We start from the raw sequence: 67,518 nt of genomic DNA on the forward strand, positions 1-67,518 counted from the left end.
CAATATGATTTTACCCCATAAATAGGGGCTATGATTGGTGTTAAGAAAACTTTCGTTGTTTCAATATCGTATTGATATCTAATGATGTTAACACTATTCTCCCCATAATCAAGGCAGATGTGATGCATGGACTAGTTTCCACGGCATGAAATCACAGAGCTTTAAAATCTTCACGTAGTCACTCACGTGACTCCGAAGTAAAATAGTAAGATTAAACGAGAACTTACCAGTTTGAAGTTTGATCTTTATTTTGTGAGGAGTAACGTTGAGGGAATACGTGCCCTCCGCTCCCACCCTTGATCATATACTCAACTGGTATCTCTTCTCTAATCTTACTATGTTTAGTCATTACAGTTATCTGTGATTTCACACCGCTGCTTTGAAAAATGGCACGCATGCGTCCTAGCGGGGTTCTTCACGTATTCCCTCAACATTACTCCTCATAAAATAAAGATCAAACTTCAAACTGGTAAGTTCTCGTTTAATCTTACTATTAACTTCCACAAGGTGACCACACTGTCAGTAAATTGTGGACCCTACGCAATCTGTGCTGATTCAGACAGCTCTCCTATACTAGTTCCCCCTGCCAATGTTTGGCCCATTATCCTTCAAATCTTCCCTATCCATGAATCTGTACAAATATCTTTTAGATGTTGTTATTGTACCTGCCTTTACCACCTCCTCTGGCAGCTCGTTCCATACCCACCACTCTCTGTGCAGTAAAGGTACTCCTCAGGTTACTATATATTTTTCCTCTCTCACTTTAACCATGTCCTCTGGTTTTTGATTCCAATATTCTGGTAAAAGACTCTATCTATTTCCCACATGTTTCATTGCACATATGTCAAATCATCCTTCAGCCTCCGGCACTCCATCCTTCCCAACTTTACCTATTTCTCTAGTCTTCAGGTCCTGGCAACATCCTTGTAAATTGTAAACCTATTTCTCATTGATGGATACAGAGCAAATATTTGGAAATTATCTTACCTACAGCTGGGAACAAATTGTAGAAGAGAAGAGTGATTGTATCAGATAGTAGTAGATGTCTGTCTGGGAAGAGCATACAACGAATCACCACACTCTGGCACCACCTTGTAGTGGTCATTTCCCTACTCCTCAACATCATCCCACTAACTGGATATTCCCTTGCCTTCTTACAGCTCCTCATATACGTCACTTTGCATATGTCTGGACAAATTACATTTGTAGTTTTCCTCGTCATCGATTCCTTCATGTGGCCTAAACCTTTTCTCCTCGATATCAGCCACATGAGCATTATTAAAACATTTGCACCTGAATCGCCAAAGACAGCGATGGAGTCCTGCACCCGAAGGAGCCTCACTGGTAACAGACAATCTACTTACCATCGTATTTCAAGTCAATCCTACCTATATCCATGTTACTTGTCATTTTATCTGAGGTGCAGTATCAAGCAGCGGAAGATCTTGTGCCACTATTCTAAAGACATGTGCAGGAACATTGCCAATGTCATGTCTAAACCATGTGAAGGGATGTTGGTTGGAGAAGGTTATTTGCTAGCAAAGGGACACCCAGCAAGTAGGAGACATTGAAAAGCAATATACAAAGAGTTCATGGCTTGCAAGTTCTTGTTAGAGTGAAAACCAAGGCTGGTGGGAGTACGGAAGACTGGATGAAAAGAAATATTGTGGCTCTAGTCATGAAAAAAAGGAGGCATGGGTTACATAGGTCAGCTGGGATCAAGGGAATCCCTGGACCACAGGGGATGCAGGAGTCTGCTAAATGACATCATGAGGACAGTAAAGTGTCATGGGATCGCTTTGGCAGAGAAGATTAAGGAGAATCCAAAGAAATATTGTAAGGACATTAAAAGTAAGTGGGCAACCAGGGAGAAAATAATGTGATTCAAAACCAAAATGGACACAAATGCATGGAGCCATAGGAAATGTGAAAGGTCCTCAATTAATGTATATTCTCTGTTTTTATTGTAGACAGACATGAAGTTATGAGAATTTAGGAACAACGCTGAAGATGCATTGTAGACAGTCTGCATTACAGTAGAGATGGTGCTGGATATCTTAAATTGTACCAAGATAGATAATTCTCCAAGGCCTGATCTCATATATCCAAGAACACTAAGCAAAGCTAGAAAAGTAAATGCAGGAGCCCTGGCTGATAGAAATGCATCATCATTTGCACCGTGAATTGTTCAAATGACTAGAGATTGACCAACATTGTGCCTTTATTTAAGAGGGTTGTAAATAAAAGCTTGCAAACTATTGAACAATAAGCCTAACATCCGAGTTCTCTACCTCAGAGGGTGGTGGAGGCAGGTTCTCTGGATGCTTTCAAGAGAGAGCTAGATAGGGCTCTTAAAAATAGCAGTCAGGGGATATGGGGAGAAGGCAGGAAGGGGTACTGATTGGGGATGACCAGCCATGATCACATTGAATGGTTATGCTGGCTCGAAGGGCCAAATGGCCTACTCCTGCACCTATTGTCTATTATCTATTGAGATTAATGGTGGGGATTCTGAGAGTTGAGATATACATGAATTTGGAAAAACTGGGGAGGCTTAGACAGTATGGCTTTGTGTGTGGGAGATCTTGACCCACGAATGTTTGAATTTTTGAAAAAGTAACTAAGAAGATCAATGTGGCTGGGGTGGTAGATGTAACCTCTCTGGATCTCAACTAGGCATTAGATAGGTTTCCATAAGGTAGGCAGCTCTGGAAGGATAGATGGCATGGTGTCCATGGTGAGCTGATTAATTGGATATATAATTGGTTTGATGGCAGGAAGCAGAGGGTAATCATAGAAGGATATTGGACTGGAGGCCCAATGATGGTGTTGTAGACAGTAATTATGGTGTTGTAGAAAGTTATCAAGAATTACAGCAGGATCTTGATTTAGTTGATCAAGGAATGGAAAGTGAATTTTATTTCAAGTAATTTTGCAAGGTGTTGCATTTTGCGAAGTAAAACAAGGGTAGGATATTTATATAGAAAGCTAGGGGAATTGCAGAAGAGAGGGATCTTGAAGTGCAAGTACATAGATCCCTGAAAATATGCACCAGTTGACAGGTTAATGAAGAAGACATTTGGCACGCTGTCCTTCATCAGTCGACATATTGGCTGATTGGGATACCATATTGCAAATATACAAGTTGATGATGTGACCACACTTGGAGTATTATGCATTGATCACCCTGCTGTAGGAAAGACATCATAAGCTAGGAAACCAAGAACTAGAGGCTATAAGTTTAAGGAGAGAGGGACAAGACTTAATGGGAACCTGAGCAATTTTTTCACACAGAGTGTGATGGGTATATCGAACGAGCTGCCAGAGGAAGTTGTTGAGACTGGTATAATAACATTAGTACACATTTTGACAGGTACATTGATCAGAATGATTTTTGAGGGATCTGGTCAAACTAAGGTGAATGGATTTGTATAGATGGGCAACTTGGTCAGCATGGATGTGATGGTAGGAAATCCCTGTTTCCATGTTGAATGAGTCCATGAATTCCCTAGGACTCCCGGGTACTGAACAGTTACACGTTACATCTTCCAGGGATTGCACCGCACAGTTAAACCAGTACAGGAAGATAGAGAGTGAGGACAGGAATGAGATAGCAAATGTACTGATATAGTGTCATGCAGGGGCAGAAAACCCGGGGGGGCGGCCAGAGGGGACACGTCCCCCCTATGTTTTGAGAGGTGGGGGACATTCCCGCCAGGTTAACCTGCCTGGGCTTGCGGGAAATCTGGCCAGTGCGGAGAAGAAGCGCTGGTGTCCCGTCAGTCCAGACAGGGCTGTAGTTAACCTGGTGAGACAGGCACAGTTGAGCTGCCTTTAGCGCTGGATTGAGCCTCCGAAGCCGTGCGTGTGTGTGTGTGTGTGTGCGCACGCGCGGCCGCCAAAAAAATGTGTCCCCCGTCCCCTCCATGTTTTGATAGTGAGTTCCGCTCTTGGTGTCAGGACAATAACCTCCCTCTCAATGTCAGCAAGATGAAAGAACTAGTTATTTACTTCAAGAAGCATGGTGGAGTACATTCTCCAATTAACATCAGAGCTTAGTTTTGAAAGAGCTTTGCTCAAGACCGCAAGAAATTACTTACAACTGCAGATGTATCTTGGTCTAATCCACAGACCAGACTTCCCACCATTGACTCCATCTATACCTCACGCTTCCTTGGAAGGGCAGTCAACGTAATCAAAGCATTGTTCCACCCCAGTCATTCCTTATTCTTCTCCCTGATGCGGACCGGCAGAAGATATGGAAGTTTGAAAGAGCACAGCACCAGACTCAGGAACAGCTGCTTTCCCTCTGTTATCAGGCTTCTGAACAGTCCATCCATAAGTAATGATACTGTCCAATTCACCTCTACCCCAGTGTGGACATTGAAATTTGTCTATGGGACAGATGTGCTACTGTGCGATATAATGTTGAGGACTATATGTTGCACTCTGTTCCCTTTCCGTTGATCTATCTATTGTGTTTCAGTTTGAAATGATTTTATTGATGTCTGGTTTATCCTATTTGTTTGAATAATATGAAAAACAAAGTGTTTCATTGTATCGCGGTATATGTGACGATAATAAACCCACAGAATTAAGCCTCACAACTTCCTGGGAACCCACCACACAGTTACACCTCACACAAATCTGGGACCACACCACATTGCTGAACAGAACTCCCTGGAACTACACCACAGGTAAACCTTACACTTCATTGGGATTTTACCGCACAGTTACACCTTACACCTCCCTGGGACCGCACCATACAGTTAAACTTTACAAAGGGCAGAGCAAGTGACTGAGGTGTCAGTGGGGGAGCATTGACCATAGTTGGGGGAACACATGTGACCATAGTCCTATTAGTTTTAAAATGGTTATGGAAAAGACAGAACTGATCTTGAAGTTCCAAATCAGACAAATTTTGACACAAGTAGACACGAGTTTGCAATAGTTGATTGAAGAAAGTTGTTTACAAAGGAAAGGAATTCCCAGCAAGTGGGAGGTTTTAGAAATTAAATTACAACTGTACGGTAGTCGAGATTCTTATCCAAGATGTATCTCAGTGCTTATGTGATACGTACTGAACTGTACAAAAAAACGAATTTCACTGTACCTTTTTGCATGTAACAAATAAAGTGCCATTGAATCATTGATCTTGAGGCTCTAGTTAGAATAAAGGAAACCTGGATCAGGTAAAGCAGCTCAGAGGCCAGAAATACAGCATGTGTAGGTTTAGATTTAGGTTTAGATTTTAGATTTATTGTTGTCACATGTACTAATGCAAAGTGAGAATCTTTTGTTTGCCTGCTTTCCAATCTTATCAGGTGATGCCATTTATGAATACTGTACAATAAAGCCAAATAAAGTACCACAGGTGGAGTCAAGAGATAACAAATGGAGACTCCTGGCAGCTAGTCCTTCTGTTCTATCCTCCCTCATACATTTATAGAATGTTCTTTAAATGTTTAAGCCATGGTAACTGTTTCTGGGGGATATCTCCAGCAAAAGGCACGATAGGAGAAACAAGGAACTGCAGATGCTGGTTTAAAAAAAATAGACACAAGGTGCTAGAGTAACTCAGCGGGTCAGGCAGCAAGTCTGGAGAACATGGATGGGTAACTCTTCAGGTCCAGACCCTTCTTCAGAGAGCTACATTGAGATAAATTTAGAGGGGCCAGGAGAGGGACGAAGGTGTGAGAGCCACTGATACAAGCGCACAGCAGGTGGAATATTGTGAACAGTTTCCTTTGTGTTTCCGGTTCATTGACCTTGTGTTTCCATCCCAGTGCTTGTACACCAAGTGTATTGCGCCAGAGCCTGTTGTTCATTTGCTAATTGATGTTTCAGAGGGTGCGAAAGCTGTAATGTGTGTATTCTGAGCCTTGTAACTAAGATCATAAGATCATAAGTGATAGGAGTAGAATTAGGCCATTCGACCCATCAAATCTTCTCTGCTGTTCAATCATGGCTGATCTATCTCTCCCTCTTAACCCCATTCCCCTGCCTTCTTCCCATAAACTGACACCCATACTAATCAATAATCTATCTCTGCCTTATATATATCCACTGAGTTTACCTCCACAGCCTTCTTTGTCACAGCTGCTGGTGGCCTTCTACTGGATGGCCATTGAGAGTCTACTGACATATTACATGTCAGTGTGTTATGCAGGCTGCTCTGCTGCTCTGCTGCATATAAGAATGCGCTCCAAGGAGTGGTAAAAACAGTAGAGAGAATCACTGGCTGCCCACTGCCCTCTCTGGAGGATATTGCCACCTCACGCTACCTCAGCAGCCACTAAAATCATCAAAGACTCCACACACCCCGGTCACAACCTTTTTCAACTGTTGCCCTCTGGCAGGCGTTACAGGTCATCAAAACACGCACCTCCAGATTCAGAGACAGTTTCTTCCCCAAAGCAATCTTCACTGAGTATTATTCATGCTGGACTTTTCCGTGCTGCTACCCACCTTGAACTTTCCTATCACCATGTACAGCACTGATTACTTACTTATCTTGATACCTAGCTTTTAACATTGTTTTTAAATTGTGTCCTGTGTTTTTATGTTTGTATATTATGCACCAATGGAATGACGACAACAATTTCATTGTGTGCAGTGGTTACAACGACAGATCAAGGCATTTCATTTCATTTCATTCATTCCTTTGGAAAGAATTCCACAGATTCATCACCCTCTGACTTTATAAAGTCTTCTCCATCTCCTTCCGAAAAGAACGACCTTGAGTTTGAACTGATTCAATTGATGTCTGGTTTACCTGATTTGTTCGGACAACATGTAAAACAAAGAGTTTCACTATACCTCAATATATGTGACAATAATAAACCTAAACTCAAGCCAGGGACCGACCTACAGAGTTGAACCTCACAACTTCCTGGGACCCACCACACAGTTACACCTTATACCAATCTGGGACCACACTACACAGTAACACTTTACACCACTGTGCCCACCTCACACAAGTCTATCATACATTTTATTGGCCCCCATTGTCTCATCGTTACCATATATGTCCAGTCCCTTTACACTTCTATCCCTGACATGAAAGGTTTCAAGTTTCTCCAGTTCTTCCTTGAACAGAGTCCTAAATTATTTTCCCTCTACTAACACTCTCCTCCGCCTGGCAGAACCTGACCTCATCCTCAACAACATCACTTTTGTCTCCACTCACTTCCTGCAAGTTACAGATGCCACCATGGGAATTCGCATGGGCCTCAGCTATGCCTGCCTTTTTGTTGGTTAAATCGAAAAGTCCTTGTTCCAAACACACACTGGCATCATCCTCAACTCTTTCTCTGTCACGTTGACTGCTGCATATTGGATGCCTCCTGCACCCTTGCAGAACTGTTGATTTAATTATCTTTACCATAAACCTCCGCCTTGTCCTCAAATTCACAAATTATCTCAGGCACCTCTCTCCCCTTTCTTGATCTCTGCCTTCATCACAGAGGAGTATCCCCACTGTCCCTTAAGGGCCTGTCCCACTGTACGAGGTAATTCAAGAGATCTCCTGAGTTTCCCCTGATTCAAACTCGGAGAAGTACGGTAATAGCCGCTTGTAGGTACTCGGGGCTCTCGTGGACATTTTTCAACATGTTGAACAAACTTCACGAGTTTACCGCATTTCCCGAGTACCTGCCGTTAGCGTTACGAGCCGCTAAGAGACGTCCCGAGCTCTGACATACCCGCAACGTACATTCTACATACTTACCACGAGTTTGATTTTTTGTTTAAACTCTGGAGAGCTCTTGGGTAAACTCGTATAGTGGGACAGGCCCTTAAGTTCTGCTCATACCCCCTCTTCCACAGACGGCACAAGGGTAAAGTCCACTAGGAGCTTAGCTTTCATCCCACCATCTTCTGCAGACAATACATCATTCTCTGTCATTACTGCCACCTTTAACGTGATCCCATCACAAATCATATCTTCCCACCTCCACCCCATTCAGCCTTCAGAGATCACTCCATGCACAACTCATTAGTTCACTCATCCCTTCCCATCCTAACTTCCCCTTCACTAGGTGCCTTCCCCTGCAACTGCAGGAATTGTAACACCTGTTCCTATACTTCCTCCCTTACATCCGTCCAGGGAACCCAGCAATCCTTCCAGGTGAGACAAATATGTACCTCATCTAATCTCATCTCAGGTCCTGATGTGATCACCTTTACATCAATAGGACCAAGCTTAGACCTGGAGCCCTTTACGCCAAACAGGCAATGTCCACCAATGCCAACTGGATCTCCCAGTTGCGAATCATTTTAACTCTCTTCCCATTCCGGTACTGAGCTTTCCATCCTGGAGCTTACCAGCATGAGGAACGGGAGTAACAGTATGTTATATTCCACCTAGGTAGCTCACAATGAACATTAAATTTTACAATTTTATGTTATTATCCTACACACAACCTCCTATTAATTTGTTTCCCCTCACTTCCCTGTGTCCCACCTGGACTTGCATTCATTTCTCCCCTTCCCCCTCCCCTTCCACAGATTATTTCCTCTGCTTTCACAATTTTCAATCATTTGTATCCTTACCTCACTCTATTGGTATGTTCACATCTGGCCTTTGTCCATCCATCTGCCCATCAAAATCCCCCTCACCTGTACCTATCACTCACCAGGCTATGTTCTGCCCTACATCTCTTTCAGCTTTCTTCCACCCACCACAATCAGTCTGAAGAATGGTCCACATCGGAAACATCACCTATCCGTGTTCTCAGAGATGACAGCTGACCCACTGAGTTACTCCAGCACTTTTTGACTTTTTTATGTAAATCAGCATTCATATCTCAGGGGTAAAAATAAGCTAGTACCCTGGAAAAACACAGTGTGACCTTGACTGACGGCAAAGGTTGCACAGGAAAGCAGAGAAAATGCAGAAAGGAAACAAATTAATACCGCCTCTAAGTTAGCTACCGTTCAACAGCAAAATAAATAAAAGAGGAAGGAGAGGTAGGTGTTCTCAGTAACAGTGTGCATTATGTTATCAGTTGACTTGGACCCTGATCATTGGGAGGGAGATATCTGGGGCATGAGCGACTCAGATAGAGAACGGAGAGATGGAAAGGACAATGGATCAATAGTGGAGGATATTGACTAGACAAAGAAGAGGAGAAAACATAACAGTTTTTGCAACCTGCTTATGGTTTCATATTGAGGTGTTTTAAGGTTCAAAACCTAAAAAGACAAAAATTATCTGAGTTAAAGATATAGTGCTGGATTCATACTTCAGTCTCACATTCAAATGAAAACTCGCAATAGGTTTATGGTAATTTTGACCCAACTGATGAGACCCACAATGAGGCGTTGATGTTGTGTAGAATGGTCTGATTCTGGGAGAAGGAAAAGCAGGAGTCAAGTTTTAAATTAGGGAGGGCTCCTGGAGCAGCTGAAAACTTTCCTCTGCAGGAAAATAGACAGGAGGAGAACTGAAGGTCAGGGTATAGAACAACAGGGAGAGCTTGGAACGGAAACATCACAGCCCAAGTGTTCACCTTAACTCTATCATGAAGACAGATGTAGTACAGTGCCCAGATCCACTCTATTAATGTGGGCCTGATGCCCAAAGCTACACAACAAACAGATTTTATTATCTGAGTCTTTTAACAAATCAGAGTTTGGAATGCAAATAATTTTCATTTATTAGCATTGGTACTGAAGGATGAGAAATGCTAAGACAACACAAAGCTTTCTTCCCAGAAATATCCAATGTGAGCATGAATCCTTATACAATAAATAACCCCAGTTCCCATCATGAAGAAAGATACCTAGTTTCAATAACACAGTTGATGCTGTTTGTAGATTCTTGAAAAAGCGTGGGCTTATTAAGTCTATAGGTTCATGCTGTGAGTGAGTTCACTGGAGTTCACCTTGGACCGGGATCGGAACGTTGCTGGGACCCAAGAGTTCTCCAAACCGGCCAACACAAGCCTGTGTCCCCGATGGGAAGAGAGCCGTGAGCCTTGTTGCTACCAGCCACCGCTCGTGACTTTAATAATCTTTTACTAATCTTTTCACTGTATTTCACAATACTTCACTAAACTCCTCCAGTCCATTAAACACATACACTTCGTATACAAACGACACACTTTCCCTCCATTGATGAACAGTACACTGCAAGGGCCTGGAAGCGAGCGGGCAAGATCATCTCTGACCTCTCTCACCCTGGCCACAAACTCTTTGAATCCCTTCCCTCTGGAAGGCGACTCCGGACTGTCAAAGCTGCCACAGCCAGACATAAAAACAGTTTTTATCCATGAGTAGTTGCTCTACTCAACAGCAAAAAATCTGTACCCTCCCTTTGATCTGGTATTTTGTTGGTTCACATGCTTGATCAATGGTGTCCCCCATAGTCACTTGGCGTAAAACTGGGAGTTCCCACACCAACACTCCCAATCACTCCACTGTGCTTTCAAACTGCACTTACTCACCAATACCATCCTCACCAATGCCCATTTGTCTTTGCCAGAACAACTCGGCTCCAGAGTTCATTGAATCCTTGGTCTCAACATGGACCAAAGAGACAAATTTCAGTGGTGGAATGAGGGTGCCTGTCATTGGTGTCAGGCCGTATTTGACCGATTGTGCCATCATGGTGTCCTGGTAAAACCAAAGTCAATGAGCACCAAAAGGAAAACACTCCGGTGGTTGGAGTCATCATTTGCACAATGAAGAATCATTGGAGGATGAACATCCCAGATCCAGGACATCACTGCAGGAGTTCCTCAGGGTTGTGTCCTGGACCCAACCATCTCCAACAACTTAATCGATGACTTACTTCCATCATAAGGACCGGTGGGATTTCCACTGATGATTGCACAATGAACTGTTCCATTCACAAATCCTCAACAGATAAAGTAGTTCCTGTCTGCATTAAGCAAGAGCTGGTGGAATTTAATGTGTAGGAAAGAACTGCAGATGCTGGTTTAAATCAAAGGTAGACACAAAATGCCGGAGTAACTCAGCGGGACAAGCAGCATTTCTGGAGAGAAGGAATGGGTGATGTTTCGGCCCTTCTTCAGACTGATCTGACCCAAATCGTCCCCCATCCATTCTCTCCAGAGTGGCTGCTTGTCCTGGTGGAATTTGATGCTGAGAAATGTGAGTGTTGCATTTTGGGTAGTCTAACATGGTCAGGACTTACACAGTGAATGGTAGGGCTCTGGGGATTGTTGGAGAGCAGAAGGATCTAGGAGTGTAGGTGCATGGCTCCTTGAAGGTGGAGACGCAGGTAGATCGGGTGGTCAAAAAGCCTTTTGGCACATTGGCTTTCATCAGTCAGAGTATTGAGAATAGTTGGGAGGCCATGTTGCAGTTGTATAAGATGTTGGTGAGGCCACATTTAGAATATTATGTTCAGTTCTGGGCACCATGTTAAGGGAATGATGTTGCCTGGCTGGAAAGGAAATAGAGAAGATTTATGAGGATGTGCCAGGACTAGAGGGTCTGAGCAAATAGAAGAGGTTGAGTAAGCTGTGACTCTATTCCTTGGAGCGCAGGAGGATGAGGGATGATCTTATGGAGGTGTATAAAATCATGAGAGGAATAGATCGGGTAGATGTGAGGAGGAACTTGCCCAAAGTAAGTGAATCGAGGACCAGAGGACATAGATGGTGGAAATAGGTGGTGGAAATGATTTAACAGGAATCTGAGGGATAACTTTTTCACACAACTGGTGGTGGATGTATGGAACAAGTTGCCAGAAGAGATAGTTGAGGTAGGGAGTATCCCAATATTTAAGACACAGTTAGACAGGTACATGGATAGGACAGATTTGGAGGGATATGGACCAAACGTGGGCATGTGGGACTAGTGTAGCTGAGACATGTTTGCCGGTGTGGGCAACTTGGGCTGAAAAACCTGTTTTTCATGATGTATCACTCTATAACTTTATGATTCTATGACATACGTGGATGAATATTGTTATATTCCAGACGGCAGAATGAATAACAACTTACACGCAGATTGCCTGGATCACAATAGAGATATATATTGCCCAACATTCCCAGCTTATATAAAACACCAACTCATTAACATATACATGAATATGTATGAAAACATTACAATTATCTTTAATGTTATTATTTCAACCTTTATTATCTAGAACTTTATCCACATTCTTCTGAGATACGTTCAGAACCTTGTCATTATAGTCACTTAATGGCGAAGAAGCTCAATCTCAACACCCTTCCCAGAACCTGATGTTCCTCCAGTTCAGGCATCCACTCTTCTGAAGGCTGGAATTCACGGAAAGCCACGGAAAGTCAAGTCCCGTGATTCCCTCGCTATGATCATCATTCTCCCATTGTCTTAGTTGCTCCTTTGGACAACTGCTCCATCTCTTTACATAGATCAGTGTCAGGTTTTGACAGATGGAACTTCTGAAAAGCCGTGTGGGACACCTTCATGTGTGGATGATGCAAGGTTGTTGTTCAAGATTCCTTTCAATGAATATATGGAGAATCCTGCAAATCAATTAAATATTTTATTCATTTGCAAGGAAGAGGACAGACAGGAAAATAATTACATTTCTGATATGGGGATTATGTTTTACTTTCAAAGGCACCTGTTCCCAATGACCTAGCACCCCTGCTTCTCTAAACCCGTGGCAGCTCCAAGGAGATAATTTGTATTGAAAAGTAAATGTTAGCGGTGGTGATAACTGGGCAGCCTTGAGGAAATGAGAGATTGCAGATGACTAGGTGAAGCCTTTTCAAAGCCAAAACAGGGAGGGTCTACAGAGTGTGGATAGTCAAGTCGAACTTGGGTTTCTAGCATACAGATCATGAGTGCGTTAAAATAGGTGGATAGGTGACTTCACCCCCAGGAAAATTCCTCTTTATCCCAGGAAGATTTGCAGCAATCTTCTGCTGAGTGGATATGCAGAATGATCACAGAGAAGATAAATGTAATTCTTCACGAAAAGCTGGAATGCAGAGGGTGGGAGATTACCACAGGACACTTTACCTCAGGAAAATTTGCCCAACCTGCTCTTTACCACAGGAACATTTTGCAGAGATCTCATGGAAGTGCTGAGCTGATGGTGAGAGTGATGACAGAGTAGATATATGTAATTCATCATCAAAAGCTGGAATGCAGATGCTGGGAGATTGCTCCATGTGAGAGTGTATGAGGTTAGGGAGGAGTATCCACTGAAAACTTGTCAAACGGAAAAGATAGGGAAGGACAGGAGAGGGAAAAAGGTGTGAGTAGTCATTGTTACAAGTCCACAGCTGGTAGAATATAGTGAACAATTTGTTTTGTGATTCCAGTTGTTTGACCTTCTGTTTCCATCCCAGTGCTTGTATGCCAAGTGTATCGAGCGGAGTCTGTTGTTCATTTGCTAATTGATGTTTCAGAGGGTGCTAATGTGGTAATGTGTTTATTCTGAGCCTGGTAACTAACAATGATCATGTCCCCTACGGCCCCTGTGGATGCCGCCTGCCTGTATAAATAAAGGTCTTCACTGAGTGAGTGAACGCAGAATGTCCGCTACAACTCTTCCCTGCTGAAGGACATCGCAATTTACTGCAAAATATGAGATTAACGGATCTATTCTATCTGCTCATAGATATTAAACCTTATTACTACCGCTTCCTTGCGGCCGTTGGAGTTCTCTGTAAGTCATTACAACCACCTTGCATTTGTTCAGCTATGATTATTTCTGATTGTTATTCAGCTCTGACTGACCACTGATATTCCTCTCTCCTTCTGTGATTTACTTGCTGCCTCTCCGCCATATCTGCCAGGCTTCAGTCTGATTGGGTCAGCCTCCTTCATCACTCACTGTTGGGTTTGCACTGACCGGGCGTTGGAGCCAAACTAATGACGTATTTATTGATATCCAGGTGCTGCTGGTTATTTACAATGCACCCAATTAATATAATGTTTTATATGTAAATAGATATATAATGTATATAAGGTTATGATGTATTATATGAAAATATTTCTCATCTGTTGTTATCTTGGAGAAAGACACATACCCAGAGGATATTATTTGTAAATACGTAACATACTGAATGTATTACATGTATTATATGTAAATGCACAGATTAGTCGATAAAATGCATACAGAAACAGTGAAGGTGGAATTATTGAGCACCGATATTTAGATAATGATTCCCCAAATGTTTTAATCTAGTGAAGTATTGTATCTTTGAAATGTGAGCATAGTTGGAACTAACACATTGATTCAATTTGTCCCTCAGATGCCCAGTGCCCAAGTCCGCATTTCTCAGATTTCTCCTGCTTCCCTCCCTTCAGCTGGCAAGCCATCTCAGAGCCCATCTTGTCCACAAAACCATCCTCCCATTCACTGGAACCTTGTCCCGCCAAGCACCAACCTCCAATGACCTCAATCTTTTCATCCTCAAATTCCCCCACCATAACCCTATTCCTCTTACACATTACCCTCCTATATCCAACCTCCCTCTCCTCAATGACTCTTTCCAATGTGACCACTGTCTCTGCTCACCTGACTTGCTCACATTACTCGACATCTAGTTAAACTTGATATCTAGTTAGTCTTTTGCTCATTAAACTTGGATTCTGTCTGTTCGGTCATTTTTTCGCCAGTCATAGGCTGAGAATTAGCTACAGTGTCTTCCCTTTCCCCTCCATAACCGATTCTCCACTCTTCCAATCCCCACCCCTACATTCCTAATCTACCTGCTGTCCGCCCGGTGCCATCTCCCCCACCGCAACCTCAGGTTCCACACGTGAGATGATGACTCCCACGCCTGGAGCTCCACAACGCCTCTCACACCCTCCATAGTCTCTGGGCCAGGGTAATCTGGGATGGGCAACTCATGCTGGCCTGGCCAGGGATGCCCAGACATTGAGGAGGAAAACACAGAAGATGTCTGTAATGAATCCCTGTCACTGTCTTGTCCCTGAAACAGACATAGAAAAGTCAAGAAGTAACGAGACGGCGACTGATCATGTTGGTGAGGGACGTGAAATTGCAGCAAAGTTGTTGAATGTTTAAAATTCACGGCGTGAGCAGTAAATGGCTGCAATCAGTCACAGGTGCGAGACGCAGAGAGAGTAACAAGACCCAATGTTCCAGAAATTCTGCCTGGGGTGGACACAGCTGGGAGCTGTATGAGTTCACCTGACAACCTCCTTATGCAGACCAGGTGAGTGAGCAAGATATTACCTGCGAGGACGTTCAACCAGCTAGATATCGGTCCTCAACTCATCCAAGTGGTTAGCCATGCTGGCGGCTCTAGTAGGTACCTGACTCAAGCCTCAATGCATATTTAGTCTCCTCTCCAGCCCCTCTCAGTGGGAATATATGGAAATATTGCCCCACTGCTGAGGCACACTGTGGAATTTCATTGCACAGGTTAATCCAATTCCAAACTCATTATATCTTGTCTCTCATTTACTATTTCATGTCAGCTGTTAAACCTGCAACAATGGCTCTGCCTGCTCACTGTCAAATTTGTTTCCTTTTCTCAACTTCACAGCTAACGTGGTCGCAATTGTAACACTATCACGAGGACGGTGTGGACTCTCCAAAGGTGTCACCTGGTATCTTGTGGCAATGGCAGTAGCAGATCTACTTGTTGTCATATTTCAAGTCATTCTCATCAACATATTTCACATACCTCGGCATCCTGAGTGCAACATCGTATATACCGTGGGTTACATGTCAGTGGCTTGCTCCGTCTGGCTCACTGTTGCCTTCACCTTTGACCGTACGGTGGCCATTTGCTTCCAGAAGCTGAAGACAAGATACTGCACTGAGAAAGGTGCAGCCATTGTTATTGCAGTGGTGAGTGTGCTGAGTGTGTTAACCAACATCCCCTGGTATTTCACGTACCACTCACTTTTCTGCAGGACATCATTTGATTTTGCAACATCGCCGGTGTGGGCAGCATTTGACTGGGGGCACCGCATTTTAACCCCACTCATTCCCTTCGTGCTGATCCTGGTGCTCAATGGTTTCACTGTCAGGCACATCCTGATGGCCAGTGTAGTCCGCAGAAAACTGAGGGGGCAACGGAGCGGGAAGGGGAAGGATGACCCAGAGATGAAGAATCGAAGAAAATCCATCATTTTACTCTTCACCATATCGGCCAGTTTTATCCTGTTATGGGTGACACGGGTGGTCATTCTATCAAGTATGCGAATTACTGGTCGGTATGTGGGAAGGCTTACGTCTGATTTTGTAGCTGACTACTTGGGAACAATGCTTCAGTTATTCAGCTCCTGCACCAACACGTTTATTTATGCGGTCACTCAGAGGATGTTCCGGGAGGAGGTGACAAATGCCGTGAAATATCCCTTTAAGGCCATCCTGAAGTTCATTAAAGGTTACGGAGAGAGCTGAAAATTTCAAGCCAGGACTGATGGTAATTTTATCTTTTCCGATCAGCAAACCCCTGATTGAATAATGTGATGAAAGTCCTTTATAAATGAGAATCACCACATCAACATTGTAGGCAGGTGGAGAATTCACTAGGAAATATATTTTAGGAATATTTTTTTTTTAATCTGCACTTAAGATTGGAGAATTGTTTATAATTCTTGATAAATCTGCGGCCTGGGTCTGTGCCCCGTATATATAAATGGATAAAAAAATGAATAAGATTTGAAACACACACACTCTTCATCAGTTCAGAAGTTCATGCTGTAAGTGATAGGAGCAGAATTTGGTCATTCAGTTGAGCGGTTGGGTGCTGGGTTTGAATGCTGTGAGGAAACAAAAACAACGTGGTAGCGGTGCGGGCTGCCGGTGGATACTTTTCTCTTTACAATGTGTGGAGCAGCATGGCGGAGGAGAGAGCTCAGCTGACTGCAAAGCGTCTCTGTTTTAGGCCTATCCCAGTCTCCCAATCGTCCCAGAAACCCACTAAAATGGTGGTGGAGGAGTAGACCTAACGAAACAACAATTTGTGTCTGCTAATGTTCGATTTGAAATGGTTTATTAATGGAAAGGGTGTGGCTCCCAAAACAATCTTAGCCAAAATAGCATAGTTTTACCTCTCTCTCATCACAACTTTCTTGTAGCCTATGACTGTTAATACCAATCATAAAAGTAATGCTTGCTAGGCAATCTTCTTCATAAGAAACAATTCGTAAAGTGGAACACTTTGTAGTTATAGTAGAGAATGAGACACATGAGAGCAGGCTGAAAAAAACGAATGGAACGAAAGCAATGGGAGCATGAGCGCGTGCGTTCACGCGTGCACAACTGATCCAGCCCACATAAAGTCACATTTTGCACAAAAAGTCGCATTTTTCCCAATCTTGCCCATGACCTACAATTAGTTTTACACCCCGTAACTATACCAAATGTGGACCTGTTTGGTCCCCCTCTGCTCAGAGGAATCTCAGCGCTTGAGGCTTGGAGCTTCGGGAGAAAGCATTCGAGATAAAGCGTCTTTCTACACCAGACCTTCTCTTATCTTATTGCCCCTGCAATCTTCAGGATTTACAGACAGCAATAGGTGTTCGCAGTGCCGCAGCAGATGTAGCTGCTCCCACTTCGCTCTTGTGACCCGGCTCGACTCTAATCTCGGGTGCAGTCTATCTGGAGATTGCACATCCTTTATTTGACCCCATGGACTATCTATGGCTACTCCCATTCCCTCCTATGTCCAAAAGGTGTGCAGGTTGGTGGCTTAATTTGTCGCCACATATGAATTGAATTGAATTTCCTTTATTGTCATTCAGACCTTACGGTCTGAACGAAATTTCGTGCCTGCAGTCATACATACAATGATACAATAATAAACAACAATAAACACAAATTAACATCCACCACAGTGAGTCCTCCAAACACCTCCTCACTGTGGTGGAGGCAAAAATCTTAGGGCTGCAGTCTCTTCCCTCTTCTCCCTCTGCGCTGGGGCGATACCCCACCGGGCGATGGTACAAACAGTCCCGCAGCTCACCGAACCCCGCGAACGGGCCGGTTCAAACACTGCGGCCCGGGGTGGTCGAAGCCGCCCCACCTCCAGTCCAACACACGCAGCCGCCGGCCCGCGGCTGAACCCAGGACTCTGGACACCGCCGCCAGAACGTCGTCCCAGCCACCGGAGCACCGTCCTCCAGCCCCCGGACCAGATCGCCCTCACGTGAGTGCCGTTCCTCCCTCGGGCTGGGCCACTCCAGCGGGAGTGCCGTTCCTCCCTCGGGCTGGGCCACTCCAGCGGGAGTGCCGTTCCTCCCGGGCTGGGCCACTCCAGCGGGAGTGCCGTTGGGCTGGGCCACTCCAGCCCCTCACCAGGCCGCTCTCACGGGAGCACCGTTCCATCCCGGGCTGGGCCGGGAGCGAGCCCAGGACGAGTCCTGTCAGCTGCCTCCAGAGTCCCGAGGTCGCCGGATCCGCTAGACCTCAGCGTAGACGGAGGCAAAGAAGGGGGATACGACAAAAAGGTCATATGCCCTTAGTGTGGAGTTGAGTGGTAGAATCAGGCAGGGCAGTATATGGGAATTTGCCATTCCATCTCCCTTGGACTGTTTGACACACTCTCAACATTGCACCCCCCCCCCCCCCCCCCCTCCCCCACCACACACACACATACTCCCTTTTTGCTCTATTTCAACCAGCATTTGTATCAACATGAGCTTCATCAGCTGTCACCCTGGGTGATGCTTCCAGAGTATTGTACTCTGTCCTCCCACCATCTCTACCAAAGCAGGCTTCATTTGCACTACCATTCTCAAAGGCTGCGCGATCTCCCAGTCACACTCCCTTCAAAGATAACCCTATTAATGGAGAAGACGCAAAGTCAAAGTCAAGTCCCTCAACATCCACGATAGCCGCACACTCTGAGCACTTTCAGGACCATGGCCAGCACAGGCCATGGTAGGAATCAATGAACAGTGAACCCTTCAAATATACAGATATCATTATTAAATAATGTTGGGGATGGGGTCTGTCCTGTTGCTGAATATTGTGAGAAAGCATTAATTGGGCCATTAAAGCTGTATTTAGCGGACCTCTCGTTTGAACGAGATCCAAGGATTCATAACTCAGAGAGAAGCAATTCCACCTCATCTCCAAGGATTCATAACTCAGAGAGAAGCAATTCAGTCTAAAATGGGAGCCACTAATTCTGACACGATCATCTTTGCTTTTAACTTCCCCATCTGAGAAAACATCCCCGCAACATTTATACTATGTGGCTCCTTAAGAAAGTTATCCAGTTGTCAGTGGAAGTCAGTGGAAGGGAATTTGGTTTGTCTGATGGTCTGGGCTGCGTCCACAATTCTCTGCAATCAAGTCCATACCAGCAGATCTATCCGCGCTACTGATTTTCAATGTAACCTGCTCTCCACACATTTTCCTACAATATTTTATTTCTCCGTGAGAGCCGGTTTCCCGGGTTAATGGTTAAACTCAGGGAAACCGCGAGTAATTGACCCCCCCCCCCCCCCCCCCCCCCCCCCCCCCTAGGAAGGGCGTGAACTAGCCGCCCACGCTGGCAAACCATGCTTAAAGAGGGTCTGAAGAAGCGTCTCGACCCGAAATCTTGAACAAAAAACAAATTGTTTCATCCATGTTCTCCGGAGATATTTGCCAGACCTGCTGATGTTACTCCAGCACTATGAGTCCGTTTTGTGTATGAACCAGCATCTGCAGTTCTTTGCCTCTGGAACGCAGAACCAGGCTGGATTTTGTTTTTTCTGCAGCGGGAGTTTCGGATGGTAAAAAGCATAACGTGCTGGAGGAACTCGGCGGGTCAGGCAGCATTTGCGGAGGGAAATGGACGGACGACGTTTCGGGTGGGGACCCGAAAGGGCGCCGCAGCGGTAAACGTTTTTCATGTTGTGAAGTGTTGGCATATTTTCGGGACAAAAATAGATGAATTGCTCGTGGAAGGAAAAAAAGAGGCACAAAGTGCTGGAGCAATTCAGCGGGTCATGCAGCATTATTGACCTCGTGCTTACCATAATCAGAAAAAATCCTGAAAAATGCTCTTGCATCTCCCTTGGACTGTTTGACACACTCTCAACATTACAACCTACATTTGCATCAACAGATGGCCTTCATCAGCTGTCACCCTGGAATATGCTTGCACTGTCCAAAGCAGGCTTCTTCTTTTTCACTACCTTACACACAATGGCTCCTCGATCTCCCAGCCATGCTCCCTTCAAAGATACCCCTACTAATGCTACATGACAGGGGAGCAATTGATGAAGACTCCAGCATCTGCAGTCTCTTGCGTCACTAACATAGCTCAGTACCTCGGGACACCAATTTCCAGTGTCTTAATGCCCAAATGTCCTTGGTTCCTCAGAGCTAGAGGACTCCTGGTCTCCTACTTGGTTCAGCAGTGACAAGTTGAGAATTAATCAATTATGACTCGTGTTAATACACTTGATAAAGTCGATGTAAGGATGTTTAAAAAAAAACTGTATCCAAGTGATAATAGACAATAGGTGCAGGAGTAGGCCATTCGGCCCTTCGAGCCAGCACCGCCATTCAATGTGATCATGGCTGATCATCCCCAATCAGTACCCCGTTCCTGCCTTACTCCTTATTCTTAAACTGTGGCTCCTGGTTCTAGAGTTCGGCTCTAGCGTTGACCAATTAGTCAACGTGGAAATCGGAGTGGATCAAAAGTAAGGGGCCAATATTGGAGCAATGTGCGCGATTAAAATAATGATATCTGGATTATGCACCAAATTTCTTTGTGGACAGAGGAATGTAAACAAGTAGGAAAGAACTCAGCAATTGGGCAGAGGTAAAGAGCTACACAAAAGCAATGAATTGTAATAATGCTTGGTGAAAGCAATCAGCTCACAAAGTAACGGAAAAAAATTATCCACAGCATTTCCTTCTGAAGTGTTGAACTCTGATTTTTAACAGTTCGGAATCTACAAAGTAATGGCAAGTGCAAAAGCCCGTGATCATTTTCTACAGATTGGTGGAGTGAAACAAAGTGTGTGAAAAAGTGTTATTTAATCTGTGGCTCACACCATTATGTTCAACTCAATCCTAATTATTACTGAAATTCAAAAAATAAGTCAACAACCTTAAAAGATTAATCACAATATGCCAAAGGTTTGCCAAGATCAACAATGAGGAAGTTATGATCCACTATTTCCACAGAACCTGATTATATACATATTCATTATCACAATGAAGAATGCACAGCAAGTTCCCAATGACAAAAATTGGAAGAAATGTCCGAAAAAGAAACTGGACCCAAAAGGTCACTAGTCCATGGTCTCCAGAGGTGCTGCCTGGCCTGCTGGGGTACTCCAGCACGTTGTGTCATTTCCTAGAAACGAGTACAGATATGTTCAATGCCTTGCTTTGGGGATAGATATTGGCTGGAAGGAGATTCGCTGACCTCTACCAGAGTTTGAAGCCACCCCAGAGAGTAACCAATAGCTCGGTTTAAGCCTGCAAATACAGTAAATCTGAAATTAAAAGAGAGAATGCCAGAAACACTCAGAGAGTCAGACAACATCTGTAGAGAAAGTGAAACATGGTAAATGCTTCGTGTTGTTTCCCTTCTGTCAGACCTGACATTGCTAGTGATGGCACCAATGGACCTGGTCTAGAGTAGGTTCTGTTACAGAGTTATTGCCCTGACATATTAACTCTGATTCTCTCTCCATAGATGTGTAGGAAGAAACTGCAGACGCTGCATATACCGAATATGGACACACAGCGCTGGAGTAACTCACAGGGTCAGGCAGCATCTCTGGAGAAAAGGAACAGGGGACATTCCGGGTTGGGACCTTTCTTCACTCCCGACCCGGAATGTCGTCCATCCTTTTTATCCAGAGAAGCTGCAACAATTTAGTTTTAAATCAGTGTGATGTCTCAACTTTGAGACTGCATCTTTGTAGGTGCAGCATTCCCTCGGATCTCCACTGGAATGCCACCTTCACCTTCTCACTCAAATTTTAATCACCAACTTCCAGCAAGATGGCGATGAAAGTAAATCGGGAGCCGTTTTTCCCCAGTTAGACTGGTGGAGCTGGAATCTCAGAGGTCTGCGGATCAACTCAGCTGGAATTTTTGCAGATTTCTGCAAGACAAGGTCACCAATGGACACGAGCAATGGTCATCTTTCCTGTTAAGCAGTCGCTCTGGATCGAGGATGAATAGATCCACGTAAGATATGTGTACTCTGAGATAATGGACCAGGCCATTGCGGCAACTACAGGCTCTGACAAAGATGGAGCAGGGGGGGTGATGCAGAATGGATCAGGCCCTTCAGTCCACCAATTCAATGCTGACCATCAAGCACCCATTTGTACTACTCCGATACAAATCCCAATTTTATTCTCCCTCGCATTTCCATAAATATTCTGGATCTCACCTACGCATTTGGAAACAAATTATAGCGGTCAATTAGCCGACTCTGGATAGACACAAAAGTGCTGCAGTCACGAGGGATGAGCTGCCTACACTGGGCTTCCTTGTGCTCCAGGGGTATCACTGATGGCCACGGACGCAGTGGGCTGAAGGGACTGTACCGATGCTTTGTGATCCGATGGCCATTGGACTCAATGTGAGACAAGTCTGGTGAGGTGGCTGATGAGCATCATCTTGATGTCACCCAAATCCCAACAGTGTCTCCCGAGAGAGACACTGATGTGTATAGCCCTCAGACTGATTCTTCCCGCTCGACCAGACGAGGGGTTGCAATGGTCATTTATCTTTTCGGTTTGATTGTGTCCATTTTCATTTTGTATTGTGGCATGGTGTAGTTCTATGTTCTGTTCGGCCCATTCAGTTTGAAGTTTAGTTTAGTGTGTGTATCATGGTACCGTGAAAAGCTTTTGTTGCCTACTAACCAGTCAGCGGAATGGCAATACATGATTTCAATTGAGCCATTCACAAATACATGATAAAGGGAATATTATGAATAACGTTTAGTATAAGATAAGATCTAGTAAAGTCCGATTAAAGATAGTCCGAGGGTCTACAATGATGTCAGATTCAGATTCAGATTCAAACTTTATTGTCATTGCGCAGTGTACAGTACAGAGACAACAAAATGCAGTTAGCATCTCCCAAGAAGAGCGAACATAGAATATGAGCAATAAATATATATACGAAAATACAGCCGTCGTAGTGCAATTTTTGGGGGATTGGCGGGGGACTGGCAATCACCGACGTACAGAGTTAAGAACAGCCGCAGGGAAGAAGCTGTTCCTGGACCTGCAACGGAGAGACATGTAACGCCTCCCGGATGGTAGGAGGGTAAACAGACTGTGGTTGGGGTGAGAGCAGTCCTTAACGATGCTGCGCGCCCTTCGCAGGCATCGCTTGCTTTGGATAGACTCAATGGAGGGGTGTAGATTGTATCTCAGGAGGGACAGTTCCCCAGTTGTTGACAGAGTTGTTCCGTTGTCTCTTAACGGCTGGGCCGAAACTGTCACTGAATCTGGAAGTATGTGTTTCCACACATCTACACCTCTTGCCCGATGGGTGAGGGGAGAAGAGGGTGTGAGACTGGTCCTTGCATATGATTGTGGCCTTGCCTATGAAGCGTGAAGTTGAAATGAAGTCAATGGAAGGGAGTTTGGTTTATATGATGGTCTGGGCTATGTCTATGCAGTATTTCTATGCCAGCAGTTCCATTCGCGCTACTGATTGTTCAATACAGCCAATCTCCACACATTTTCCGTCAATATTTAATTTCTCCATTACAGTCGGTTTAATGGGCACTCTCTTGGAAACTGCGAGTGATTGAACCCCCCTTCCCCCACCCCTCCCCCCCCCCCCCTTCCCCACCCCCCACCACCCCCCCCTCCCCCCCCCCCCCCCCACACACACACACACACATATATACACACAGACACAGACATACCACTGAACAGGGAAAGGTGGTCGGCGGGAGGGAATGAAGTAGCCGTCCACGCACGCAAACCACAGGGGCTGAAAAAGGGTATCGACCCGAAACGTCACCTACACATATTCTCCGGAGATGTTGCCCGACCTGCTAAGTTACTCCAGCACTTTGAGTCGTTTTGCGTATAATCAAGCATCTGCAGTTCTTTGCTTCTGCAACGCAGAACCAGTTCGGATTTTTGGACGAACCCGTTTTTTTCTGCAGCGGCTGCTTCAGCAGGTAAAAGGAATAAAGTGCTGGAGGATCTCGGCGGGTCAAGCAGCATCTGTGGAGGGAAATGGGCAGACGATGTTTCGGGTCGGTACCCGTCTTCAGCTGGCAAAGGGCGCTGCAGCAGTAAACGTCTTTCATGTTCAGCCACGATGCCGGAGCGGTCTACAGGGACCAAATGGCCCATGCCCACCGCTAAGTCATACATCAGTATCTTCCGATTCTTCCACGTGTCCTGCATCCAAGAGGCGTCGCTTGCCCGCACTGTGTCTCTTCTAGCATCGATCCCTGATTTGTCTGGTCGGACCCTCTGGTATTTTGAGCGACAGGCTATTAGTGGTTGGATCGTAAGTGGCTGGACAGGCTAGATGCAGGAAAATTGTTCCCGATGTTGGAGAAGTCCAGAACAAGGGATCACAGTTTAAGGATAAGGGGGAAGTCTTTGAGATTTTTTTTCACACAGAGAGTGGTGAATCTGTGGAATTCTCTGCCACAGAAAGTAGTTGAGGCCAGTTCATTGGCTATATTTAAGAGGGAGTTAGATGTGGCCCTAAAGGGATCAGGGGGTATGGAGAGAAGGCAGGTACAGGATACTGAGTTGGATGATCAGCCATGATCATATTGAATGGCGGTGCAGGCTCGAAGGGCTGAATAGTCTACCTGCACCTATTTTAAGATTAAGATGTTATTAAGTGTTGGCATATTTGCTCGAAAAAATAGCTGAATTGTTGGCGGAAGAAAAAAAAAGACAAAAAGTGCTGGAGTAACTCGGCAGGTCAGACTATGGAGAACATGGATGGGTGACGTTTTGGGACGGGACCCTTCTTCAAAGGAGGAGAACGTCTTCAAAGTAAGCATAACTTGAGGAGATTTCACATGGAAATCAGTCGTCGTAGAAACAAGGAACGGCGGTGCAGCGGTATAGCTACTGCCTTCCAGCGCCGGAGACCCGGGTGTGATCCTGACTTCTGGCTCTACGGAGTTTGTACGTTTTCCCCGTGACTTGCGTGGGTTTACTCCGAGATCTTCGGTTTCCTCCCACATTCCAAAGAAAAGGTTTGTAGGTTAATTGGCTTGCTGTATGTGTTAAAAAAAAATGTCCCTAGTGTGTGTCGGGCAGTGTTAATGTGCAGGGATTCCTGGTCGGTGCAGACTCGGTGGTCCGAAGGGCACGTTTCCGCGCTGTTTCTCCAAACTAAACTGCGGATACTGGTTTACAAAAGTAGAGACGTCTCGGCTGAGGAATCCGGAGGAAAATCAGTAGACAACGCGAGCACCCTGGTCAGAAAGACCCCCTCGCTCCACGTCCCTGGGAGAGGGGCTGTTCAACAGGCATGTGTTGTGTGCGGGTGGGTATAAAAAGCTGGGGTAATTTAGCGGGTCAGACAGCATCTCTGGAGAAAAGGAACAGGAAGTGTTTCGGGTCCAGACCCTGCTTCAGACTGGGAGTCAGGGGAAAGGGAAACGAGAGATTATAGACGGTGATGTGGAGAGATATAGAACAAATGAATGAAATATATGGGGGAAAAAAGTAACGATAATGAAGGAAACAGGCCATTGTTAGCTGTTTGTTGAGTGAGAGCGAGAATCAGGTGCGATTTATGTGGGGGATGGATGGAGAGAGAGGGAATGCAGGGGTTAGAGAAATCAATATTCATATATGTGTAACCACACACCTGCAGGTACACACGTCCAGGCCCGATTGTTCATGTACAATTGTACAGACAGTCGTCTATCAATTCTCATCGCTGGACTGGGCAGAGAGGCGGGGGTGCCTACGCAGGTTTGGCCGTGATGTGGCGGCGGGGCCCTTCTTGCGGGTGTTGGGGCAGATAAACCGTGCCGGGCTCTCGGGTGGTTCAGACTGCAGCTTGTCCCGCGGCTGCTCGGTGTTAGAAGACCTGACCTCCCGCCCCGCGGACTGCGGGATCGCTCGGCAGCGGCTGCGAACGGGTCAGGCAGGGGTATCGAGCATGGACAATGAGGCGGGCAGACAGGAGTGAGAGGAATGTAACGGCCCGTGTCTACACAGAGCCCGAATACAGACAGGTACACTCAACACACTAACTCATGGCCGCACACCACACATGCACATTCCACGGGCGGAAATCGCATTTAAAACATGGGGGGACATAATGAGGCCTAACATCTAGATGTTGCACATTACACAGCATACGGGTGTGTGTGTGTATATATGTATGTATTTGTGTCTGTGTTTATGTGTAGATGACTGTGCGTGCGACTGTGTGTGTGGCTGCGTGTGTGTATACGTGCTCATGCATGTCTTTATATTGGTCAGTCATTTAGCACAGAAACGGGCCTTTCTGCTCACCACGTCCATGCCGACTTTCTGTCTCTCTACACTTTACTTCGCTCATAACCATATAACCATATATAACAATTACAGCACGGAAACAGGCCATCTCGACCCTTCTAGTCCGTGCCGAACACATAATCTCCCCTAGTCCCATATACCTGCGCTCAGACCATAACCCTCCATTCCCTTCCCATCCATATAACTATCCAATTTATTTTTAAATGATAAAAACGAACCTGCCTCCACCACCTTCACTGGAAGCTCATTCCACACAGCTACCACTCTCTGAGTAAAGAAGTTCCCCCTCATGTTACCCCCTAAACTTCAGTCCCTTAATTCTCATGTCATGTCCCCTTGTTTGAATCTTCCCTACTCTCAGTGGGAAAAGCTTTTCCACGTCAACTCTGTCTATCCCTCTCATCATTTAAAAAAAACCTCTATCAAGTCCCCCCTTAACCTTCTGCGCTCCAAAGAATAAAGCCCTAACTTGTTCAACCTTTCTCTGTAACTTAGTTGCTGAAACCCAGGCAACACATTCTAGTAAATCTCCTCTGTACTCTCTCTATTTTGTTGACATCCTTCCTATAATTAGGCGACCAAAATTGTACACCATACTCCAGAATTGGCCTCACCAATGCCTTGTACAATTTTAACATTACATCCCAACTTCTATACTCAGTAAATGCTCATCTAAATACCTCTTATACTGATTGTAATTCATTCCACCACGTGTAAATTGTCCCTATGGTGTGTAGGATAGTGTTAATGTGCGGGGATCGCTGGTCGGTGCGGCCAATGCATTTGTATATTGGTATGAGAGTGTGTGTGTTTCTACTGCGCGCATATGCGCGTGTGCACATGTGTGTGCATGAGGAAGAAAACTGCACTTGTGCCTGGAATACCGGTGTGTGTGTGTTTGTGAAAGCAAGGAACTGCATATGCTGGTTTACCAAGGAAAAATACAAGGTGCTGGTGTAACCCTGGAGAATGTGAATAGGTGAAGTTTCGGTTCCGAACTCTTCTTCGGCCTCGATGTTTGTCCCCGTCTATATACCTCTGCAGCCGTCTGTTCAGAATTCATAAAATATTATAAAATCATAATAGATCCATAAAAGATCAAAGTTCCTTTACCGGGCGTTCTTCAGTAAGCCAAATTGTTAAGGAGAGGGAAGATGTAGATTGCAAGTAGATTATCGCCACAGTTCTTGTTAACTTGAGTAACTGCAGGTAAAGAGTTGACTCATGTCCGCATGTGTATGTGGTACCTGGGGTTGTCTTCATGTTCTTTCTTCAGATATTTACAAAAAACTGGTCATCTATAAACTCCCATTTTATAACCCTGCCATACATTGATCTTGGCATCTGCCAAATTTTGAGATAGTTCTATTTTTTTAATCCAATCATAAAGCTTTTTATGAATTATAGAGAGAGCAGGTAACAAACTGCAAATAAACTACACTGGGAATTTGACCTGTTTAATACCTGAATGTTCTGCTCTGGTGAGACATTATACCCATTAATGCCAGTGAAATTATTCATTGCATCACCTCCGATGTCAGACTGCAGAAGTGATGGTGAAGGTAGCAGGAGTCCATTTTTACCGTAGCAACCCCCAGAGAGAGGGGTCTCCCGGTACAGAATAATCTAGACACACGATGGGACATGGTGAGGGCCGAGCATCGCCTGGAATCAACGTGCCTTGTCGAACATCTATCGTGGATCCTGTTGCATGAGATCTGCTGCACTGTAGTGAAAGAGGAAATCAAAGTTAAAGGTCTGGGCCCATTCAAAGACAGTAGGACATAGGTTTAAGGTGAACAGGAAGGGCAACATTTAAAGGAGATGTGCAGGCGCCTTTACTCAGAGAGTGATGGGTGCCTGGAAAACGCTGCCAAAATTAAAGGAAAGGACGGACTTCATAGTGGACTCAATGGCTTCACATTCTGGGGAAAGGGAGAATGATAGATGGACAAGGGGTTGAGTGAAAGGGGAACCAGTAGACATGGCCCTCTCCAAATGCCCCACTTCACCTTTTCAATCTTCCTTCCCCATTCCCATTTCTCTCCCCTTCAACTCTTTTGCTCTCTTTTTCCCATTTCTCACCTTTCCCCTTTCTCTCTCCATATCACCTCTCCATTCCTCTTTCTCTCTTGACCACTTTTTTCTCCACCCTTTTGCTCTCTCCATTCCCATTTTCTCTCTCCTTTTCCATCTTTATCTCTCCTAGTCCTTTCTCTCTACATCACTTTCTCTCTCTCTCCATCGCTTTGGCCTCTCCACCTTTTCTCTCTCTCCACCCTTTCCCTCTTTCTTCAACCCTTTATTTCCACCACATTTTATCTCTCTCCACCATTTTTATCTGTCTCCATCCCCCTTTTCTCTCTCCATCCTCCTTTCTCACTCTCCATTCCATATCTCTCTTCTTCCCCTTTCTCCCCCCACCCCTTTATCTTCCTCTATCCCGTTCTCTCTTTCAATCCCCTTTCCTCACTCCACTTGCCCCGCCCTTCCCCTGGCACCTCCCCCACACTCAGCTCCTAAACCAAAGTGCAGCTCTGACTGTTCCTCATTGGCCATGTTGAGGATACAGCCAATCCTCCTAATGCAACATTGCATCTTACAATAAATCCACGCCTTAATTTTGCTGCCATTTAGCTGAATGGAGATTATTCAGTGATGAAATTATTCCAGAATCACAAAATGGTAGCAGCGCAGTGGAAGACAGTTCAGTCCATCGATCTAGTGTCTCCCTTTTGTAGAACAAATGAGTGCTGTTGTAATTCAGTCAGCATGGGGTGCAAATCACTGGTCAGCTGTGACTTCAAGTAACCCACATAAAACAGACCTACCAACTGGTCTTGACTCCTGCATGGGTATTAATAACCTCTACCGATCAATTATAATGGTGATGTATGTTGCCTATCACATTAGACTGGGTTAGTGCTCAAGTTGAACTCAGAAAAACAACATGGGATCCACTTCCCATGCAGAGAATCCTTGGTCTCCACCCATCGATGTTTGCAATGCTGAGAGATTAACCTATCCCACATGTGACATCATATCATGATGGGAAGGGAAGCAAACTCTGGCTAGGAAGAGAGGAGGAGACCAACTACACGGGCATCTTTCTCTGGAAAAAAATATTTCTAGAATGGTCTTGTCATATGCAGCATCTCGTATTGTCACAAGCTGTTACAGCAAATGCCCACCACCCTCGCTCCCCTACCCAACTGGACCTAGTGCCATTAACTCTAAGATTATAATCATCACCTAAGCAACAATGTACATGCAACTGGTGAAGCGGATTAGCTTAATGTAACCTGTTTGTTATAAAATAAATAAGGATTACTGAAGTGTTTAACAATGGAAAAAGACTATAGTTTAATCTGGTCACATCATTAATTTTTTTTAATCACTTCTATGTCTCTGAAATTAACCATTAAACCTTCTGAATCTTCTGAATTTTGTGGTCGGCAGGACAGTACTCTGCATATCGCCAACTTGGACAATTTTACTTTTTTTTAATCAAGCCAATTAATCAACCAATTAACCTACAAACCTGTACGTCTTTGGAGTGTGGGAGGAAACCGAAGTTCTCGGTGAAAACCCACGCAGATCACGGGGAGAACGTACATTAAATTACATTATTTACATGTTGTGTTAATAAAATGGAGATGTCAATTCTGTTTCTCAATGCATTCCGATGATAAATGAAATTTCGGAGTGGATGTCCCACCTTCTATGCTTTAGTGAAATTTAAATATAAATTACTGAAAGCAAACCCATACAATATGGCAAGAACAGAATGCAGGTTGGAAGATTGCCCTCACCACCCCTGGCAAAGACAGGAGACAGGATAGAAGATTATTCTTATTTACTTTCTCCACAAAGAATGATTAAAAAAGATTAATTAGGGAAATGTGAATAAAGGAAAAGTTAGAGTATAAGAGAAAGATAGTCAGGAATGTTAAATGTTGGTTTTTCCAGAAAGGTAAAAAAGAAAAATGATATAGAAAGTAACTCTGGGATACTATTCATGGAATGCAAGGTGATGGCAGATGAAGTCAACAGGTATTTTTTGTTGGTCTTGCTTACAGAGAAACATGGAACTTAGAACATACACCACAGAATAGGTCTATTGGCCCCACAGTATCTGTACCAATCATGATGCCAATTAATCTCTTCTGCTTACATCTGATCCATGTCTCTCCATTCCCTGTTTATCTAAAAACATTTTAAAATCTGTCTCCACCTCCAGCCATGGCAATGCGTTCCAGGCATCCATTATTCTCTGAGTAAAAGACTCCTCTTTACTTTAAATGTTGCCATTCTCACCTTAAAGCAAAGTTATCTAGTATTTAACATCTTTAACTAGAGGGCATAGTCCCGAATTATGTCCTCTAATCCAGAACAAAAATGTTTCTGATGTTCTACACTATATATGTGTCTCATCATTTTATATACTTCTACCAGGTCTTCGTTGATTGGAGTACCAGAAAATACAAACCAGGTTTGTCCATCCTTTCCTTGTAGTTAATAGCCCCATGTCCAGGCAAACCACTGGTAAACCACTTTTGCATCCTCTCTCCAAAGCCTCCTCATCCTTCCTGTAATAGGCTCATCATAACTGCATGCAATTCTCCAAATGCGTTTTGATCAAAATTCCATAACGCTGCATTACGACTTCCTGACTCTTCTACTCAGTGCTCCAACTAATGAAGGCAAGCATACAATTTGTCTTCACCACTCTGTCTGCATGTTGACACTTTCAGGGTGTTATGGACTTGGACCTCAAGATCCTTCTGTATATCAATGTTATTAAGGGTCTTCCTATTACCTATACTTTCTCCTTACAATCAACCTCCTAAAGTGCAATACCTCTCAATTACTTCAACTCAAGTTAATCTGCCATTTCTCCGCTCATTTTTGCAGCTGATCTATAACTCGCTGTATATTTTGACAGCCTTCCTCACTGTCCGTGACCCTAGTAACCATCAGTGTCGTATGCAAACTTATTAACCAACCTGACTAAAGGTTTGTTCACATATCTGACAAACAATTGTCTCAGCACAGATCATTGTGGAACTCCACTGGTCACAGATCTCCAGCCAGAGTAACACCTTTCCACCACAAAGCTCCATGAGCTTTCCATGAGTAATCTAGTTCTGAATCTAAATTACCAAATCATCGTGACCCCGTACATCTTTGTCTTCTGGATCATGAGGAACTTGAAAATCCATGTCGACAACATGCCCTACACTCATTGATCACCTTTATCGCATTCTCAAAGTTCAATGAAGTTTGTAAGACATGACCTGCCGCAGACAAAGCCATGCTGATTGTCCCTAATTAGCGCATACACTTAGTCATAGAATCATAGAGCACGGAAACAAGTCCTTTGGCCCAACTCGATCAGGATCCCCATCTAAGCTCAGTCTCAGTCTGAAGAAGGGTTTCGGCCTGAAACGTCGCCTATTTCCTTCTCTCCATAGATGCTGCTGCACCCGCTGAGTTCCTCCAGCATTTTTGTGTACCTCCCCATCTAAGTTAATCCCATTTGCCTGCATTTGGCACATATGTTTCGAAACACTTCCTATCTAAGTATTTGTTGAAATGTCTTTTAAATGTTGTTATAGTACCTGCCACAAATACATCCTCTGGCAGGTCGTTCTATATTGATGTTTAAATGGTTTATAAATGCATGAAAATCCTATCCTGAAAAATCCTCTCGAATACAGTCCCTTCCACCAGTGGGAGGCCCAAGAATCTATAATTAACTGGAAAAAAAACACTGAGACTGGATGTTTAGCTGTGAGGGGAAATATCAGTGAAGGATCCCATGTGGTTATGTGCCAGGAGAATGATCCCGTGGTTACCTGAGTGTGAGGGGAGTGATCTCATGGGCTCGAAAGTTCCAGGAACAGAATAAGGCCACTCGGCCCATCAAGTCTATTCCGCCATTCAATCATGGCTAACCTTTCTTTCCCTCTCAACCCCATTTTCCTACCTTCGCACCATAACCTCTGACACCACTATTGATCAAGAATCTATCAAGCTGCATTAAGCATATCCATTGACTTAGCCTCCACAGCTGTCTGTAGCAACGAATTCCATGGATTTGCCACCCTCTGACTAAAGAAATTCCTCATCTGCTTTCTACAGGTAAGTCCTTTAATCCTGAGGCGATGTTTACCTGACAGGTGAGTGATCCCCATATGGTTACCTATGAGGAGAGAGAGATCCTGCGTGGTTATGGGTGAGGGGATAATCCCATGTGTTTACCTGTGATGTGTTGCCTCTCTGCTGAAGCACGCCAACCCTTTGACATAGAGCAGAACGACAAGGAGAATAGCCAGGAGGAAGAAGAGCGTTCCCAGGAAAGAGACCAGGAGAATTGGGACCAGATGTGAATTCCAGGCACCTGTAACACAAGTAGATAGAGACAACTCAGCAATGGGCACTAGGAGAAAACACATCCCCACTCTAGGACTGTCAACCCATCTGGAGTTTGTAGAGACTGTGGAAATCCAGAGCAAGAAATTAATGTCAAAGTTAAGGATGATCGTCCTGAATGTTGGAGCAAGTATGCGGGCTGAATTGCCAACTCCTGCTTCTATTCATGTTCTGGTGTTACAGAATCATAGAGAGATACAGGACTGAAATGGGCCCCTCGGCCCATTGAGTCTGTGCTGACCATCGATCCCCCACAAACTGATCCTACATTAACCCCATTTTATTCTCCCCACATTCTCATCAACTCCCTCTAGATTTCACCACTAACCCACCAATGGGGGATAATTTACAGTAACTAATTAACCCATCAACCCTGTGTCTCCTGGTTGTGAGAGGAAACTGGATTGCCCGAGGGAAACCCAATGTAGTCACAGGGTGAGCGTGCAAACGCCGCACAACACCATCCGAAGTCGAATGTAGGGATTAATAGAGGATTGATCCTGGGCCTCTCTACCAGATGCATTACTGTGTGGTCCAACACACCCTTATACACAAGATAAGTAGAGTGATTGTGTGCAGTTACTGTGGCAGATAGACTTTGGCCTTTAAACTTTAGAGATACAGCATGTAAACAGGCCCTTCGGCTCACAGACTCCACGCCAACCGGCGATCACCCCACACACCAGAACTATCCTTCACACCAGGGACAATTTACAGAAGCCAATTAACCTACAAACCTGAAAGTCTTTGGAGTGTGGGAGGAAAACAAAGCACCCAGAGGAAACCTACGCGGTCACAGGAGAACGTACAAACTTTGTACAGACCCATAGTCAGTGTCAAAACCATTTGGCACTGTGAGGTATCAGTGCTACCGCTATGCCACTGTGTTGCCCAGGTTCAAGATAACTTGCCCACTAAATACTATCCCATGATATGTGTTTGGCCTTGCATGCAGGGGATAAACATAGGCCATCATGGGGGAGAACTCCTTCTCTATCCTCATCGTGCCAAAGGACAGTTTGTAACTGTCTGACACAACTGCTGGGCATCATTGCAACACCAGCTCAGGTTTAGTTCTAGGTCTCTGTCGTGTAACACTGTGTAAACCCCTCGGCTACCGAGCGGTCACCAAGACATTATTACCACTCCTGGTTGCTTGGGAGAAGTGAGTGGTGCTGGATCGATTAACATTTAGTGCTCATTCTTAATTGCCCTTAAATTGGTAGGCCTTTCCGGTTAGGGGCCATCCAGAGTCTGATTGCAGTGGAAAGTACAAAGCGGATTCACCAGAATGATCCCTATGATGGAACGATTCAGTTAGAGGGAGACTGGATAGATTAGGTTTGTTTGTGCTAGAGTGGTGGAGAATGAGCGGGGTAGCTGAACAAGGTAGAGAACATTTTGTGGCAAAGATAGGGTAGATAATAGGAAACTTTTCCCCATGGCGGAAGTGTTTAAGTCTCAGGGACATAGGTTTAGGTTGAGCAGGTAAGAGATTTTAAGGTATTGTCATTGAATTCTCCCATTTTAGATGACTACTTCATCTGCACCTCACTATTCTCCATCCTCTCTTCCCTGTGCTCCCCACTTTGGTCTCACGATTTCACCTCCTTTTCCCCTCCCCCTTCCACCTCTATCCTTTCCTCTTGCTTCACAATTCACTCGTCTTCACTCCTCATCTTACAACCTTTTGGCTTCCTTTCATCTCTGGACTTTGTCCACTTCTTTCCATCTCTGACTTTTGTCCACCCATCTATCAATCAACCCCCTCACCTGTATCCACCCATCATTCGCCTGTCTTTGTCCTGCCCTCACCTCTTTTCCAGCTTTCTCTCACCTAGCAGAATCAGGGTCCCGACCCGAAACGTCACCTATCCATGTCTTCCAGAGATGCTGCCTGACCAGCTGAGTTACACCAGCAATTTGTGTCTTTTTAAAGAGGATTAGAGTTGGTCTGAGGAAGAATTTTGTTCCCTCAAGAAGGTGGTTAGAATCTGAAATGCACTGTCTGATGGTTTGTTGAAGGGCAAGACACAGAGTATTTACAAAGTATTCGAATGAGCATTTGAATCACCAAGGCAGTGAAGGCTATGGACCAGGTGCTGGTAAATGCCAGTAGTACAGATAGGTACTTCATCAGAAGGGTCTAGGGTCTACTCTTTGCTGTATGACTCTATAAATCTGTGACTAATTGATATTTCTGGAGTCACATACCAGTTGGACCAGGTAAGGACAGTGGCTATCACCCTGAAGGACATGAGGGAACCAGTTGCCTTCTTGGAACAATTGTGGTTTTGTGGTTACAGTTACTGAGACCATCCTTTTTTTTTTAATTACATGTTTATTTATAAATCAACTCATATTCCAGGTTTATTTATCAATTGAATTCCGTTTTATGCACCGGTCTTCACCATAAAGGGCACTGCAATATCCATATGGTAACAGAGGGGCTAATTTCAAATAACAGGGAAGAACTTGAACAAATCTCAATCACAAGGGATAAAATATTAAAGGCTAAAAGTGTACAAATCGCCAGGGCCCAATGGCATGAACCCAAGAGGTTTAAAGCAAATGGTTGGAGACATGGTGGACTCATTTGCAGAGATTTTACAAAAATAATTAAATTCTGGAAATTTGGAAATTTGGAAATTTGGAAAACAATGTGACTCCCTTATTTGAAAAGGGACAAAGGCAGAAGGCAGGGAACTATCATTTCTTGTTGGCAAGCTGCCAGAGTCAATAATCAAAGGAAACAACAAATTGTTTGGGAAAGCTGAATATTATAAGAACCTAGTCAACATGGTTTGATGAGCAGTGAATGAAATTGAGGAGAGGGAGATTTGCTGCACGGAACCGGTTGAAGTCATAGTCATAGAGTCATACAGCATGGAAACAAGCTTTTCGACCCACCACGTCCATGCCAACCAGTGGGCACCCATCCGTTTATTCCCCTCTTCCAGCGTTTGATCTGTTGCCTTGTATGCCTGGATGATTCAAGCACGCATCCAGTCAGTTCTTGAATGCTGTAGTGTATTCAACTTTCCAAAGGGCATTTGACCAGCTACCATGTAAGAGGCAGGTGCATGAATTAAGAACCAAGGGTCCTGGAGGAAGTATGTTTGCATGTATGAAAACTTGTAGACATGGAGGGATCAGAGACTAGAAATAAATGGGTCTTCTACAGGCTGAATGGATGTTGCTGGCGGAGTACCCCAGGGATCGGTTCTTGAATCTCAATTGCTTACTATTTCCATAAAAAAATCTGGAGGAGGGACAGAATGTTTCCATATCGACTGATGAATCAAAAATAGATGTGTAGGGAGGAACTACAGATGCTGGTTTAAATCGAAGACAGACACAAAAGGCTGGAGTACCTCAGCAGGTCGAGACCCTTCTTCAGACTGAGAGTCAGGGAAAAGGAGAACAAGAGATATAGACGGTCCTGAGGTGAAATGAATGGAAGATAAAAATAGATGGTATGTGGTGATGAGGCCATTGTGATTTTGCAACGGGATCTAGACAGAATGAGTAACGATGAAAATGGCAAGTGGAGTTGAATGGAGCATCAGAGGCTGAGGGGAGATCTGATCGAAGCAGTGAATATGTATGAAATATACATAACATTATTTATGATTTAGAATTATGAGACATCGTTAGGGTAGACAGTCAGAACCTATTCCCAGGGTGGAAATGTCAAAGACTAAAGGCCATAACGTTAAGATGAGAGTGGCGAAAATTTAAAGATGAGCGGGGAAGGAAGGGGTGGTTGTGGGGGTAGATACTATAATGACATTTAGGAGGCTTTTAGATAGGGACATGGATATGCAGGGAATGGAGCCATATGCAGGCAGAGATTAGCTCAATTTAGCATTCGGCACAGTCATTGTGACTGAAGGGCCTGTTCCTGTGCTGCACTGTTGCATGTTTTATGTTCAAATGTGGGGAAGTGTAAGGTCAAGCTCATCAGGTAGAGGAATCAAAAGGTGAATATTGTCAAAATGAAGAGAGACTGCAAATGGGTGAAGTTCAGACGGATCATGGTGTTCTAGTGCATGAATTACAGCAAATTAATACTGTAGCCAAGTCCAACTGGTAGCTACAAGGGAAAATGGCACATTTGCCTTTATTGCAAAGGGGTCGGAGTTTAAGAATAGGGAGGTTGTGTTCCAGAGGTCCCAGGTGTTGGTGATACCTCACCAGTGCACAGTTTTGCTCCCCTTACATAATAATGAATAAAGTAGCATTGAATTCTGCATACAGGAGATTCACACGCCAATTCAAAGGATGAGAAGGTTGGCTTATTAAGGAAGGCTGATCAGTTTACATCTGTATACTCTGGAGTTTAGAAGAACAAGGGTAACCATATTCAAACATATAAGGTCTTGAAAGGTTATGATTGGGTGCTGGGTTGTTTCCATTTGTTGGACCGTCTTGAACAAAGGGACATAACTGCAAGATATCGGGTTAAATCGAGAAAGCTGGAAGATCTCAGCAGGTCAGGTGACAAGAGGTGTAGATTGATGCTTTGAATCGAGACCTTACAACAGGACTGTGGGAACAGGATAAACCGTCAGTGCATAACAGTCCATGAAGGCTGTGGAAAGTGGGGAGGGGTGAGTCAGAGGCTGGTAGATGATGTGGAACAAAATGATGGGCAGAGGGAACCAAATGGGGGAGTGGTAGAAATGGGAAAGGGAAAGAAAGAGAGAAAACTGGGTGGATTGAGTGTGTGTGGAAGGAAAACACCAGGGAACGGGTCATCTGAATCAATTCTGGTTTTTGCTCCATATTCCAGCATCTGTAATCTCTTTTCTCTTCTCTGCAGAATAAGGTGCTGATCATCTAAAACTGAGATGTGCAGACATTTCCTCTGAGAAATCAGTTAACTTCTGGAATTCACTGCCCCCAAAGGTGGTGGATACCAGATTAGTAGATTTAAGGTGGAGATAGATAAATATTTGAATGATCAAGGAGTTGAGGGTTATGGGGGATGGGTAGAGTTGAGAATTGAGGCTAGCATTGATCAGCCATGATCACAATGAATGCAAAGAAACTGTAGAGAGTTGTGGACGTAGCCCAGTCCATCATGCAAACCAACCACCTCCATCCCTGCCGTTGACTCCATATATACTTAATGCTTCACATTATCAAGGACCACTTACACTGGTCATTCTCTCTTCTCCCCTCTCTATCCGGAAAAAAAAAATCTATAAAAACTTGAAAGCTTGAAGAAACCACATTCAAAAGCAACTTCTCGGCTGTTAGCAGACTCTTGAACCGATGTCTTGTTTGAAAAGGATATAACACTGATCTTCCAATCTACCTCATTGTGGCACTGGCATTTTGTTTTTATTATCTGCACTTCCTATGTGGCTCTACAGCTGTAGGCTGCACTCATTATTTACTCTTTTGCAACACCTGATGTACTCATGTAGAGTGCAATTGGACTGAAGTGCACACAAAACCAGGTTTTTTTACTCTATCTCTCTGTATGTGACAATAATAAAGCAATTCTCCAGCATATTTTCTTGTGTTCATGTGATGCATTAAATTCCTCCAATTTGATTTCTCCATCTGCCTTGGTAAGAGTTGAACGCACACCTCTGAGCAATATTCTAGACTCTTAGATAAGAGTTAAGATGGAAATTCTACTGGGGAAAGTATCTCAAGTGTCCATATCTGGGACCAGAGGAGAAGCCAGATCATTTAAGTTGAAGGCCAGCTTATTTTGGCCAGTATCAAAGATCAGTAGTTGGTTCATTCAGCAACAGTGACATCAATGTCCATTAATGTGCTGACTGAGGCACTTGGGGATGGTTCAGAGTCGAGGCGTTGGAGCGGTTTAGGTGCCAGGTATTGGCCAGACTGATTTCATGCCCTGGAGACACAAGGAACCGCAGGTGCTGGAATCTTGAACAAAAAAAAACTGCTGGAGGAACTCGGTACATCAGGCAGTATCTGCGGAGGGAAATGAACAGTCGATGTTTTGAGTCAATACCCTTCTTCAGATGAACGCACTAGAGGGGAGAAAGCTGGATGAGAGACATAGGGGTGGGGCAAAGGCTGAAAGTGAGCGATGGATATAGTGAAGAAGGGTGGATTGGCAGTTGGGTGGAAGAATACACAGGAAGGATAAAAGAGAAATAAGGGACTTGGAGATGGGAGATGAACACAAGGAGGAGTTGAAAGAAACATGGTAACGGGGTGGTGGGGAAAATGTGTATGCAATGGGGGGAGAAAGAGATGTGGGGATAGAGATGCATTACTTGAATTTGGATAATTCAATGTTTATAATGTTGGGTTGTAAGCGGAGCTGTTCACCCAGTTTGCATGCGACCTCACTCTGGCAGTGGAGGAGGCTGAAGACAGAAAGGTTAATATATGGGGAATGGAAGGGGAGTTGAAATAGTTAGCAACCAAGAGCTCCAGCACGCCTTGGCACACAGCAAGTAAGTGTTCGACAAAACCTGCTACTAGTCTACGCTTGGTCTCGGCAATTCAGAAGAAACTGATTTTCCAGGTAAAATATGAATAATGCCAGATTCCGCCTGTCCAAGCATGGAGCAAAGAGCTGAATTCCAGAGGTGAGGTGAGAGGGACACCTTCCAGCATCAAGGCAGCATTTCGCCAAGTGCGGCATCGAGGAGCCCTGGTAAAACCGGTCAATGGGATTCAAAGGGATAATGCTCCAGTGGTTGGAGTCATTCCTCACACAATGGCAGGATGTTGTGGGAGGTACAGGTCAATCATCACTGCAGGAGTTCATTGGGGCAGTGTCCTGGGTCCCCAACCATCTTCAGTTGCTCCATCAATGACCCAAACAGCATTTAGGCATGCACTGATAGGTAGTAAGTAGGACTTTGGCAGCAAAGTTCTAGGTCATGACCATCTCCAAAAAGAGGGAGTGTTTAACCATCTCACCTTGACTTCAGTGCATTACCATTGCTGAGCCTCCCACCATCAACATCCTGGGGTTACCGACCACATAAACACTGTGACTCCAGGAGCAGGTCAGAAGTTGGGCATATGATTCTCTCCTGACCTGACAAATGTTTTCCAGCATGTACAAGGGGCAAGTTAGGAAAGTGATGGAACACCCTCCACCTGCTTGCACAAGTACAGCTCCCACAACACTCAATACCGTTGAACATTAGGACACCCTCCATTTTTATCTCACCACGACTATGGTGTGTGCCAACCACAAAATGCACTGCAGTTACAAAGCAAGCGGTTCTGCAGATGTTTGCGAAAGGAATGATTTAACACGTTGACATTTGGTCCTGTGGAAAATCGGATCGGGGAATTGAGAATGGACAATAAATAAATAACAAGGAATTAAACAGGTAATTTGCATCAGGCCTCTCAACATTGATCCCAGAAATAGTTCTATGTCAGGAATTGGAAGGGAGGGAAGAACTCAGGAGAATCGTATTAACCAGGGAAGTGATGCTTAGCAAATAGTTGGTGCTGCAGGATAACTGTCCCCAGATTAAAACAGATTGACAAGAGGCTGCTGAGATATTTCAAAATCTGCCCAGATTCAGGAGAGTTTCCATTAGTTTGGACAGAAAGCAGGAAACCTACAGGCCGGTTAAAGAACATCTGCCAAAGGGAAAATGTTAGATGTTAGTTTACTTTTGTTTAGTTTAGAGATACAGTGCAAAAACAGGCCCTTCCACCCCGCAGATCAGCACCGACCAGTGATCCCCCATGCACTATCACTATCCTACACGCTAGGGACAATTTACAATTTTACCGAAGCCAATTAACCTACAAAATTCCACATCTTTGCAGTGTGGGAGGAAACTAGAGCTCCCGGAAAAATCCCATGCAGGTCACAGAGAGAACATACAAACTCGGTACAGACATCACCCATAGTCAGGATCAAATCTGGGTCTCTGGCGCTATAAGGCAGCAAATATATTTCTGCGCCACTGTGCCACTGTGTTATTAACAATACTATTTCAGGGCACTTAAGAAAACTCAAGATTATCAGCCAGGCAACATGGTTCTGTGTGTAAAAAAAAATGTTTGATTAATTTCTTGGAGTTTTGTGAAGAAATAACATATGGATCAATGGGATCTGGTTAATGTATTAATCTTATAGAAACTTACAAAATTCTTAAGAGGTTGGACAGGCTAGATGCAGGAAGATTGTTCCCGATGTTGGGGAAGTCCAGAACAAGGGGTCACAGTTTAAGGATAAGGGGGAAATCTTTTAGGGCCGAGATGAGAAAAACATTTTTCACACAGAGAGTGGTGAATCTCTGGAATTCTCTGTCACAGAAGGTAGTTGAGGCCAGTTCATTGGCTATATTTAAGAGGGAGTTAGATGTGGCTCTTGTGGCTAACAGGATCAGGGAGTATGGAGAGAAGGCAGGTACAGGATACTGAGTTGGATGATCAGCCATGATCATATTGAATGGCGGTGCAGGCTCGAAGGGCAGAATGGCCTACTCCTGCACCTATTTTCTATGTTTCTATGTTTCTATGAAACTAGATTTCCAGAAAGCATTTGATAAGGTTCTACTTCAAAGGTTACTGTGGAAATTAAAACTCGTGGTAATGGATTTAATATATTGGCATGGCCAGAAGGTTGGCTGGCTCACAGGAAACAGAGTGACGTAAATGATGTCATTCTTGGGTTGGCATGATGTAATGCGTGGTGTGTCACAGGGTTCGCTGCTGAATCGTCAATTTTTTAAAACTGGTTGAAGGTGCCCAAGGTGTTGCTGCCAAATTTGCTGGTGACTCAAAGATAGACAGGAAAGTAAGTTTGTGAGAGGATATAGACATGCAGTGAAGAGATATCGATGAGTTAAGTGAGCGGGCACATATCTGGCAAATGGAGGATAATATGGGAAATTGTGAAGCTCTTCATTATTGCTGAAGAAATAATAACAATGTTCATAACTGCGACAGATTGCAGAGCTCTGAGATGCAGTGGGATTGTGGTATACCGATAGTTGGTTCACACTAGGCTAATAGGAAAGTGCAACAAGTAATTAGGAAAGCTAACAGAATATCTCAGTTTATTGTGAGGTAAATTTAACACAACAGATGGGAGGTTATGCCTTATTTATATATGGCACTGGTGAGATCATGCCTGGAGTGTTGCATACAGTACTGGTTATGATATGAGAGGGGTGGTGGCAGGATGGACATGGAGATGATATTTCCTCATGAGGAAGAATCTAAAACTAGGGGGTCACTGTTGAAACATATAGCATTGCGCATTTCAGGAGGAGATAGGACATAATTATTTCTCCAAGAGGGTTTAGGGTCTTTGGATCAAAGTTATTCACTGCATCTTGTTACACATGTTAATAACAAATCAATATCAATACAACTCTCTTCCTTACAGGGCTGAGGAAGTAATGCTTCAATATTTTTGAGGCAATGGTAGGATAGATTCTTGATAAGCATGGGCATGTCAGGACAGTGGTGTTAAGGTTACAGTCAGATCAGAGGCATGTTTTTGTTGATAGGTGAGTAGACTCGGGTCAAGTACTTCACTGAGATATATTTGCCCAGGCTAGTCTGATAGCACCTCCTACATCCACACAACCTCAGGACAGCAAGTGCATGCAAACGCCACCACCTGCAGCTTCTCCTCCAAATCACACACCATGTTGGAAACATATTATTTGTCCATCATGGTTGGTGTGTCTAAATCGTTAATCATTATTGTACTGAAGAGCCTTGTGGATGTTTTAGAGCAATTTGGTCAGAGGCTGCATAATGGATATTTGCCAACTGTGATATCAAAGTGGAAGGAAATGAAATGAGCAGATGTTCCTGAGGCCACTCGGCAGCTTCACTAGCTCTTACTTGGAGCACTTGCTCTGTGTGATCGGGGATATGGACTGCGCTGGGAATACTGGGACTTATTGTCCATCCCCCATCAGAGGAGACTACTGAGAGCCACACTTGGAGTGCCGGCTACAGGTTACCTTCCCTGAAGGGGGAGAATGCAGCAATCGGCTTTTTTCAACAATCCAGGAGGTTTGCGATTGTCCCCACTGAGACTTTTTAATTTCTTGGCATTTTTATTTTTCTGAATTTATGTTAAGCAACTCCCAAGGTGGGGGTTGAACTCATGTCCCTGGCTGCTAGTCCAGTAACCTGACCACTACACTACCGTCCCTGTATTTTAGGAAGGAAAGATGAATTGCACATACTTGCGGTAGTGGGCTCAGTTCCGTTTCGGCTGATCTCTTCAGTGGTCACGGTCCATTCAGTCTCATTCCTGGATTCCTCGCCATTAATTCCAGTCTCATTCTCCCCGCTCCTAGATGACTCTTCAGGCTGAACTTTCTCACTCCGACTCCAGGAGATCCCTCCCTGTGTTCCGCTCAGCTTGGGGCCGAAGCGAGATGGCCCTTCATTGTCCCCCAGTAAATCATTCCCAATCCAGGATTTGGTTCCATCCGTCCCTTTCAGTTCCTTTTCATTCTTAGAAGCCTCTCCATAGTTCATGTATTGCACACTCTTCTTTGTGGACACATTTTCAGTGCTTGCATTTAAGTCATTCCCAATCCCGGAGATGTTTCCCCTGGTGATGTTCCGTTTGAATGCATTCCTGGCCGTCTCTTGGCCAGTTTCATTCACCTTAATCCCAGTTTTTGATACACTTCCAGCCACTTCATTCATATTCTTGGACAATAAGCCATTGGTTTCATACGACATAAATATCTTGTCATTGGTTTTACTTTCTTTCCCAGTCCTGGAGACTTCTCCAATTGCTGCCTTTTGTTTAGACGTATTTCGAGTAATTTTGTAACTGGTTATTTTCGATCGTTTCTCAGTCCTGGGCATTATATAAGCAGCTCCATTCATCTGCCTCTCTATCAAGGAGACGTCATCGCTGGTTCCAGACAGTTTACTCTCATTCCAGGATCTGATTGAAATGTCCTCATTTTTCATGAACCTGATACTGGATGCCTCGCCTTTTCTATCCCGTTCATGCTCATTCCGTGAAGTTTCTTCCTCAGTTCCACTCGGCTCAGTCCCATTCCAGGTTATTTGTCTAATGCTCACATGATTATTCCTGAAGCTCGATGCCTCTCTGATCACTGCCTTAACATTAGAAACGTTTCTGGAAATGTCACTGTTGGCTACAGTGGATGATTTATCTCCGCTTGTTGGAGTCAGCTCATTCCCATTCTTGGCTACCTCCCCACTGGCTCCATTCACTTTGCTCCCACCTGTGGCTGTACCTTCAGTGGTTCCATTCAACTGATTTCCATTCCAGAAAGCATCCCCATGAGTTATATTCGGTTTAGATGTGTTGATGTATATCTTGTCACCAACTCCTTTCAGCTCTCCACCCATTCTGTTCAGTTCATTCACACTCAAGGAATCATTTTGATTATTTCCATTCTTGGAAGTATTTTTATCGGTTATGTTCACCTCATTCTCAATTGAAGACGCCGTATCATTGGTAATATTTTGCTTATTCCCAATTTCTTCCATCTCTTCCTGGGTCCCATTCAATTCCATCTTGTTCCACGGTATTTCTCCTTGAGTTTCACTCTGCATTTTCCCACTATTTGGCTTCTCATCACCTTTCCCATTCATTTTCTGCTGACTCACTGACTGTGCATGTTTGGCTCCAATCGTTTTACTCCCGGCTTTTGACACCCCTCCATTGGCTTTGCTCGGACTATTCTTGATTGCCGATGATTTTCCACTGTTTACTTTTTGTTTGGATGCTTTTCTAGATAGTGCGTAATTAGTTGCTTTCTTCCCCATTCTTGTGTCATTGTTACCAGTACCTGATATCTCTGCGCATGTTTGATTTCGCTCAGTTCTGTTTCCCTCTTCACTGGGCACATTGAGTTCATTATCATCCCTGGATAGTTCTCCACTGACTCCAACCGACTGATTCTCAATCAATGATGAATTTCCATTCATCTCACCCAGTTCATTCTCAGTGGTGTATATCACCCAATCTGAAGCATATTGGTCTGATAAGTTCCTGGATATTTTACCATTATGTTTCTTTTCATTCCAGTTTATATCTTCATTGATTTCATTCAATGGACTCCTGACAAAAGGTCCATTAGACTCACTCCCATTCCTGGGCATCTCTTCAGAAGTCCCATTCATCTGATCCTTGTTGCAAAACATATCACCACAGGATCTATTTTGTTTCATTACATTACTGGCTGTTTCTTCACTGGTTCCATCCAACTCATTCCAAATCCAGGATGTCTCCCCAGTGGTCAGGTTTTGCACTGAGACATTGCCAGATATTTCACCACTATTGATAACTTTCCCAGTCTGGGCTATTTTATCATTGGTTCCCTCTAGTTCATTCTTGTACTGGGATAAGCTTTCATTTGATCTATTTGGATATACTTCATTCATTACTTGATTCTGTCCAGTTCCACTGGGCTTGTTCGCAACTACGGATCGATCTATAGTCGTTACATTCCCATCACTTCCAACCAAGGTCGATTGGCTTCTGGTTCCAATCAATGCTACTGCCTCACCGGTGCCATTGAGCTCACTTCCATTCCTGGCAATCTCTTCACCATTAACAAGGCTCTCCATGTTCCCATCAGTAGCATTCAACTGATTTGTATTCCAGGAATCATCACCATCGGTTGTACTTTGTTTGGATGCATTCCCTGGTATTTCGTTGTTGGATCCTTGCGATTCATTCCCAAACCAAAGTAAAGGTTCATCAGTTCCGTTTAGCTCATTCCCATACACAGATCCATCTCGAGTAATTCCACCAGGATCAGTGTTGTTGGATACATTCAAATGGCCAGTACTTAAAATGCCTGAAACATCTCCATTCACATCATTCGCAATCGATAACGTCTCAACTCTGGTTCCATTCACCATATTCCCAATCTGTGAACTATCATTGGATTCATGCACTACATTCCTAATATTTGATCTGTCATTTGATCCATGCACCACACTCCCAATCTGTGAACTATCATTGCACTCATTCATTACATTCCCAATCCATGGAGTCTCTTCATGGGGTCCATTCGCCACTTTCTCAATCTGTGCACTCTCATTATTAGATCCATTCACCACATTCCCAATCGACGGTGTCTCCTCATGGGATCCATGCACCGCATTCCCAATCCATGCACTCTCATTATTAGATCCATTCACCACGTTCCCAAGCTGTGCACTATCATTGGATCCATTAACCATATTCCCAATCCATGTACTCTCACTATTGGATCCATTCACCACATTCCCAATCTGTGAACTATCATTGGATCCATTTATCACATTCCCAATCCATTGTGTCTCTTCATGGGATCCATTCATCACATTCCCAATCTGTGAACTATCATTTGGTTCATGCACCACATTCCCAATCCATGGACTCTCATCATTGGATCCATTCATCACATTCCCAATCTGTGAACTATCATTTGGTTCATGCACCACATTCCCAATCTGTGCACTCTCATCATTGGATCCATGCACCACACTCCCAATCTGTGAACTGTCATTGCACTCATTCATCACATTCCCAATCGATGGTGTCTCCTCATGGGATCCATGCACCACATTCCCAATCCGTGCACTCTCATTATTAGATCCATTCACCACATTCCCAAGGTGTGCACTATCATTGGATCCATGCACCACAGCCCCAATCCATGCGCACTCGCATTATTGGATCCTTTCACCACATTCCCAATCGACGGTGTCTCCTCATGGGATCCATTCACCACATTCCCAATCTGTGAACTATAATTGGATCCATGCACCGCATTCCCAATCTGTGAACTATCATTGCACACATTCAATACATTCCCAATCCATGGAGTCTCTGCATGGGATCCATTCATCACATTCCCAATCCATGGACTCTCTTCGTGAGATTCATTCACCACGTCCCCAATCAATGGAGTTTCATCAATGGATCCATTAATCGCATTCCCAATCCATGGAGTCTCATCACGGGTTCCATCCACCACATTTCCAATATGTGTGGTATTCTCACTGGACCCATTCACCGCATTCCCAATCCATGGAGTCTTATCACTGGATCCATTCACCGCATTCCCAATCCATGGAGTCTTATCACTGGATCCATTCACCGCATTCCCAATCCATGGAGTATTATCACTGGATCCATTCACCGCATTCCCAATCCATGGAGTCTTATCACTGGATCCATTCACTGCATTCCCAATCCATGGAGTCTTATCACTGGATCCATTCACTGCATTCCCAATCCATGAAGTCTGGTCACTAGATGCACCTGAGTTCACCCCAGTATCTGATATCTCACCCCTTTTTTCACTCATATGGGCCGCAACCTGTGAAACCTTTCCAGCAGTTCCACTTTCATGAGTGTCAATCCTTGATGTTTCCTTTGATGTTGGTTTCACCTTGTTCCCAATCCTCGATTTTTCCCTTGTGTTTTCATTCAGATTATTCCCACGCTTTGCCTTTTCTTTTGAAGCATTGTTGGATATTGTGTAACTGATTATTTTCACTTTCTTCCCAACCCTGGAAATCCCATAGCTGGTTGTGTTCCATGCATTCCCATTTTTTGGTATCTCTCCATTCTTTCTATTCAGCTCATTGGTGTTCATTATCATCTCTCGCTTGGTTTGATTATATCTTCCCCCACTTTCATTCAAATTATTCAAACCCCAAGATCTCTCGTCAGCGACTTCACTTAGTCTATTCCCGAATATCAAACCACTTGCTTGATAATTTTTTTTGCTAATCTCAGCTGATTCTTTTTTTTTATTCCAGTGCTTTGAAGTCCATGATATTTTTCCAGTAGATGGATTCAACTCATGACCATCTCCAGACATCTCTTCATCTGTTCCATTTATCTCATTCCCATCCATGGATATCTCTCCAGCAGTTTCATTGACCTGATTTCCATCCCCGGATATCTCTCCGCCAGTTCCCTCATTCCCATCCACAGTTCTATTGAACTCGTTCCCGTTCTTGGATATCTCTCCATCTGCTCCAATAGGCTTATTCCCATTCACGGATATCTCACTTCTAGTCCCATTAAGCCCATTCCCATCCATGGACATCTCTCTATCCATTCCATTAAGCTTGTCCCCATCCCGGGATGTCCTGTCACCAGATCCATTAAGCCCATTCCCTTCCACGGCTGTCTCGTCAACAGTTCTATTTAGCACATTCCCATCTCCGGATATCTCTTCACTGGTCCCATCTGTCCCATTCCCCATCTGCCCAGTATCGCCAGGGCTCTCATTTTGATTATTCTGAGAAATGGGCGACTTACCATTGCTCACATTTTGTTTGTAGAGATCCCCTGATTTGTTCCCAATGGTTAACTGAGGGTATAACGTGCCACCATTTTGATATTGCTCACTCCCGGATGAATCTTGATCAGTATTAATCATCATATTCTCACTCCTGGAAATGCCTCCATTGGTTGTATTTTTTTCTGATTCATCGCTGGATAACTTCAGCTCAGTCCCACTTCGGGGTCTCTCTCCACCTTCTCCATTCATATCATTTCCAATCGTGGATATCTTTCCATTAGTTCCATCCAGCTCTTTGACAATCCAAAATATTGGCCTGCTGAACTCGTCCTCGCTCGCTAAATTCTTTCCACTTGTTAGGTTTTGCTCATTCCCTGTCCAAGCTACTTCTTCGGTGCCTGGAGTTTGTTTGGAAGCATTTCTGTTCAGTTCATCGTCAGTCACATTTGGATAATTCCAAGATGTCACCTCATTGATTTCATTCAGGTCATACTCAACCTTGGATTTCTCTCCACTGGTTGACTTCACTTGAGTCACATTCCTGTCGATGTCCCTGCTGATCACAATGACCTGGGTCCCGTTCTCGCTGATATCTCCCCACACTGTGCAGTAATAGACAGCAGAGTCATTGAGCATCACGTTTGTGACCGTCAGGATGAAGCTGCTGTTTGAGACGTCTTTGAACGGCTGGAACCGCTCAGTGAAGCCTGGTCTCCTTCGTATGCTGCCTCCTGCCTCGTGTGTTAAAACCCACTCCATGTCCTGCCCGGGTAGTTCTCGGTACCAGTGGACGTCAGTGTTTCCCACTTCAGCGTTCTCCATGGAGCACCGTAGCCGTGCTGTGTGACCCTCAGTGACACGCTCCAGCCTCGGGGATTGGATGAGGATCGGAGAATTTGTATCTTAGAGGAAAAAATAGCAATGACCTTAATGATCATTCTGAAGCTTACAAAATGCATCCAACTGTTTGTCTCCCTCCCCATCAACACCTGCAGGTCAGACTGAAACCGCACGCAAATTGGAGGAACACCACCTAATATTTTGCTTGAGCAGGGAGTTCTCTAATTTCAAGTAACCCTTGCCTTCCCTCTCTCTCTCTGTCCCTCTCCCACCCTAGAGATCCTGCTAGTTTCACTGTTTGTATCATTTCATTGTCATCTCTTTCAAGCCAACAATGGACCATTGTGGACACCATCTTTCTTGAGTCATCATTACCGGCTCTGAGTTGTTCTGTACCTCTTCATCTCTCGAGTTCCCACCTCTCCGGCTCTCTGTCTGAACAAGTGTCTCGACCAAAAGTGTCACTGATTCCTTTTCTCCAGATATGCTGCCAAATCTGCTGAGTTACTCCAGCATTTTGTGCCTATCTGCAGGTGACAGTTTGATGCGCCCAAGATATTATAGTTGCACAGAACAGTATCAAACAAACTGCTGCTAGTTTCAGCTGAGGGACATAGAACATGGAACACAGAACAATACAGCACAAAACCCTTAAGCTCTCAGTCTGTGGTGAAAATGATACCAAGATAAACTAATCTCCTCAGCCTGCAAGGGATCCATATCCCTCCATTACATACATAACCATGTGCCTGTCTAAAATAATCTTAAACAACATTATTGAATCTACCTCCACCACCACCTCTGGCAGCCATGCCTCCACCACTCTCTATGTAAAGAAACGGAACCCGCACATCTCCTAGAAAGCACATCAATGCCTCTACTTCCTCAGAAGGCTTACAAAGTTCAGCATGTCCCCAACATCTGCAAGTTTCAGCCGAAGGGCATCAAAATCAGCTTCAGCCCTATTTAAGACTTTAATTTGAGGACCACTCCTATCTTTCTCCGTAACTACTGTGAAAGGGAATTATGGCAACTGCTCTCACAGTTCTCCCCCACGGGCACTCCCGCCACTTGCCCTACCACAGTTCCTAAGAGGAGGTCCAGTGTTGCAACCTTCAGTAGGGTCCTCTATATATTAATGAAGAAAGTTTTGATGTGCTTCTATCAGATCTCCCCTCAACTTCCGAATCTCCAGGGAAAGAAATCCACGTTAGTCCAACCTCTCCTTATAGCTAATACCTGCTAATCTAGGTGGTAGCTGGAAAACTTTTTCTGCACCCTTCCCAAAACATACCTATCCTTCCTGTTATGGGATGACCAGACTGCAAACATTCAATTCTTAAGGTTTAGTAGTCTCTCTAGGAAGAGCACGCAAACACTCAATCCCGTGCCACCTTAAGAACATTTTAATGTTGAGCAATTGCAAATAAATGAAGTTTAAAGGGATGGCGGTGTTATAATGCACGAATCAATACAAGTTAACTGGCAGATCACACAAGTAGTAATGAAGACAAATTGCGTGAATGCCTTCATTGCATAGAAAATTGGAGTTTAAAAGTACGGAAGTTTGTTGCAATTATACAGGGTGTTGGCGAGGCCACACCTAGAATACTGAACACAATTTTGGTCCCAGTGCATTGGGCACAGCAGTCTTACAGCGGTTGCAGTGCCAGGGACCCATATTTGATCCTGACTACGGGTGCTATCTGTGCGGAGTTTGTATGTTCTCCCCGTGTTGGTTTCCTCCCAAGACGTACAGGTTTGCAGGTTAATTGGTTTGGTGTAAATTGTCCATGGGTGTGTGTAGGGTAGTGTTAATGTGTGGGGATCGTTGGTCGGTGCGGACTCGATGAGCCGAACGGCCTGTTTCCGCGCTGTATCTCTAAACTAAACAACCTTAAAACCTTCACTTTGGCAGATCCTAGTCATTCTAACCCCACAGATATTCTGATGGGCAGACATCTGGCAAAGGTAAATGCAGCAAGTAGAACTTCCATTATAATGATGTTGTTTGGAGAAGTAGAATATCCTGTCCATAATGCTCATCTCTCAATGATCCTGAGAGATGGCAGCAAAGCATCCCTGCTCCATTAGTCCAATCATCTCATTCTGAAGCCATCAGACCATTTGCCTCCCTGCCACTCGCTGCACCTGCAACAAGCTTGCACCATCAGCAACAATGCACATGGGTGCGTTGCACCAGGTCTTGTTGCACCTCCCCTTTACCAGTCTATCAACCTTCCTATTATTATGTAGGGAGGAACTGCAGATGCTGATTTAAACAGAAGACGGGTGCAGTAAGAAGCTAGAGTAAGTCAGCAGGTCAGGCAGCATCTCTGGAGAAAAGGAATAGGTGACGTTTCAGGACTTAGTTCAGCCCGCCTCGGCCTACATGATCTCCCGGTTGTCAAACACTTTAACTCCCCTTCCCATTCCTACACTGACCTCTCAGTCCTGGGCCTCTTTCATTGTCAGAGTGAGACCAAACATAAATTGGAGGAACTGCAGCGCTTATTTAGCTTGGGCAGCCAATAAACCAGCGGTATGAATATGAATTTCTCTAGCTTCAAGTAACCTTGCATTTCCTTTCTCTGCATCCCTCTCCCATCCTAGTTATCACACTAGTTTTACTGTCATCCTGTTGAGTTCCACTGCCTGTATTATCTCGTATTAACCTGTATTAACCTATCCCACAGTCAATGATTGTGGGCGCCACATTTATTTAATTATTGTTGCTTTCTGCTTATCTTTCATTCTTTTGTGCTAAGTACTGTCTGTATCTTTCGTTCCCCTTTCCCCTAACTCTCAGTCTGTAGAAAGGTCGCAACCCGAAACATCACATAATCCTTTCCACCAGAGATGCTGCATTGAGTTTTCCAGTTTTCCTTGTCTGTCTTCCTATTATTGCCACTGAGTGGATTATCTCCTGCTGATCTACATCCCCCTGATCGTCCCTCTCTCTGCTCATACCCTCAACCGGTCCACATCAATCTGGAGCTTCCCTGCATTCTGGCTCAAGGCCCACCCTGACACCCAGCTTTGTGCAAACCTCTCACCTCTCAGTCTTCTGACAACATTGGAATTGATTCTCCACCCTGTGGAGGTCATTGGAAATTTCTCCTCCTGTCGGATCTGGATATGTTGGTCATAACCCAATCATCTTCAGCAATGTACCCCTATCATAGTCGTAGAGGTATACCTTATGGAAGCCTTGTCTTTATCGATCAAATTGGCATGCTGGACATCCCATTAGTCTACATTTAGCCTATATTCTTCAAAACCCTTCATGTCCATATATCTTTCCAAATGTATTTTGATAGATGTAATTGTATTCACTTCTATATCTTCCTCTGGTTAAAAAGATTGTGAGCATTCACTTTATCCATGTCCTTTATGATCTCGTAGTCCTTCATAAATTCATGTTATAGGAGCAGAATTAGGTCACTCAGCCCATCAAGTCTATTCCGCCATTCAATCATGGCTGATCTGTCTCTCTCTCAACCACATTCTCCAGCCTTCTCCCTTAATCCCTGACACCCTTGCTAATGAAGAATCTGTCAAACTCCACCTTAAAAATATCCATTGACTTGGCCTTCACAGCCTTCTGTGGAAATGAATTCCACAGATTCACCACCCTCTGGCTAAAGAAATTCCTCCTCATCTCCTTTCTAAAGGTATGTCCTTTTATTCTGAGGCTATGGTCTCTGGTCATAGACTCTCCCACTAGTGGAAACAACCTGTCCTAAGGACACCCCACAGACTCCTACGCCCAAAATAACTAAGTCCCAAGCTAGACTGCCTGGCCCTTTAACACAAGCCCACAAATCCAGGCAACATCCATGTGAATATCTTCTGCACCTTTTCCAACTTCCCACCATCCTTCCTATTCGACTTTCATCAGTTCATGGATCATTTTCCTAACAGAGACAGAATGAATGATTTAGTGCAGTGGACATATCGTGTGAATGGCTCAGTGCAGTGAGTTGCCCCCTCGCCATTCCCTTCTCCCCTCCCCCATCGGGCACAATGGCATAGAAGTGTGAAAGCAAACCTCCAGATTCAGGGACAGTTTATTCCCAGCTGTTATCAGGCAACTGAATCATTTGACCACAACTTGAGAGAAGTCCTGAACTACTCTCTACCTCATTGTGACCCTCAGACTATTTTTGATCGGACTTTACTGGCTTTTCCTTGCACTGAACGTTATTCCCTTATTATGTATCTAGATATGCACTGTAAATGGCTCAATTGTAATCATGTATTGTCTTTCTGCTGACTAGATAGCACGCCACAAAAGATTTTCACTGTACCTCGGTACGCGTGACAATAAACTAGGACTGAACTGAGTTAACACCAGGGGCTGCCAAGTGCCAAGGTGCTCAGGTAATCAAATGCTTACTTACTGCTTATGATCAGCTGGGTTCCTTCTCCGTAAACCGAGCCCCACACACTGCATGTGTAAATGGCAGCATCACTGGGCTGGACTCCAACAATGGTCAGGACGAAGCTGTTACTGGCCAGATCCCTGGATGAGTGAATGTGATCAGAGATGACGTGCGACTTGGTGATGTAGTTGTAGACGGAGTGAGTCAGCAGCCACCGCCTCTTGTCCCCCGGCACCAGCCGGTCCCAGTAGACTGTGGTGGCCTCTACACTGTAGTTCTTCATGGTGCATTGCATCTCTGCCGTCATTCCCTTCTGGAGTCTCATCACCTCGGGGTGTTGCAGGAGGGTCGGAGTTGCCTGGAGGCCTGCTGGAACATCAGAACATTACAAGGACCTAGGAGCCAGGAATAGGATACCCGACCCATCAAGATCCTTGCCATTCAATATGATCGAGGCCCATCTACCCCAGGCCTCAATTTCTCCTTTCTGCCAATTCCCCATTGTCCTCAATCTTCCAATCTCTCAGAAATGTGTCTGCATCCTCTTTGCAAATACTCCTCTGCAACAATTAGACACCTTCATGGATAGAATAGGTTTGGAGCGATATGGGCCATTTCCTTGTATCTTGCAAGGTGGTAGCTCTTGTCTGTATTGGTTTAGGGTGACATTTAATAAGGTCCTGCATGGCAGGCTGGTCCAGAAGGTTAAGGTTCAAAGAATCTAATGTAAATTTGATAAATGGTGATAGGAGGCAGAGGGTGGTGGTGGAAAGATGTGTTTTTATTGTAAATCTGTGCAGTATATCACAGGATCAGAGTTGTGAACCTTGTTATTTATTATATAAATTGAGAACTTTGAAGTGAATGAAAGATGAATGATTACAGGTGACAGAAAGGTTGTAGGTGTTGTGGACAATGAGGAAGGTTGACTAAGGAGACATCAGTTTACAGATCAGGTGGAAGTTTGAGCAGAGCTCTGGCATAGTCAATGTGAGTTGATGTATTTTGGGAAGTCACATTAGATGTAGGATATATACAGTAAATCTAGAGTGCGAGGGAATGTTGATGAACAAAGGGACCTTGGTGTTCACGTCCAGAGCACCTTGAAAGTAACAGGATAGTGGACAGGGTGGTGAAAAATTCACATGGCATGCTTGCCTTTGTTGATCAGAGCATCATGTTATGCGGCAATTTTACAAAACACTGCTAGGACTGCACTGGTTGGGGTGTTGTGCGTGATTCTGGTTGCTCTAAAGGGAGTGCAGAGGAGATTCACCAAGATGTTGCCTGGATTGGAAAATTGTTATGGGGAGAGATTTGCAAGGCTGGACTTTCTTTCTGTGGAGTGATAGTAGCTGAGGGTTGACTGATGGGGTATATGAAATTATAGGAGGCATTGATAGAGTTGGTAGGTTAGGTAGAATCTGTTACCCAGAGTAGGAGAATTAAAAACAAAGGGGCTTAGCTTTAAGGCGAGGGGAAAGAGAAAAAGGGATCTGTGAAACATTTTCATAGAATGATTGATATCTGGAACTTGATGCTGGAGGAGATGGTGGAATCAGATAAGATCACTACATTTATGCAACATTTAGACACAAATAGCAAGGCATAAACATATATAGTCGTAATGCAGAAACATGGGATCTGTATGGATGAATAAAGAGATCAGCATGTTTATGGTGACCAAATTACCTGTTTTTGAGCTTTATGACTATGACATTTAAGGTTGGGATTGATTGGAAGACGAGACAAATTGGGCTTGAGCTAGATAACACATGAAAGAAAGCAGGAGAACGCCATTCAGCCCTTCAAGCCTGTCCCACCATTCACTATGACCACAGCCTGATCTACACTGGCCTCAACACCCCTTCTGTGTTCCCTACATCCCTCAAATCCTCGATCTTTCAAATATTTAATGATCTCCACTTAATGACGCGTCTAACATCTGAGTAACTTAGCGGGGCTGTGTCATATGGACTTAAATGGCTGTAGAATCTAGAGGGTGAGGGGGTCAGTGGAGAGTGAAAGAGGTTCAGCCTTCTACGTCGGACCAGTGCCTTGATTGGGAACACAGTGAGTGGGTGAGCAAGCTGTGAACCTGCCCTGGATCACCTAGAAGATTCCAGGAAGCTGGAGGTGAGGCCTTACCAAGGAGAAGGGTGGAAAACACACCCTTTGAACCCAGACAGTTCAGGCATTCCCCTTGAACCTGTGACCTACTCTCACAATCCCAGTCATTTTGTAACAATTGACCTGCTATTTAGGGATCAAGATGTGAAAGTTAATAATGATTTAAAAATACAAAATGGATTCCGATGAAACTAAGACAAGCCTCAACCTTCTTCTATTACATTGCAAGGCCAGGGAAATGCACTAACCTTTGCTTTCAGTACATTAACAAAGTTAGCAGACTGTTGATGTTCTCTTTCCAATAACATAAGCGAGATAACAAGCACAAGTTTCACGAATGTCTCCTCTATAACATAAACATAGGAACTAACCCTTGTTCCACAAGATTATGATGTGCATCATAAGTAGAAAAAAACAAAATGCTTGTTCTGCAGAAATATAACCGTCTCATATAACCATATATGGCTAACCCTTCCTCTATCAGAAGAACCTGTCAATCTTCTGTCAATCTTCGTCTTCGTTCGTGTGGCGTGCACAGCCTAAAGTTGTAGGGCTACTTGTTCTATTTGATCTTCTGTTTGTGCATGTCAAGTTGATTGCATTAGTCGAAACAGGGCGGACCACGTGAAGGTTGCGATCTTCCACCCCGTCAATCTTCTGACGCTGTCAATCTTAAGGATCTGTCAATCTTAAGAAGCAAGAGGCTGTACTAAACTTTATAGATAATGTATTGCTGAATCGTCGAGTCAAGGGGCATATATACAAGTACTGAAATCATTGTCCATTTCTGTGGGACTTCTCTGCATAGTCTGTTATCAGCATACTGTTAAGAGTTTTACCACACCCGCCTGGCGAAATAAATAGATTACTGCTTATACTGATTTTATTTGCATTACTGCCTGTTTAAGCATATTTGGGCCACGACAGAGGGAGCTGATAGAGAGACAGGAGAAGAATTTGCATTCACATAGCAGTTCAGCACATTGCAAGGTCATTTTTAACCCATACAATAATAGATCTATTTGAATCTGAAGAAGGGTCTTGACCCGAAACGTTGCCTATTTCCTTCGCTTCATATTTGCCTCACGCTGAGTTCATAGCATTTTTGTCTACCAATAATAGATCTGAGTTTTACACTAACACGTGGTCTCAGGAGAAAGTACAAATTGTTTACCTGAGGTGAGGACAAACCCAGGTCTGTGGGAAAACTGTAGATCTAATCTGGAACAAAAGTGGAAGAACTTTACAAAAAGGTAACATCTGTCGAGACTTTTTTGGTTGTCAGGTAACAATGGGCATTGAGGACGAAACGTTGAATCATTCTTGTGACAAACATCTTTTTTTTTGCATTATCCTTTTTTTTCTGCATTATTTATTTGTAATTTATCTGTAACATGTGTATGTTAAGTTTTAGTGTGTTGTCTATGTGCCTGTGAAGCTTACATGTAATTGTACCTGTACCTCACCATACGTGCATATGGCACAAAGGGTGGTGGGTGCATGGAACAAGCTCCCAGAGGAGGTAATTGGGGCAGGTACAATCACAATGTTTAATAGACTTTAGAGAGGTACATGGATAGGATAGGTTTAGAAGAATATGGGCCAAACACAGGCTGGTGCGACAAGTGTAGATGGGGCATGTTGTTTGGCGTGGGCAAGTTGAATGGAAGGGCTTGGTTCCACATTGTATGACACTATGATTCTATGACTACAACTATCAACTCGACTTGACTTACACTACACCAGAGGAAGCCCGAGTTAGCATAGGAAGGACCCTCATTAGGAACACATTGCTTAAATAACCTGTTACGCTTATCCTGGTTGAGATAAGCAGCCAGAATATCAGGAAAATGAACCAGTCCCGCCCAGTACAGCAATTAGTCGACTTTGGTGGAAGCAATAGCTACGTTTCAGTACATCTCTGAAGTCTCAGAAGCAAGACTGCAGCCTTTTAGTCTGACATTGCCTGAGGCCGAGGTGTGTGGATCTGGCATGGACTTCCTCCAGTGCACAGTCACACACGATGAGGAAGAGGGTCACACAATCCTACTCACATTAAAGGGCAAGCAAAAACTCTAGCAAACAGTCCCATGGTTGTCCCTGGGAGAAGATACAGGAAACTGCTCTCCATGAGTGAACATTGGGTTGAGAAACCAGGGACATGGTGTCCTGTTCTAGTAACATGCTGGAGGTTGCAATCATTTCACATGAAATTATAAACATAAAAATAACAAAATGGCAAAATATTATTTTGTAAGCAACGGCACAAATCAAGCTTGTAACCTTCATCTTGTGGAGTCATAGAGTCAAAGCATCATAGAGTTATACAACATGGACGCAAGCACTTCATTCCAACTTGACCATGCTGAACAAGATGTCCCAACTAAGCTAGTCCCAATTGGCTGTGTTTGACCCATATCAAGCTGATCTATCTCTCCCTCCTAACTCCATAACTCACAGCTGATCTATCTCCCCCTCCTAACTCCATGCTTCTGCTTTCTCCCCATAAACTCTGACACCTGTGCTAATCAAGAATGTCGAGCATTGTCATCCACAAAACTTAATATTGACGCAGAGTGCTTCCTGTAGCAAATTAAAACTTAAATGCAAACCATTTATATTTTAATGGAGACACGATTCAGAAATAAACCTGTCACTGACTACAGGCATCCTTTGTCAGCACCTCATCTATTTCATGCACCCGCCCTCTCACTCCCTCTCCTCCCGGACAAATGAAATTATAGAGACTGCTGTTTTTTACCTTCCGACCTACCAGCCTCCACATTCAACAGATGATCCTTTATGAAGTCTGCAGTGTCTGTGGGCTGCTGCTCATGAATCACCCTGTCTGTTGGTGATGATCAACCTGTCTGCTGGTATTGATTAACGTATCTGCTGGTGTTGACCCAGCCATTCTGCTGGTGCTCTGCAGGGAGGCTCAATTACCCACCTTGTGCAGAAACCCAGGTAACAGGAGCAGAACAGTTAATACTCATAAGTGATAGTAGAATTAGGTCATTCGGCCTATCAAGTCTACTCCGCCATTCAACCATGGCTGATCTATTCCTCCCTCCTAATCCCATTCTCCTGCCTTTCCCCCATAACCTCTGACTAATGAAGAATCTATTGATCCCTGCCTTAAAAACATCCACTGACTTGGCCTCCAAAGAATTCCACAGATTCACTACCCTCTGACAATAAATTTCTCCTCATCTTCCAAAAAGAACGTCCTTTAATTCTGAGGCTATGACCTAGAATCTCCCACACCTGAGTGGAATGATACGTCACAGGACATTCTGAACAGGGATGTCGTGGGTGACAGGCCTGTCACTTTAAAATGGGTCTCAATTTTGAGGTCACCGACGACGTCCCTGTTCAGAAAAATGCTGCACGCTTGGTGGAAGATGGGAATCCCAGGGGAGAGAAAAGGTGGGGGGGGGGGGGAAGGGGGGGGGGGGGGGGGGGGGGGTGGGTGAGGGCAGAGACACCCTCAGCCCATGGGGTCCACACGTGTCAACATGAATCAAGCAGACTGGATGGTTGTTTGTAGAGGGCAGATCAGTGACCCAGGAATATTGTCCTGAAGGAAGGGCTATTGGTCCCACCACTGCGAGATGGCTCAAAGTTCTGGTCCCCAGATTCTGGTGGATTCAAAGTGTGGAGAGAGAGTATTGAAAGACGTAAAGGATGATCCCAGACCAGCAGAGAGAAGGCAGATTGGCAGAGCTCCCTGGACTTCTGAGTTTCTTGAAGAGATAGATGGGATCATAGAGACACATGAGACAGCAGACACTGGAATTTTCAGGAAAAATAGCAGAGGATATAGGTTTAAGGTGAAGGGGAAAAGATTTAATAGGAATCTGAGGGGTAACCTTTTCACACAAATTGTAGTGGGTGTATGGAACAAACTGCCAGAGGAGGTAGTTGAGGCAGGGGCTATCCCAACATTTAAGAACCAGTTAGACAGATACATGGATAACACAGGTTTGCAGGGATATGGGCCAAACGCAGGCAGGTGGAACTAGTGTAGATGGGACATGTTGGTCGGTGTGGGTAAGATGGGCCGAAGGGCTTGTTTTCCGGCTGTATCACCCTATGACTCAATGACCACTGGAGGAACTTAACGGCTCAGCAGCATCTATGGAGGGAAATGGCCAGTTGGTTGAGACTGTCTGGATATGGATGGTTTGCTGTACCACAGATGTGGGAAACAACCAAGCTATAGTTCACACATTGACGGATGGACCCACATCACTTTGAATCTGTCCGATCGCAGATCCCCAACAAAAAGAGACTGGTACTTACCCAGAGCAGCTGAGAGGGCCAGGAACAGAGATGGGAGCAACCGCCTCGCCATATTGGAAGCAAGATCCTCTGACACTGTCGACACTCCCCGAAAGGGTGAATTTATATGGACATGCAGTGAAGTCATTGTGCATTGCATAATACTCCTTCACCTTCGATACATCGGCTGCACAGCACAGAAAGTACTGGACCAAAATAGCCTAGGCCACACAATGAAAACCAGTTCCTGAGCTGCCCACTCACAAAAGTAGATACAAGAATGTTTGGACATTGACCAACTGCAGCACATGCTGTGACTGTTCCCACCAGCATCTACAACACATCGAGCCCACCCATGCCCACCCATGCCAGGGACAAGGGCAGCAACACTGACTGCAGAACTCCCAGCTCGATGTAGCCACAACAATGGGGAGGAGGCTGCTGACCCACTGAATTAGGGTCACATAAATACCCATTAACCTCATTGGATTGGAGTCAAAGTGTTAATCATTGACCTTAGTGGTCAAGTTCACGAAGAGTTTTATTGAATTTCATTTTTCCGTTCCTGATCCATTTGCCAATTAAACATTCTTGACTTGAAACATTTGACCTTGGTGGCCTGGGATGGTACAGTTACACAAGGATCTAATTGACCTGGGGTTAAGTGATACCCATTGGTTTCATTGGCATAGACAGAAAATGACAAATTCCACGGGTCAGGCAGCCTCTCTGGAGAAAAGAAATAGGTGATGTTTCGGCTCGAGACCCTTCAAACAGACCTGCAGCACGTGAGTCTGATGAAGGGTCTAGACCTGAATTGACCTATTCCTTTTCTCCGGTGATGCTGCCTGATCCGCTGAGTTACTCCAGCATTTTGTGTCTATCTTCAGTGTTAACCTGTATCTGCAGTTCCTTCTTTCAGATTTCATTGGCCTAGTGTCACAGTGATATCCATTAACTTAAATGGCCAGGGTCACTGAAGTCCAATTAACAATGTTTAAGAGGGAACTGCAGATGCTGGAGAATCGAAGGTTACACAAAAAAGCTGGAGAAACTCAGCGGGTGCAGCAGCATCTATGGAGCGAAGGAAATAGGCAACGTTTCGGGCCGAAACCCTTCTTCAGACTGATCGGGGGCGGGGGTGAGTGGGGACATGAAAGGGAAAAGGAGGAGTAGCCAGAAGGCTGGGGAATGGGAGGAGACAGCAGGGGGGCCCAGGAAGGGGAGGAGACAGCAAGGAAGGATCTACAATATTGGGAGAATTCGATGTTCATGCCCCCGGGATGCAGACTCCCCAAACGGAATATGAGGTGCTGTTCCTCCAATTTCCGGTGCAGCTCGCTGTGGCCATGGAGGAGACCCAGGACAGAGAGGTCGGAGACGGAGTGGGAGGGGGAGTTGAACCGAGCGGAGGTGTCCCCCTAGTCCTCACCTTTCACCCCACCAACCGTCACATACAAAAAGTAATCCTCCGTCAGTTTCGCCACCTCCAACGTGACCCCACTACTGGCCACATCTTCCCATCTCCCCCCATATCTGCCTTCCGCAAAGACCGCTCCCTCCATAACTCCCTTGTCAATTCTTCCCTTCCCTCTCGGTCCACCCCCTCCCCGGGCACTTTCCCTTGCAACCGCAAGAGATGCAACACTGACCCTTTACCTCCCCCCTCGACTCCGCAAGGACCCAAGCAGGAGTTGCTGGTGCGACTGAGGTTCACCTGCATCTCATTCCAACCTCATCTATTGGAGTCAAAGTGTTAGATCATTGACCTATAGTGGTCAGGTTCACGAGAGTTTTATTGTTTTTCAACACCTCCGTTCGGTGATCAATTGCCAATTAAACCTTCTTGACTTGAAGCACTTCAACTCCCCCCTCCCATCCGTACGACCTACTCAAGGATCTAATTCTCCTCCATGGCCACAGCGAGCAGCACCGGAAATTGGAGGAACAGCACCTCATATTTCCGTTTGGGGAGTCTGGAGACCCCGGGGTGATGTTTCGGCTCGAACCCTCAACAGACCTGCAGCACGTGATTCTGATGAAGGGTCTAGACCTGAATTGACCTATTCCTTTTCTCCGGTGATGCTGCCTGATCCGCTGAGTTACTCCAGCATTTTGTGTCTATCTTCAGTGTTAACCAGTATCTGCAGTTCCTTCTTTCAGATTTCATTGGCCTAGTGTCACAGTGATATCCATTAACTTAAATGGCCAGGGTCACTGAAGTCCAATTAACAATGACCTGGCAGTCACAGAAGGACCTATTGAATCCATTGGTCATGGTCATGTCGATACCCATTCACCTCATTACCTGGGGTCAAAGTGAGACCCGATGACTTGCTTAGCTTGTGATCATAGTCATATCCATTGATCCTCTTAGCATTGGTCAGAGTGAAGCCCAATGATATTGGTACCCACTCATGAAGATAAAGTGGGGCCACAGAATAACTCTTTCCACTCAATATCCTGTGTACATTTGAGCATCCTTTGCGAGCAACTACAATCATTTACCTGATATCCATTGGCATCAATGTAATGCTGGATCTTGGTGCCCAGTGGCTGAAACATGCCCCCCGCTCCACCCCTCTTTGACGTTGCAGCTCTGAGCAGTGGCCTCAGTACAGCTCCATGAGTGAAGAGGTGTAAGGGCCCGTGGATCTTACATTGGCATCAGCCCAGAAACCTTCCTGCTGTTGGCCGCACTCTGAGCTGGAGAGGACCGAGAGAGTACCAGGATGGAAAAGTCATGCCAGCTTCTCAGCTTGGTGTATAGTTCAGTTTAAAGATACGAGCCATTTGTCCCACCGAGTCCGCATCAACCAGCAATCCCCACACATTAACAATACTCTACACACAATAGGGACAATTTTGTAATCGTTTATACCAACCCAATTAACCTACAAACCTGTACGTCTTTGGAGTGTGGGTGCAAACCGAAGATCTCGGAGAAAACCGCCGCAGGTCACGGGGAGAACGTATAACTCCATACAGACAAGCGCCGTAAACCTGTAGCTCTACTGCTATGCCACCGTGTTGTAGTGTGTTCTACCAATCCTGCTTTCTAAGGCCAACACTGACCCCGCCAATGACAGAAGTTAACCAAAGGTAGCAGCAGAAGCAGGTACAATTACAATGTTTAAAAGTAATTTGGACAGGTACATGGATAGGAAAGCTATAGAGGGATATGAGCCAATTACAGGAAAATGGGACTATTTTTAGATGGGTCAGCATGGAGGGTTTCGGCTGAATGGCTTGTTTCTGTGCTCTATAACTTAACTGGAGGTGGATTGATTTCCAGAGTGTGAAAGGCCAGATGAACAGCAAAATTGCAATGATTCTCAGCTCATTTTGGTTTAGGTGAACCTCCAGTCCTGCTTTCAAAGGCCAGCTCTGACCCCAGTGAAGTTATGCGATGGCCAGGTAACATGGAGACAGGTAGCATAGGCAAATGGGTTGAATGGCCTCATGTCATGCTACGTATTTCTGTCCATTGGCGGTACTGTGTGCAGCAGTAGAGTTGTTGCCTTGCAGCGCCGGAGACCCAGGTTCGACCCTAACAACGGGTGCTGTCTGTGCATGGTTTGTACAGTACATTCTCCCTTTGACTGTGTGGGTTTTCTCCGGGTGCTCCAGTTTCCTCCCATATTCCAAAGATGTGCAGGTTTGTGGGTTAAGGGTTGACTTCTGTAAATTGTCCTTAGTGTGTAGGATAGAACCAGTTCACAGGGTGATCGTTGGTTAGTGTGGATTCGGTGGGCCTAAAGACCCTGTCCGCGCTGCATCTCTAAACTAAACTAGAGATTACGACTATTTATTGTCCCTGGTTTGTGGAGTTCTGCGCCTTTACCACATGCCTGGGGATAATATATTACTAATATATATTGCTTCACTTGTTGTTTAAACTCTGAAATGCAGTTTTGCAACACTGGAGTATTTCAATGACATGACATGATGTAACCAGAATGGATTCTCCCCGAGGTTAAATGCAGAGGTCTCAGTGGGCAATTGTAACCACATCTTGCCACAGAGCTGTGGAGGTGAAGTCTTTAGTTTCGTTTAGTTTAGGGATGCAGCATACAGGCCCTTCGGCCCACTGAGTCCACGCCGACCAACGATCCCTGCACGCTAACGCTATCCTATACACAGCAGGGACAATTTACAATTTTACCAAGCCAATTAGCCTACAAACCTGTACATCTTTGACGTGTGGGAGGAAACTGAGGTTTCGAAGAAAACCCACGCAGGTCATGGGTAGAACGTACAAACTTTTTAATTACTTAAACCTGTAGTCAAGATCAAACCCGGGTCTCTGTCATCGTAAGGCAGTAACTCTACTGCTGCGGCACTGAGACATCAAACATATTCAGTGTGAAACTCCACATCTATTAGAACCACAGTGGGGTCTAGGGCAGCAAGGAAAGTCAATGAGAAAGCTAATGGGTGGCACGGAGACACAGCGGTAGTGCAACTACCTTACAGCGCCAGAGACCCAGATTTGATCCCCACTATGGATATTTGTCTGAACGGAATTTGTACGTTCTCCCCGTGACCTACGTGGATTTTTTTCCAAGATCTTCACTTTCCTCCGACACTCCAAACACGTGCAGGTTTGTACGCTAATTTAGCTTGGTATAAAATGTAAATGATCCCTAGTATGTGTAGGATAGTGTTAGTGCACGTGGATTGCTGGTCGGTGCGGACTCAGTGGAGAAAGGGCCAGTTTCTGCGCTGTATCTCTGAACTAAACCGTGAACTAAACTAAACCGAAGGTTGGTTCAGTGGTGACGACTGAACCACAAAGCAAAGATGAGTGGTTCACTCCTGCTTCTAAGCACGAAACAAACAACCGGAGGAACTCAATGGGTCAAACAGAATCTGTGGAGGAAATAGACGCAACAATTTGGGTCAGGGCCTTTCTTCAGACTGATGGATTAAAGGGGAGTAAGCTGGAAAGAAGTGGTAGGGATGGGGCAAAACTTGGCAAGTGAAAGTGGTTGAGAGGGGTTGACTGGCAAGTGGGTGGAGAGAGTGACAAAGGCTTGAGATTTAAAGGAGACAAAATGGTGTCAGATAAGGAGAGAAGAGGGGGACTGAAATGTAAAGCCAGAGGGAATTAAAGTTTGTTTAATCAATTTACAGTGTACTTTGGCTTTGGGTTTGGTTTTCTTGGTTGAGCACTTTTCCTGGTGTGACAGCACAAGTTGTACATTAGTCACTGAAAGTAAGCATGCAGGTACAATGGCATGCTGGCCTTCATAGCAAGAGGATTTGAGCATAGGAACAAGGAGATCCTACTGCAGTTGTACAGGGCCCTGGTGATTCCACAACTGGAGTATTGTCATAGAGCCATAGAACGATACAGTGTGGAAACAGGCCCTTCGGCCCAACTCACCCACACCAGCCAACAATGTCCCAGCTGCACTAGTCCCACTTGCCTGCGTTTGGTCCATATCCCTCCAAACCTGTCCTATTCATGTACCTGTTTAACTGATTCATAAATGATGGGATAGTTTCAGCTTCAACTACCTCTGGCAGTTTAGTCCATACACCCACCACCCTTGGTGTGAAAAGGTTACCCCTCGGATTCCTATTAAATCTTTTCCCCTTCACCTTGAACCTATGCCCCCTGGTCCTTGATTCCCCGCTACTCTGGGCAAAAGACTCTGTGCATCTACCCGATCTATTCCTCTCATGATTTTGTATACCTTTATAAGATCTCCCCTCATCCTAGAAACATAGAAACTTAGAAACATGCGCTCCATAGAATAGAGATCCAGCCTACTCAACCTCTCCCTATAGTTCACACCCTCTAGTCTAGGCACATCCTCGTAAATCTTTTCTGAACCCTTTCAAGCTTGACAATATCTTTCCTAAAACATGGCGCCCATAATATTCTAAATGCGGTCTCACCAATGTCTTATACAACTGCAACATGACCTCACAACCTCTACACCCAATACTGATGAAGGCCAAAGTGCCAAAGGCCTTTTTGACCACTGTATCTACCTGCAACTCGACCTTCAAGGAACTATGCACCTGTACTCCTAGATCATTCTGCTCTACAACACTGCCCAGAGGCCTACCATTTACTGTGTAGGTCCTGCCCTTTTTCGACAACACAAAATGCAACACCTCACACTTCTCTGTATTAAATTCCATCAACCATCCCTCCGCCCACCTGTTATAATCGTTCACGACCATCTTCACTATCTGCAAAACCACTAACTTTTGTATCATCAGTAAACTTGCTAATCTTGCCCTTCATTGATGTAGATGGCAAAAAGTAACGGGCCCAGCACCGAACTCTGAGGCACACCAATAGTCACAGGCATCCAGTCTGAGAAGCAACCTTCCACCATTACCCTCTGCTTCCTTCCATGGAGCCAATTTATTATCCATTCAGCCATCCCTACTAGGATCGCATCTGATCTAACCTTCTAGAGCAGCCTACCATGTTGAAACTTGTTGAACGCCTTACTGAAGTCCATGCACTCAACATCTGCCCTCAACAAACTTTTTGCTCACATCTTCAAAGAAACCAATCAGATTTGTGAGACACGACCTCCCACGTACAAAACCATGCTGACTATCTCTAAGCAGCTCTTGCCCGTCCAAATGCCTGTATATCCTATCCCTCAGAATACTCTTCATTAACTTACCAATTACAGATGTTAAGCTCATCAGCCTATAGTTCCCAGCATTTTGCTTGCAGTTTTGGTTTCCTAATTTGAGGAAGTACATTCTTGCCATTGAGGGAGTGCAGTGTAGGTTCACCAGGGTAATTCCCAGGGATGGTAGGCCTGAAATATGATGAAAGAATGGATCGACTAGGCATATATTCACTGGAATTTAAAATGAGGGGATCTTATATAAGCATATAAAATTCTTAAGGGATTGGACAGGCTAGATGCAGGAAAGATGTTCCCGATGTTGGGGGAGTCCAGAACCAGGGGTCACAGTTCAAGAAGAAGGGGTAGGCCATTTTGGACTGAGATGCGGAAAAACCTTTTCACCCAGAGAGTTGTGAATCTGGGGAATTTTCCGCCACAGAAGGCAGTGGAGGCCAATTCACTGGATGTTTTCAAGAGAGAGTTAGATATAGTTCTTAGGGCTAAGGGAATCAAGGGATATGGGGAGAACGCAGGAACGGGGGTACTGATTTTGGATGGTCAGCCATGATCATATTGAATGGCGGTGCTGGCTCGGTTGGCCGAACGGCCTACTCCTGCACCTATTTTCCATGTTTCTATGTTTCTAAATACTTTGTGTTTAATTGTAATTGTGCAATCACATTGGCCTCCCCATCTCAACGGGATCCCAATGTTTTACTAATTTCAGGGATGCTGGGGTCCCTGTTCATTGCCTGTCCTGCACTGCCCTTAAGCGGTGAGGGGGACCTGCCATCTTGAACCATAGTCCTGTTTGGTGTTGGTGTTCTCTAACAGTGGGATTTAGACCCACTGATGACCAAGAACCATGATAACAATGTTGATGACAGATTTTGGAACTTCCCTAATAATTCAAATTAGTTTGACGAGGTAGTATTTAACTCTACCGGATTTGCACCGCTATTTGTGAACAGGATGTGGTATATGGATTTGCTAAGAATGGAGGAATATGGATCATGTGCCGGCATAGGAGATTAGTTTAACTTAGTGTCATGTTCGGTGTAGACATTGTGGGCCAAAAGGGCCCTCCTGCTCTTGGACATAAGTGATACGAGCAGAATTAAGTAATTCAGCCCATCGTGTCTCCTCTGCCATTCAATCATGGCTGATCTACCTCTCCCTCCTAAATGCATTCTCCCCATA

At 44.6% G+C, this 67,518-nt stretch overlaps 3 protein-coding genes across 3 annotated transcripts; 1 reads left to right on the plus strand and 2 right to left on the minus strand.

Annotated features, from left to right (window-relative positions):
- The first annotated feature begins 1,694 nt into the window (after positions 1-1,694).
- LOC129699229 (probable G-protein coupled receptor 139) lies at positions 1,695-16,354 on the plus strand. Its single transcript, XM_055638846.1, has 2 exons — positions 1,695-1,851; positions 15,489-16,354. The coding sequence occupies exons 1-2, from the start codon at positions 1,695-1,697 to the stop codon at positions 16,352-16,354; spliced, it is 1,023 nt and encodes a 340-aa protein (XP_055494821.1).
- Positions 16,355-26,924: 10,570 nt separating this feature from the next.
- Positions 26,925-46,443, minus strand: LOC129699356 (probable cyclin-dependent serine/threonine-protein kinase DDB_G0292550). Its single transcript, XM_055639059.1, has 3 exons — positions 43,014-46,443; positions 32,662-32,800; positions 26,925-28,123 (listed from the first exon to the last, which is right to left on the minus strand). The coding sequence occupies exons 1-3, from the start codon at positions 46,330-46,332 to the stop codon at positions 28,090-28,092; spliced, it is 3,492 nt and encodes a 1,163-aa protein (XP_055495034.1). The 5' UTR covers positions 46,333-46,443; the 3' UTR covers positions 26,925-28,089.
- Positions 46,413-60,024, minus strand: LOC129699357 (uncharacterized protein DDB_G0290685-like). Its single transcript, XM_055639060.1, has 3 exons — positions 59,732-60,024; positions 53,315-53,662; positions 46,413-48,973 (listed from the first exon to the last, which is right to left on the minus strand). The coding sequence occupies exons 1-3, from the start codon at positions 59,868-59,870 to the stop codon at positions 46,413-46,415; spliced, it is 3,048 nt and encodes a 1,015-aa protein (XP_055495035.1). The 5' UTR covers positions 59,871-60,024.
- Positions 60,025-67,518: the final 7,494 nt, after the last annotated feature.

This window comes from Leucoraja erinacea, chromosome 8, assembly GCF_028641065.1.
Source record: "Leucoraja erinacea ecotype New England chromosome 8, Leri_hhj_1, whole genome shotgun sequence".
NCBI classification, from domain to species: Eukaryota; Metazoa; Chordata; class Chondrichthyes; order Rajiformes; family Rajidae; genus Leucoraja; species Leucoraja erinaceus.

What these genes read in the sequence shown, in the direction of transcription:
- LOC129699229 (XM_055638846.1), top strand. Translation starts at nt 1,695, where the DNA reads ATGGGTTACATAGGTCAGCTGGGATCAAGGGAATCCCTGGACCACAGG. An exon ending in ATATTGTAAGGACATTAAAA is followed by an intron (nt 1,852 to 15,488) that starts GTAAGTGGGCAA and finishes TCAACTTCACAG; the next exon opens with CTAACGTGGTCGCAATTGTA.
- LOC129699356 (XM_055639059.1), bottom strand. Translation starts at nt 46,332, where the DNA reads ATGAATGAGTGCAATGACAGTTCACAGATTGGGAGTGTGGTGCATGGA. An exon ending in AACTGAGCCCACTACCGCAA is followed by an intron (nt 32,801 to 43,013) that starts GTATGTGCAATT and finishes CTTGTGTTACAG; the next exon opens with GTGCCTGGAATTCACATCTG. An exon ending in AGAGAGGCAACACATCACAG is followed by an intron (nt 28,124 to 32,661) that starts GTAAACACATGG and finishes CTTTCACTACAG; the next exon opens with TGCAGCAGATCTCATGCAAC.
- LOC129699357 (XM_055639060.1), bottom strand. Translation starts at nt 59,870, where the DNA reads ATGCAATGCACAATGACTTCACTGCATGTCCATATAAATTCACCCTTT. An exon ending in GGCCCTCTCAGCTGCTCTGG is followed by an intron (nt 53,663 to 59,731) that starts GTAAGTACCAGT and finishes ATGTTCCAGCAG; the next exon opens with GCCTCCAGGCAACTCCGACC. An exon ending in AACCCAGCTGATCATAAGCA is followed by an intron (nt 48,974 to 53,314) that starts GTAAGTAAGCAT and finishes TTTTCCTCTAAG; the next exon opens with ATACAAATTCTCCGATCCTC.